Source organism: Leucoraja erinacea, chromosome 7, assembly GCF_028641065.1.
Source record: "Leucoraja erinacea ecotype New England chromosome 7, Leri_hhj_1, whole genome shotgun sequence".
NCBI lineage: Eukaryota > Metazoa > Chordata > Chondrichthyes > Rajiformes > Rajidae > Leucoraja > Leucoraja erinaceus.
In genome coordinates this window covers 53,325,695-53,397,783 of record NC_073383.1, presented here as the reverse complement: position 1 = coordinate 53,397,783, position 72,089 = coordinate 53,325,695, and positions in this window count along the sequence as shown.

Genomic DNA, 72,089 nt, shown 5'->3' with positions numbered 1-72,089 from the left:
TTTTCAGATATAGGTAAGATCCAGCATTAAATTGGCAATGGTCAAATGAACTCTCTGAACATTATTCAGCTGCGTAGCAGCTGTCATTTTGGAACTGGTTAAAGCAACCAGAGTAGCACACTTGCTCTGTTTATGAAGCAAACGAGAATTGATGCTTTTTTTGATAGAAAGAAGTTGCATGAAAGAGAACTCAAGGATGCAGAAGACTACCTTGGTAAATGCATTCAAACAAAGGAGGTGTCTAATTGAGCGGATGATACTCTGGGATGAAGGGGGGAGCTGGTGCAAAAACTATTTCCAAATCCCCGACTGGGAAAAGAAATGCAAATAAAAAAGATAGGAAAGATGTTAAAATCTGAAGCAAAGACAGAAAATGAAGGATCTACTCAGCAGGTCAGCAGCATGTGTGTAAAGTGAAATAGGGTTACAGTTTCAGGTCAAACACACTTCTTCAGAAATGGAAAAGAGGGAAAACAAAGGAAAATAATGTATTGGAATGTAAAGTGAATATTTTGCATTGCTACTAGATTTTATAAGTACACTTTTGAGATTGAGGAAGTCTGTGAAAATACTGCCTAGAGTGACGTCAAACTCATGAGAGTAAGAGAATGTTGAAAGTGGCTTGAAGCTGGTAGAAGATGTAATGAATTACAAAAATTCATCTGTGAAACTAGGCAATGAGCAGCAGTACTGGAAGGGAGAATATAGCTGCTGTCACGGAGATAGAAATAAAAGAGGCCAACTGGGATGTTCCTTCAAATCTTGAAAATGAAATGGGTGAAGAAATATGTGAAGTGCTTGTGAGTATTTTTAGGAGCTCTGTAAATAATGGAATAGTAACTGGGGACTGCAGCAGATGCTGTTTGTTAAATATATAGAGCGAGCCCAAACTGCAAATTATGCATTTGTAATGAGGAAAGTATTTGAAAACACTTCGCTGAACTCCATTGTTACTCATTAAAGAACACATATTCTGTAAGAACTACATATAATGGAGTTAAAAGCAATGCCAATTCTCATTAACATTGGGATTCCTCATTGAGGAGGTAATAGTTCTTGAGGGAAATAGAGAACATCTAATGGCTATAGACAGAACTGATTTCCTAATGACGGTTTAAATCTCAGGCTGTAGAAACATCATTTGTTGATTTTACAAATGCTTACCAAGCAAAATAATATCTAAAGTAACAGTTTCAATTATCCTGACACACATTTAAAAGGAAAAAAAAACCCCACAAAACTTCAAAGTATAACAATGAGAATCAGGAGTTAAACCGGAATGATACTGTGATGAGTATGGGTAAAGTTAGATAATATCCTTGTTAACACTGAACATTTGGAAAGTGCTTATTATCATACCTTAGACGGTTACAACTTGGAATGTTAAGGAGCTCTACAATAATCTGATTAGAGCATTTGTGTCTTTCACCCTATTTTTCAAGTACACTCAGCAGATTATTATCACTTGACATGTACTTGTATTGGAGATCCTCTATCAGATATGCAAATTAAGTGATGTAAAATCTGATAGATAGGCACAGATTTGCTACAACTGACAGTTGAAGCAAATCTTATCAAAGCAAAAAAAAAGCCTTCCAACATCTTCATAACCTTTTGGTGTCAATATTCAATTGGCAATCTGTCATCGTTGACTCTGAAACCATTGTATCTGGTCAAGGTGACTGTTTCATGTTATCCATGGTTTTAAAACTCATATTAAGTTTCTACTTTGTCTTTGGGTGTACCGGCCTGGGGGGACTGCCATGAGTGGATGGGGGATAGGGAGAACAAAGGAGGACCTGGCAATGGGGAACGGCTGGGGGAGAGGGAGGGGACAACAGAGGAGCCAGCATGGGGGGCCTGAGGACCTGGCATGGAATAATCTGTAACTTGGTCTATGCCCTTTCTGTGGCGACTATTTGAATAACTTGGGCATGCAAGCAAATAATTGTACTGTGACTTGTCACATGTGACAATAAAGTGTTCATTTTCTGTTTAGGAGATGCCAACCATCTGGTAACTTGTGCTTGTTTGAAATTAATTCAACCATGGTTACAAGTTATGAAACTACAAGCATAAAGTACATCAAGCTCAAAAAGCAGTTTTTGAGATCTTTAATGCTCGGTTAACAATTGCTCTGGAACCATTCACAGATTGGAATATTTTAAGAATGGTCTTCGAATTAAATCTATTATAATTTTGTTATTTATGATTAGTTGTCTTTAAATATTAAATCTGTTGATGGCTTTTTCGATAATGTTTTAGCAATCCATATTTTTTCTTTCAATGTTTTTAATCTTTATTATGTGAATATTCCTTCCATTCTTTCGCTCCAGAGATGCTGCCTGTCCCGTTGAGTTACTCCAGCATTTTGTGTCTATCTTCGATTTAAACCAGCATCTGCAGTTCTTTCCTATACATGCTTTTAATCTGTTGAGTGTCTCTCGTATGCTTTATAATATTTAAGACAATCAGGTAAAGCCAACATAGTTTTGTGAAAGGGAAATCAAGCTTGACAAGTTTACCCTTGTTATTTAATTAAATAACGGGTGTGATTGATAAACATACTTACATTTCTAGTATGATACTTAGATTTCCAGACATTTGACATGACATTGTATCATAGGTTATAGTGAAACATAAAAGCTTGTGGTGCTGAAGGTAATGTATTGGCTTGAATAGAATAGTGGGTGGCTAGCGAGTATGAAATTAGAAAGTAGACAAAGTTGATCTCTCTTGGTTGACAAGATATAATAAATGTGCCCCAAGAGTCAGTGCAGGAGTTCATCATTTTACCAATTATGTTAATGACTTGGATGAAGGGATCAAATGTATTAATCGATGGATTAGTTGATGACATGATGATAGATAGAAAGTAAGTTGTGAAGAGAACATGAGAAGGCTACAAAGAGAGTAAATGAGCAGGCAATGAGGGCTATTTACTGTAGACTTTAAACTTCATAACTACAACGCAGATACAAGCCCCTCAGCCCACTGAGTCCGCGCCAACCAGCGATCATCCCCTACACTACCATTATCCTTCTAGGAACAATTTAAAATGTTACTAAAGCCAATTAACCTATTTCTTTGGAGTGCGGGAGGAAACTGGAGCACCTGGAGATAACCCATGCCATCACAGGGAAAACGTCCAAACTCCATACAGACTGCACCCGTAGTTAGAATCTAACCCAGGTCTCTGGTGGTGTAAGGCAGCATCTCTACCGCTGTGCGGCCCCATAATTATCCATTGAAAAGGCACTTGAAGAAGAAAAGTAGGAAGGTTACGCTTCTAAGTGGTAAGAGCATATTTGGAGTAATGTGTAGTATTAGTCTCTTTTGCTAAGAAAAGGTGTTAATGCATTGGAAGCAATTCAGTACGGTTTATGAGACAGACATTTAGACAGGTTGTCTAATGGGGAGAGCCTTTATCTGCCGGAGTTTGAAAGAATGAGATATGACGATTTAAAAATGTAAGATCCTGAGGGTTTTTGACAGGATGTGGAGAGAATGATTCCTCTCTTAAGAGGATAAGACTGCAAGAAGTAGTAGGCCATTTGGCTTTCAAGTTTGCTCCACTATTCATCAAGATTATAGCAGGTCTTCTACGTCAGCACAATTTTTCTGCTTTATTACCATGCCCTTTAATTCCCTTAATATCCTGAAATCTACTGATCTGTGTTTTAAATGAAGACAACAATCAACTACACACTCCGAGGGTAAAAGAATCCATGGGTTCACCATCCTCAAGAGAACAAAAATTCTCTACACGTTATGATATGATACGATAGAGCTTTATTTATCCTAGGAGGGAAATATACTTCAGTCATAATATGCTTCTTTTTTATCTGAAATTTTCCACAATTTGGAGAAACATCTTCACTGCACATGACCAGTAAAACACTCAAATTTGTAAAACCAGGGCTCACTTAAAAAAAAATAAGGGGTTGTCTGTGTATGACAATAAGTTTTTTTTCTCTCTCATAAAGCTCTCAAAGAGCAGAGGTAAAATAGATTTGTGATATGCAAGGACGGCAAAAAGGGTGGCTGTCATAGGCAACACTGCAGCTGCGGCACCACAACAGGTTTAGCTGTCTTCTTGCAGCTAAACAGCAAGTGTGTCTGTCTTGTTGTAGTTCAACTTGCTATCTAGCTGCAGGAAGATAGCTAAAGCTGCAAACAGATTAGCTGTAATCTTATTGATTGGTGGAGAAGGTTCAAGAGGCTGAAGGGCCTATCTTTGCTTCAAATTCAAATGGTCGTATGTTTGTGCCTTGAATATAGGTATGCAAGTAAGCTTTTCTTCTGTTATGTCTCTAGTATACACCAGCTCATCGGAGTCGCATGTTAGTCTTAAAAAAATATATATTTTTTAAATGGCAGTAATTTTGCTGGTGCTAAATGATTGGGCAACAACTTCAAATAGTTTTATGCCTAATATAATTAATTTCTAACTGATCTCATTATCTGTCTTCTTACGATCATTAGTGCTTGAAAAGCAGGAGGACAGTGTACAAGTCCATAGATCCTTAAAGGTGCCAGCACTGGTTGATAAAGTGGTGAGGAAGAAATACAGATTAGCTGTAATCTTATAGACTGGTGTTGAAAGTTCAAGAGACTGAAGGGCCTGTGTTTGCTTGTAATTCATATGGTTGCTGATGTTCATTAGTCAGGGCATAGAAAGTAAAAACATGGAGGTTGTTGAGTTATAAAACTCCATATCTTCCCCACTCATATTCAAAATGTTAATGACAAACAGCAGAGGCCCCAGCACCAATCCCTGTGGTACACCATTGGTCACAGGCTTCCTACTACAAAAGGGAAAATAAATAATTTGAACAATGCAAAAGAAAGATCCCATATAAACTACGGGTGCAACAATCCGTGATTTTTCAAAAAAACAACTTCCCATAACATTGTGATACATCAAGTTATTAGTTGCAATACCTAGCAATCTATATTTCAATTCTGCATATCATGCTACCCATTCATTTGTATGTACACAGGTTCACCTAAAAATATTCAAAGTCCATAAGCTATCACACTTTTAAAAGAAAATTGCCTTTGTTCTCATGAGGATTCCAACATTACATTATTGGTAGTCCAGCTCAACCCCCTAGCTTGTCAACTTTGTCCAGTGATGGATTGTACACTTCCTTCAGTTCCCCAGGTCTTTCATTGAGCAGTCTGACTGCTGAACCAGTATCAGATTATACCTGCCATTGAAACATAGAACATAGAAACATAGAAATTAGGTGCAGGAGTAGGCTATTCGGCCCTTCGAGTCTGCACCGCCATTCAATATGATCATGGCTGATCATCCAACTCAGTATCCCGTACCTGCCTTCTCTCCATACCCCCTGATCCCCTTAGCCACAAGGGCACATCTAACTCCCTCTTAAATATAGCCAATGAACTGGCCTCAACTACCCTCTGTGGCAGAGAGTTCCAGAGATTCACCACTCTCTGCGTGAAAAAAGTTCTTCTCATCTCGGTTTTAAAGGATTTCCCCTTTATCCTTAAGCTGTGACCCCTTGTCCTGGACTTCCCCAACATCGGGAACAATCTTCCTGCATCTAGCCTGTCCAACCCCTTAAGAATTTTGTAAATTTCTATAAGATCCCCTCTAAATCTTCTAAATTCTAGAGAGTATAAACCAAGTCTATCCAGTCTTTCTTCATAAGACAGTCCTGACATCCCAGGAATCAATCATTGGAGACACAAGAGACTGTAGATGTTGGAATCTGTAGCAAATAAAGAAGAATTGCTGGATAAATTCAGCAGGCCAGACAGCATATGTGATAGGATATGGATAGTCAATGTATTGGAGATAGACACAAAATGATGGAGTAACAGCGGGACAGGCAGCATCTCCGGAGAGAAGGAATGGGTGACGGTTTGGGTTGAGACCCTTCTATTGGGTTAAGTTCATTCATCTAGACTGAGGATTGGATTTAAAACCTCAATTAGGCTGGCCATCAATTCTCTGAGTCTATCTATTTCAATCTAGTTGGAAGAAGGATAGTGATAATTTATACATTATTTATGCTTACTTAACTTAGGGCAGTGTACTGGTGCAACAGTAGAGTTCCTGCCTTACAGCACCAGAGACCTGGGTTTGATCCTGACTGCAGGTGTTGTCTGTACAGAGTTTGTATGTTCTCCATGTGACTGCATGGGTTTTCTCCGGGTGCTCCGGTTTCCTCCCACATCCCAAAGATTTGTAGATTAATTGACTTCTGTAAATTGTCCCTACTGCGTAGGATAGAATTAGAGATCGCTGTGCAGCGTGGACTCAGCTAAACGGCCGGTTCCCATGCTCTAATAAAACTCCACTTAATTATTTATATTTTATTAATTTATTTAATTGTTTGAAATATTTTTAATCATTAGATGCTGTTGAACATTGAGACTTTCAGAAATGTTTAAGGTCCTTGCTTAATTGGAAAGTCATTGGGGCTTTGGCTTAGTTGGCTATAAAAGGCTATCTTGGTTATTTATGAAAGCAACTTGATCTGGCATCATTTCAGGCAAGGGCCCAGTGCCAAACAGGACATTGCTCAGGTGGATTGGGATGGCTTCAGGCAGCAAGTGACTATCAGTGAATCTGAAAAAAGAAGTACATTTGAATTTGCCATGTGGATGAATATGGATGCTCATTGCTAGTAGCAAATGTTGGGGTACAATCTATATATATATTAGAATAGAATAGTTTCTTTATTGTCATTGTAACATGAACAATGTACAACGAAATTAAAAAATGTCAGCCAGTCAGTGCACCATTCAAACATTTCTAAAAGCTAACGATACATACAAGATAAAATATTAAAAGATAAACAACTAAAATAAATATCATGAAAATAGCACACATAAATACCCAACCCTCCATCCTTCTGTCGATTTCACAGTGTACCACAGTCCCTTAGTATGTATCGCCCCTGCGTTCCTTGGCGGCTACATTTAGTGCTTTTATAGCAGTGGGGTAAAAACTGTTTTTTAGTCTGTTCATCCTTGTCCTTGTAGATCTGTACCGTCTGCCTGACGGCAACAGTTCAAACAGGGAGTGTCCAGGGTGGGAAATGTCCTTTATAATACTCTGGGATTTTTTGATGCAGCGGGAACTGTGTAAGTCCTCCAAGGTAAGGAGAGGGTAGCCGACAATCCTCTGGGCGTTGTCAATGGCCCTCTGGAGCGCTTTCCTCTGAGCCGCTGTGCAGCTGGTGTACCACACGCATACACAGTATGTTAGTATGCTCTCAATGAAGCACCGATAAAAGGACAGCAGCATATATATTACTAAAACTCTCATCTTGTTTGTTTGTTTGTTTGTATGTTTGTGAGTCCTGAAAAACTCAGCCAAAACGGTACACGATAGCGCTATAATATTTGCCCCACCTTACCCACCATTAGCCAAGTTTCGTTCAGATTGATGGTATATTTTACCTTGTTGACATTTTAAACTTTACAAAAAACACTTTTGCACTTGCCCTGCCCATCAGCCACATTCGACGTCACTATGACGTCACAATGGGATACCGAATTTCTTTTTTTTTAAATCGCGATTTTCATTGACCTTGATTTTATTCTAAAAAAACTAATTTTAATCAAATTATTCGGTTTTCATTAACAGCTAACTGTCTTTTGATTATTTTAAAGAAAAAAATAGCTTTTCATTGAGAATTTCATTTAAAAAAATGTGATTTTCATTGTGGGGTGGTGGGATAGGAGTGAGGTGAGGAATGAGGAAGCAGGGGAATAGAGGGAGAGGATGAGGGTAAGGAGGGAGAGGGAGAGGAGGGTAGGGTAGGTGAGGGGGAGAGTGGGGAAGAGGGGAGATAGAGGGAGAGGAGAGGGGAGTGAGGGAGGTAGGGTGAGGGATAGGGGGAGGGGAGGGCAGTGAGGGAGGCGAGGAGGGAGAGTGGGAGGGTGGGATAGGGGGAGGTGAAGAGTAGAGGAGCAGGGGATAGAGGGAGAGGAGAGGGTAGGGAGAGGTGAGTGGTTATGGAGGTAGGGAGGGAGGGAGTGAAGGTAGGGGAAAGGAGGGAGGGAGAGGGGGAGGGGAGGAGGAGAGGGGAAGAAGAGGAGGGGGAGGGTGTGCTTGGGGATGAGGGGGAATGGACGAGGATAGGGGTAGGACGAGGGATGGCGAGATAGTGGAGGAGGGGAGGGGGAAGAGGTAGGAGGGGAGGGAGGGGGTGAGGGGAGGAGGCAGAGAAGGGTTGGTGGAGGGTGGGGAAAGGGAAGAAATGGAGGATGGGAATAGGGGACTGAAGAGGAAGAGTGAGATGCGTTTACATTTATCTTATATTTTACATGTTACTGCCATTTTGAACTTTGAAAACGTTGCAGTCGTGCTCCCACGTGCCGGCCGCGTCTGCCATTTGGGGGAGAGTTCCCGTGACTCGCGTCACAACGGGGATCTCTGGCATAACAGCGGGAACCCATCAGTCGCGCCTGTGCAGTTGGGGGCTATGGCTCAGTGGTGGAATATTGCTTTGGGGGACGCGGCCCAACTTGTCCACACTTGGTCTAGTTTTAGTTCAAACCAATTAATAATTTTAAAACACGCCTTATATTTTAAAAAATGTCCTTCAAATGTCGAGAAATTCTAGCAGGGATAAAACGGTACTATTTGTTATATGCTATGATATCTTCAACAAAAACATTCATGGAATTTTACTAGTTAAATTTATAGATGTCTAACTAGAACATTTGGAGAAAACGATTGAACATTTGACGGAACATTTTTTTTTGAAAATGCCATTCCATGAGGCACCTTGACATATGTTGTAAGTTGAATCAATCTTAATAAAAACACTCCAGACAAAAGATAATTCATCTCCAATTTTCAGACAGGCTAGAATGAAATACAATGTCTAGTTCATTGTGTAACAAGACAGGAATGGTAGCATTTTAAGATCTAAATGGAGTACTTTAATCTTGCTAGCATTTCTAAGTTGATTACATTTTCTGTGTGTGTGTTGCTACAGAAATCACATCTTATGTAAACAGGGATTACAAATATGAGTTAGGTTCAGAGGTGTTCTGTTATAGATTAAATTACTCCTCTTTTGTAGCACAAATTGGATTTGGAGAGGCCGGCATTTCTAAGAACATTACCCTCACCTGCAGGTCGATAACAAAGTGAAGAGGCAATGTTCTATAACTTCCTAAAATGAGATTAAACAGTCATAAGAAATTGAAAGCCAGAAGGTATTAGTTACATCTGAAATGAAAATCATTGAAAAGCGGGCCACATTACCTCATGAAAATGTGGGTTAAATATTTAATAGATGATATTGAACATCTTAAAAGGACATTTCAAATACATTTAAAACGTGCATTTAATTCTGATTTCCATATATTTCACTGAAATCGAAGTCCCCAATTTATTCATGTTGCCTTTTCTCCTTTGACTTCCAACATTTGCTTTGTGGCACATCTGATTGTTCTGTCTGTTTATCTAATGCCCATTATTTGCAGTACGGGAATGAGAGCTGCCTGTAAAGTGTAGACACAATGTGGAGAGCTTTATGTGGAAGATGACATTTCACAGAAGTGACTTTTATAACTGAGCATCTTCAAGCAGTTTGTTATGCTTGTTGGGGCACGAGAAAGAAAAGGGAAAAAAGGGGCTGCACGTTAATGCTTGCCTCAACTTTCATTAACATGAGAGATGTGATGAGCACAATGGTTGTAATTGGTTCTGGCAACTGATCAATATCTAATAACAGATAACAAATCAGCAAACTCTCTTGAAATTCACTCAGAGTATATCACATAAGCGAATAAAATAAGACAGGCTAGTAGAAATAGATACATAAATATTAAATCTCATATAGAACACGTCGCTTTTTCATAGACTTCTTTAAGACCATTTAATTTGAATCAGGCTGTTAATTTAATTAAAAAGTTGACATATTATTTAACATATTGAAATGAATTAGCAAATAACTTTCATAAATAGAGAATGGACATTTTGTAGCCAAGCGAACAATCACTATTGAATTCAATAATTAAAACATTAAGCATTTTTTGGGACCTAAAAAGGGCAAGATAGTAACCAATTGCAAGCTATTTCTTGTGTATGAAGGAACTGCAGATGCTGGATTAAACCAAAGATAGACACAAAATGCTGGAGTAACTCAGCGGGACAGGCAATACCACTGGAGAGAAGGAATGCAAGCTATTTCCTGCTATCCAGAGCTGTAGAATCGGAAAACATCTGATTCTGGTTTTAGGCCAGCACAATGGCACCCAACAACATCACAGATCCGGGTTTGATCCTAACCTTGGATGTTGTCTCTGTGGAGTTATGTTCTACCTGTGACCACATAGGTTTCCTTTGGGTACTCCGGTTTCCGCCCGCATTCTAAAAATGTGCGGTTTTGTAGGTTAATTGCCTCTGTAAAATTGCTCCTAGTGTGTAAGGAGTAGATGGAAAGGTGTTCACATAGAATGGAAAAGTGATCAATGGTTCGCATGAACTTGGTGGGCGAAGGGCCTGTTTCCATGCTGTATCTCTAAAACTATAAACTAAAAAACTCTAAAACAAGCAATTCACTACTCAATTGGCTGATCTGTCTGTAACCTCAACTCCAGATTTTGTCTACCCTCAGGTAACATTACTTTTCTTTATTATGTTGAGTCTACCCCAGCTTGAAAATTTTCAAACTCTGCTTTCATCTTCCTTTAAGGAAGAATGATCCAAGACTCAATCCTCTATAATAAAAGCATTCATATTATTTTTGGTTTAAAAGGATGAGGTCTTATTTTAAAGTGGCTTTTTCTCTAAATTCTCTTATTTTTAAAAGGAAACAAGCTATCTACATTATCTTCCCACCCTGCTTCCTGTAAAGACTCTATCCCCTACTCCCAATTCCTCAGTCTACGCCGCATCTGTGCTCAGGATGAGGTTTTCCATACCAGGTCATCGGAGAGGTCCTCATTCTTTAGGGAACTGGGGTTTCCCTCTTACATTAGAGATGAGGCTCTCACTAGGGTCTCCTTGATATCCCACAGCTCCACCCTTGCTCCCCCTCCCCCATTCGTAACCATGACAGAGTCCCCCTTGTCCTCACCTTCCACCCCTTCAGCCGTCGCATACAGCATATAATCCTCCAATATTTACTCCACCTCCAACGGGATCCTACTACTGGCAACACCACCCCATCTCCACCCCTTTCTGCTTTCCCCAGAGACTGATCCCTCTTCAACTCCCTGGTCAACTCGTCCCATCCTACCCAAATCACCCCCTCCACAGGTACTTTTCCCAACAACTGCAGGAGATTCAACACCTGTCCCTTTACCTCCCCAATCAACTCCATCCAAGGACCCCGAGGCAGGCGAGGCAGAGGTTCACTTGCACCTCCTCCAACCACATCTACTGTATCTGCTGTTCCAGGTGTCAACTCCTGTACATTGGCGAGACCAAGAGCAGGCACGGCAATCGTTTCGCTGAACACCTCCGTTCAGTCTTTCTTAACCTACCTGATCTCCCGGTTGCTCAGCACTTTAACTCCCCTTCCCATTCCCAATCTGACTTTTCTGTCATGGGCCTCCTCCATTGTCAGAGCGAGGCCTAGCGCAAATTGGAGGAACAGCACCTCATATGCCACTTGGGGAGATTACATCCCCAAGAACATTGACTTCTCTAACTTCAAATAGCCCTTGTTTTCCTTCTCACGCCATCCCCTACCCTTCTCAGTTCTCCCACTAGTCTTACGGTCTCTGACTACATTCTATCTCTGTCCCACCCACTCCCCTGACATCAGTCTGAAGATGGGTCTCGACCCGAAACGTTACCCATTCCTTCGCTTCAGAAATGCTGCCTGTCCCGCTGCGTTCCTCCAGCATTTTGTATCTACATCATCTTGTCAAGAACCTTCAGAACCAATTAGAATATATGTTAATTATGTCACATCACACACTTCTAAATTTACCCAAATAGGAGCTGAATCTGTCCACCCACTTCTCAAAATAATTCATGGTCATTCTAGGTATTAATCTAATCAACCTTCACAGAAATGCTTTCAAAACCATTGCACCCTTACCTGCATATAGAAATGTATTTCAGATATAACCTTAACTCGATATAACCAAAGCATAATCTTCCTACAAAATGAATGCTGGAAGAACTCGGCATGTCAAGCAGCAAAAGCAATAAACTGCTATTACAGATCAAAATCACACATAAGGACTAAAAGGATAAAGGAAAGATTGCCAGAATATAGCAGTTCAGAGTTTGGGGAGGGGGGGGTTAACATTTAACTGCCTGCATATAAACGGGATCCCTCTATTCCCTTCATCCATGTGCCTATCCAAAAGTTTAATGAATGCCACTATCATATCTGCTGCCACCACCATTCCCAGGAGCAAGTTCCAGGCCCTCGCCACCCTTTGCATAAAAACCTTGCCCCACACATCTTCATTAGACTTTGCACATCTCACCTGAAAGCTATGCCTTCTAGTATTTCACTAGATTTTCATCCTGGGAATAAAAAGGTTAAGATTACCTATCTTAATGCCTCTCATAATTGTATATACTTCTATCAGGTCACTCTTCAACCTCCAACATTCCTGAGAAACAATTCAAGTCTATTTAACCTCACCATGTAACTTATACCCCATAGTCTGGATTCTACCCGTATTGGGGTGACTGGAACTGCACACAATACTCCAAGTGCTGGCTAATTAAAGTCTTATAAACCTGTAACATGACTTCCTGACTCTTATACCCAATGCCCTGAACAATCAAGGCAAGCATCCCGTATGCCTTCTATACCACTCTCTCTACTTGTGCTGACACTTTCAGAGGGTAATGGACTTGGATCCCAAGATCCTTCTGTATGTCAATGCTGTTAATGGACAGATTGAACCATACACAGAAGGAGGTGTGGGACAGAGGCTAATGACAGGTGGAATATGGGGATGGAGTGAAGGTTTGGGAGAACTAGTTTGTGGGTGAGAATGTCATAGCTGATCAAAGGGAGTAGAAAGGTACACGAAATTGCTGGAGAAACTCAGCGGGTGCAGCAGCATCTATGAAGGAAATAGGCGACGTTTCGGGCCGAAACCCTTCTTCAGACTGATGGGGGGTGAGGGGGAGAAGGAAGGAAAAAGGGAGGAGGAGGAGCCCGAGGGCGGGGGGATGGGAGGAGACAGCTCGAGGGTTAAGGAAGGAGAGGAGACAGCAAGGGCTAGCAAAATTGGGAGAATTCAACGTTCATGCCATCAGGACGCAAGCTACCCAGGCGGAATATGAGGTGCTGTTCCTCCAATTTCCGGTGTTGCTCACTCTGGCAATGGAGGAGACCCAGGACAGAGAGGTCAGATTGGGAATGGGAGGGGGAGTTGAAGTGCTGAGCCACCGGGAGTTCAGGTAGGTTATTGCGGACTGAGCGGAGGTATTCGGCAAAACGATCGCCCAACCTCCGCTTAGTCTCCCCGATGTAAATCAGCTGACATCTAGAGCAGCGGATGCAGTAGATGAGGTTGGAGAAGATACAGGTGAACCTTTGTCGCACCTGGAACGACTGCATGGGTCCTTGAATGGAGTCGAGGGGGGAGGTGAAGGGACAGGTGGTGCATTTCTTGCGGTTGCAACGGAAAGTGCCTGGGGAGGGGGTGGTATGGGAGGGAGGGAAGAAAACTCAGTTGGCTGGTGAGTGTGTATGTGAGGAGTGCACTTTTGCATTAGCCTCTCTGCTATGGAGAAGGTCAAGGACAGATAGGTCAATATAGAAGTGGAAAGCAGATTTAAATGACATTTGTCTTCATAATATCCGTGCTTTGGTTTAGAATTCCTTCATTACAAACAATAACATTCTGTTAGCTTTCCTAATTACTTGCTGTACCTGCTGGCTACTCTTTTATAAATCATATATAAGGTCTTGAATCTCAGGCCTTTGAATTTCAGAACTCTTCAAACTCTCAGAGAATACTTTCTTTTTCCTATTTTCATATTTTCCTACATTATCCTCCATTAATCAGATAATTTCCCACCTAGTTAATACATATTTATCCGATTTATCCAACTCTAAACTCTAGGTAGCAGATGCCGAGCCTTCCCATTCTGGAACCAGTCTGCTGAATCTTTGCTACATTCCCTGTATAGCAATTACATCCTCTTTAGGTAAAGAGAACAAAAATATAGGCATGGTCTCAGCAAGATCCATGTTATTATAATAAGATATCTTTATTTGTTATTCAAATCTTCTTACAATAGACAATAGGTGCAGGAGTAGGCCATTTGGCCCTTCGAGCCAGCACCGCCATTCAATGTGATCATGGCTGATCATCCCCAATCAGTACCCCGTTCCTGCCTTCACCCCATATCCCCTGACTCCGCTATTTTTAAGTCCTATCTAGCTCTCTCTTGAAAGCATCCAAGAGAGAGCTTGCAATTATAGTAAACATACCCCCGCATCATTTAATTTCACTTGCATGTAAAGTCTCAGTGATTTATGTTGAAGGACACAGATAGATCCCTTTGAACATCAACAATAGACAATAGTTGCAGGAGTAGACCATTCGGCCCTTTGAGCCAGCACCACCATTCAATGTGATCATGGCTGATCATGTAGGCAAAAATGTTGGAGAAACTCAGCGGGTGAGGCAGCATCTATGGATCGAAGTAAATAGGCAATGTTTTGGGTCGAGACCCTTCTTAAACATGGCTGATCATGTGAACAGTTTTGAATCCTCCTCATTTAAATAAATACATTTTCTTCTGATCTTCCTTTTGCATTTCATAACCTCGCATTTCTCCACATTGTTCTCTATGTTAGCTTTCAGTTAACCACCCACTCAGTGTGTCTATATACTCTTGAAATGTGTTTGCATCTTCATTTCTACCCACATTCCCACTTAATTTTGACCAACAATTGGAAAATGATGTATTTGGACCTCTCAGCAGTCAGATGAAACCCTTTGGTCAGAACTAAACGTTCTGCATGAGCTGGAATGATATGAAGCTGCATATAGTGTTCTAATAAATTAAGTCGACTTAAATAGAAAGCAAGCTAGGGATAGGAAGCACAACAGGCTGCAGATGCTGAAATCTGGAGCATCAACCAATCTGCTGGTGTAACTCAATAGGTTGAGCACCATCTGTGGTTTAAAAGAAACAATGTCCTGATGCAGGGTTTCAGCCCTAAACACAGGGCTTCATTTCCACACTCAGGCGCGGCTTAATCTGCTAAATTCCTCCAGCACATAGACAGAAAATGCTGGAATAACTCACTAAGACAGGCAGCATTTCTGGGGAGAAGGAATGGGTGATGTTTCAGGTCAAGACACTTTTTCAGAATGAAGATGGTCTCGACCTGAAATGTCACCCATTCCTTCTCTCCGGAGAAGGATCTGAAGAAGGGTCTCGTCCCGAAACGTCACCCATTCCTTCTCTCCAGAGATGCTGCCTGTCCTGCTGAGTTACTCCAGCATTTTGTGTCTATCATTGGTTTAAACCAGCTTCTCATAGAGTGATAGAGTGTGGAAACAGGCCCTTCCACCCAACTTGCCTACACTGGCCAACATGTCCCAGCTACACCAGCATTTGTTCCATATCCCTCCAAACCTGTCGTATCCATGTACCTGTCTAAATGCTTCTTAAATGTTGGGATAGTTCCTATCACAACTACCTCCTTTGGCAACTTATTCCATACATCCATCACCCTTTGTTACTCCTCAGATTCCTATTAAATAATTTCCCCTTCACCTTATACCTATGTCCTCTGGTCCTCAATTCACCCACTCTGGGCACAAGACTGTGCTTCTCCCAATCTATTCCACTCATGATCTTATACACTTCTATAAGATCTCCCCTCATCCTCCTGCGCTGCAAGGAATAGGGTCCCAGACTACTCAGACTCTGCCTATAGCTCAGACCATCTAGTCCTGGCAACCGTTCCTTCCTACGCAAGTTCCTCCAGCAGATTGTTTGTTGATTCTTGGAACTCTCTAATGAGAAAGTGAGAATTCAATTCCTGTTCTAGTAAAATGCTTGAAGTCAGCTTTGAATCATAACTTTATGAAGTACTGAGTTATGTTTGCTAAGATGAATCTTTGAGAAATTATATCATTTAAATATTTAAAGAAACTCTGATATTTGAATTTCTATTGCTATTCATTTGTTATATCTTTTGGATTTCAATTTTTCGAGAGGAGATGGCAATTTTGTGATAGATAGAAGAACCTTATAAATGGCTACTATGTTGAAAGAAGTATGGAATTAATTATACTATATAGATGCCGGCCCAAAATGGAACGATCAATGGAAGTGCAAGGCGGGACTTGAGATGCTTTGCAACCACCTGTCAACCCTCTTGCACTTACATCTACAAAAAGAAGCATGTATTTGCCCATGTCAAAGGACTTAGGTTAACAGCAGAGGCAGATTAATTTCTCCATGTCTTCCAAAGCAGGCTGTGATCAAACTGAGTTTGTATGTCCAACTTTCTACGTCTGGTATCATATATTGTTGAAAGATAAAGGTATCTTGGCTGAGTCGGGACTGTAATTAATCTTCTTTCAGATCTTGATCTATTGCTCAGTATATCATAATATTGGATGATGAAGTAGCATCCACATGAGTTGTCACCTTGCAGTCTCACTGACCTGCTCTTATTGAAACATATGGCACTTATTGCTGAGATAAAACTCCTTTCTCCACATGACTTCCTGCTTGATAGGTTTTGTGACCACATCAGAGTTAAGGAGCTAATCCCTACCTTTATGCAATTCATACTAACATTTTTAAACATTATTTTTTGTGTTAATGTGCCCTTTCAATTTTTTGTAGGGCTTGAGAATCTGCAACATCAGACCTACTGCACGGTAGAAGGGGTTCTGGCAGCTGTTATTTATGTCAGCAGCTTAATAACATTATGAAAATTAATCTGCCCTTGAACTACCTGCAGATCAGTGCATGAATATTGGTCAGTTACTACTCACCACACAACTCGAGCCAGCCCTTTAATTTTAAACCAGGGTTAAAGGGGCCTTAAGTCAAAGAACAATATAAGATGTAAATTGATTTGAACAGGATATGCAAGAGTAATTATTTAATCAGTTCTGTCAGAATAATCACTGAAGTTCACCCTTTCATAATTCAATTTGTTTTATTGGTCCACATGAACATTCTTAATTTTGAGAAGATAAATTAAAATTAAAATTAATTAAAATAAAACGGTTCAGTATTTAAGGCATAAATGTGTTGCATTGGATTATTACTTTTGAGTTTCCTGCTACTGGTGTTATATTCTGAGTAGTTCAGAGGTGGCAATTCACTTGTCTGAAGTTACAGGTTTAAATCACGAAAAATAACTTGTGCTATCGACCAGCCATCCAGAGATGTTTTAATTGCTTTGTGGTGGAACAATCACCTCTATAGTCAAAGCTTTAATTGTTGATGGAGACTGCAGGCTGGAGAGAAGTTACGTGTGATTATATTTTAATTGCCTAGTGGCAGGAATTGCTGGAGTTAAACTGACAGATCAAAACCCCAAGGGGCAAGGAACTTGCCACCTCTAATTTAATTCTGGAGAACTCCACAGGTTACATGACATGAGTGAAATATAATTTTATTAACTATAATTTCAGTAGTTCTATGTGTGCAGATTGTAAAATTATTAGCATATATTTATCATAGGTAATAATATATTTGTCGGTTAGCTAACCTTAAAGTTTTTTTAAATGAGTTTTCCGCAGTTAGAAATTGAGAAATGCACTCAATTTAGGAAATTCTGACTGTCTGAAAGGAGTGACCATACAGCAGGAGCATGTTTTAACTTTCAATAGAAATAATCATTTGGCAGCAATACTTTTGTCTCCAAATCCACATATAATTCAATGTAGAAATTAAATTAAACTTACTTACTAATAGTATCTAAGAGATTTTTGAGTCAATTCCAATTTTGTTTTGCAAAGGGGTTGGAAATTATCCTTTTCTGGAAATATACATTGTGCAAATGGATCTTTGCACCTTTGATGGCCTGCTGCATACTAAGCTATGCTAAATATACAAAATGTCACTGTTGCAGTTAGTATACGAAGTGCCACGTTCAGTAGTAAATACTGTGAAGTAAACTATCATGATTTTTGTTTGAAGTTTAGGGATGAATAAGTGACTGCAATGTCTTTCATTCCACAGAGAATAATCATATTCTGTTTTTTTTTTTCTGCAGAGAAAGGGTAAAACGTTAAAATGATCAATATTTTTTCTACAAAAGCTGGCAATTATGCCTGCAGTGGCTGTGAGTGTTAACTCCCCATGAGAACGAACACAGTCAATCCCATTATTTCCTTTCAAAGCTCTTCTTCAAATGTTTATTCAATTCACTATACTGCTTGAATAACTACTTGCCGTAATGCATTTCATATCTTTAAATCCATCGTGTTGAGAAATAATGTTCCATGATTCACCATTTTGATTGCTGGTTGAGAATGAGAATGATGAGAGAAGGGAAACTAAGAGAATAAACCAGAATAAAGAAACAGTCAGGTATCAGCAATATGAACACATTCAAATGTGACAAGTGTCATCTCCAAAGTGTTTGCTGTTTTGTGGCTATAGGTCCTTGAACGAGTTCCAGGATGGTAACTAAGACATGCGGTACATCTTTCTGGTGCAAGTTGTCAAAGTGTGTTAGCACATGAATAAGCAGGTCCATGACATCAACCAGTGTACAATGCTGATTTGATTCCACTGCTGCCAAATTAGAACTGAAGACCACATTTATTTTCCACCACATGTGCAGCACAATGGCGCAGTGGTAGAGTAGCTGGCTTGCAGCCCCAGAAATCCAGGTTTGATCCTGATTACGGGTGTTGTCTGAATGGAGTTTATACGTTCTCCCTGTGACCATGTGGGTTTTCTCTGGATGCTCTGAATTCCTCCCACATTCCAAAGATGTGCAGATTTGTAGGTTAATTGGCTTTGGTAAAAATTATAAATTGGCCCTAGTGTGTAGGATAGTACTAGTGTATGGGGTGATCTCAGGTCAGCGCAGACTCGGTTTGCCAAAGGACCTGTTTCCACATTTCATCTCTAAAATCTAAAGTCTAAACATCTGCGCTGGATAAATTGCAACAATTCAAGAAGCTGGTTTGAGAGCAATAGTGGGGTGGAGTGTGGGCTTCAACAGTGCCATCCAGATCCTGGAAAATAATTTGAGAAAAAGTTGCAGTTGTTGTTCCACAATTTTGAGATGTCCAATCCCCAAAACAAAAGTTGTCTCATCACAATCCAGCTAATCTTCAACCAGATACAATGCAACAAGCAGATTGGTGTTCTTTGTCCTGGCACAAGATAATGGGTCTATTCTGCAGTGCAACAAAATGTTGCCAACTGGCTGACAATCTGTGGACGACCTGGTCCTTGACTCTCTCAAAGAAGAAAACCATTTTGAATACTGTTGTGGGGAATAGCCTCTCAGGAGACAATGACAACAGCAGCCAGATAAGTGGCACAATGACAGACTGCTCTGTTACCCAGCACAGTGGGTCAAAATTAGATATACAATAATGAAAGGAGACACAGGTAGGCATGTCTTGAATAAGACTCCAGAACGGTGTATCGCCTCACTGGTTCCAGGATTGAGGATGTCTGAGCAGGTGCAGGACATTCTGAAAGGGCAGGTTGGGCAGGCAGATATTCCTGTGAACAACATTATCAGGAAGAAATGTAAAATCCTGCAAAGACAATTGAGGAGGCTGGGCAGAAAGTTAGAAAAAACAGAATATCTAGGTTGGTAATCGCAGAATTGCTCCCTAAACCATGGGTCAGCGAGGCAAGAAATAGGAAGGTAGTAGAGTTAAATATGTGGCTAAGGGACTGGTGCAGAGGGAGAGCATCTGTTCATGGATCACTGGACTTTCTTTCAGGGCAGGTGGGACCTGTACAATAAGGACATGATGCACCTGAACTGGAGGACACTGATATCGTTGTGGGTAGATCTGCTTGTGCTACTCTATAGGGTTTAAACAAGAGGGCTGAGAACCTAAGCAGGATGGATTAAGGGAATTGATCAAATCACACTGTGTGGAAGGAGAGGCAGAACTAAGCTAATAAACACAGTGTGACTGATGGGCTGAAGTATATTTACTTTAGTGCAAGATATATTACAGATATATTGAACTACAATGTTGTGGCCATTACTGAGACTTGGTTGAGTGAAGGGCAGGACTGGCAGTACAACTTTCCAGGGTTCAGATGTTTCTGATGCGGTACAGAGGAATGAAAAAAGAGGGGGAGTTGTACAACAGATCAGGGATAATGTTACAGCTACACATGTAGAGGACATTCTGGAGAGCTCATCAGTTGGGAAATATGGGTTTGCCACATACATAGGAAAGGTGCAATCATTCTAATGGGAATTGTCCACTAGGGGCACTGCATTGAAGGCGTCTCTGCCTACAGTCTGCCTGTTTTTTCGTATATTTTTTTATTTTAGTTTGTCTAAACAGTTTTGCTTTGGGGATTCTTTCCCAAAGTTTTTCTATGTGGGGGAGGGGGGTAGGGTAATGGGAAAACCGCTTCCCAGTCACTTCCTGGCGAGGATGCAACTATTTCTCTGAGTTGCGTCCTCGCCCCGCTTCTCATGGCCTACCACTGGATCGGAGCGGCGCTTCCTACCGGAGACCGGTGGCCGGACCAGAGCTTCAGCAGCGGTAGCGCGATGCTGGACTCACCGCGGGGCAGGCGATACCTACCTGGATCGCCATTTGGAGCTCTGGAGCATTGGGTCCGCTACTCCAACATCGCGGAGCTCTGGTTCCCGGAGCACCCAATGCGGGCGGCGTTGACTCCAACATCGCGGAGTCCCTGGGGCCCTTTGCCTAAGGCCGCCTGGGTACGTCGGGAGCCACAGACTCCGGTGGGAAGCGGCCAATTTGGAGGTCCAAGCCGCTGAGGTTGGCCTCCCGTTCCGGTCGGAGTTCCAACATCCCGGCGAGCGGGCCTGAGCGGCGGGCTGCCCGTAGCGGCGACTGCGGAGGGCTCGGGAGGCCCCGACCACGGGTGAACATTAAGAACAACAGTGGAAGAGGACTGACTTTGGTGCCTTCCCTCATAGGGGGAAACGTTTGATTCTGCTGTGTGGGGATGTTTTATGTTGAACTCTATCATGTGTTGTGTTCTTCATTTTATTGTCTGGCTGTATGGTGATCACATTTCACTGTGCCATCTGGCACATGTGGTAAATAAATGTATCTTGTATTATAAGCCGCCCAACAGTCAGCAGGAAATAGAGGAACATACTATACATGGCAGCAGATTATGGAAAGATGTAGAAGCAACAGGGTTGTTGTAGTGGGCGACTTTGATATCCCCAATAATGACTGGAACTTCCTTGTTGCCAGAGAGTTGGATGGGGCATAATTTGTTAAGTGCAATCAAAAGGAATACTTGAAACAGTAAGTAGTTCGTCCAAGCAGGGAAGAAGTCATATTAGACGTATTGGGAAATGCATCTAACCAGGTGATTGGACTTTCAGTGGGAGAGCATTATGTGATCATAACTCCATAAATTTTAAAATATGAATAAGGATAAGACTGGACCTCGAGGGAAAGTGCTAAATTGTGGGAAGGTTAATTACAACAGTATTAGTCAGGATCTGGGGAAAGTAGATTGTGAGGGGCTATTGTTGGGTAAGTCCTAATTGGTGATATAGGAGTCATTTAAAGGCCAGCTGGTCAGAATTCAGAACATTTTCCTATGAGTGAAAAAGAGGAGAATAGTAAGGTTTGGATCCTTGGATGATGAGAGATGCTTTAAATTCAGTCCAAAAAAAAGCATATGTATAAATGACGGATTAAAATGTGGTCGGATTGATCAGTAAGTTTTCAGACAACACTGTGTTGCAGATAGTGTGGAAGGTTATCACACAATAGAACAGGATATAGATAAGTGGAAATATGAACAGCGCTATGTCAGATGATCAGACAATGTGAGGTTTTGTGGTTTGGAATGTCAAATGTAAGAGGAAATTGTACAGTAAATGGCAGCACCAATGAGTACATTGATGTACATGGGGATCTTGGGATACAAAACTATTGCTTCCCTGAAAGTGACAATAAAAATAAATGTAGGTATACTTGTCATCAATCAAAACATTAAGTATAAAAGTTGGAAAGTCATGCTGCAGCTGTGTAAAACTTTGCTTAGGCCACATAGAGTCATAGAGTGACACAGTGTGGAAACAGGCCCTTCGGCCCAACCTGCCCACACCGGCCAACAATGACCCAGCCACACTAATCCCACTTGCTCCCACTTGGTCCATATCCCTCCAAACCTGTATTATCCGTGTACCTGCCTGTTTCTTAAACGATGGGATAGTCCCAGCCTCAACTAAGTCTTCTGGCAGCTTGTTCCATACATCCACCACCCATTGTGTGCAAACATTACCCCTCAGATTCCTATTAAATCTTTTGCCCTTCACCTATGTCCTCTGGTCCCCAATTCCCCGACTCTGGCAAGAGACTCGGTGCATCTACCCAATCTATCCCTCTCATGATTTTGTTCACCTCGATAAGTTCCCCCTCATCCTCCTGTGCTCCATGGTATAGAGACTCAACCTACTCAACCTCTAACTATAGCTCACACCCTCTCGTCCTGGCAAAATCCTCGTAAATCTTTTCTGATCCCTTTCAAGCTTGAGGAAATCTTTCCTATAACATGGTGGCAAGAACTGTACACAATATTCTAAATGCGATCTCAACAATGACTTGTACAACTGCAACATGACTTCCCAACTTCTATACTCAATACTCTGACATATGAAGGCCAAAGTGCCAAAAGCCTTTTTGACCACCCTAACCACCTTCAAATCGACCTTCATGGAAACATGCACCTGCACTCATTGATCCCTCTCCTCTACAACACTACCCAGAGGCCTACCATTTACTGTGTAGGTCCTAGAAACATATAAACATAGAAATTGGGTGCAGGAGTAGGCCATTCGGCCCATCGAGCCTGCACCGCCATTCAATATGATCATGGCTGATCATCCAACTCAGTATCCTGTTCCTGCCTTCTCTCCATACCCCCTGATCCCTTTAGCCACAAGGGCCACATCTAACTCCCTCTTAAATATAGCCAATGAACTGGCCTCAACTACCTTCTGCGGCAGAGAATTCCAGAGATTCACCACTCTCTGTGTGAAAAAGGTTTTCTTCATCTCGGTCCTAAAAGATTTCCCCCCTTATCCTTAAACTATGACCCCTTGTTCTGGGCTTCCCCAACATCGGGAACAATCTTCCTGCATCTAGCCTGTCCAACCCCTTAAGAATTTTGTAAGTTTCTATAAGATCCCCCCTTAATCTTCTAAATTCTAGCGAGTCCTGCCCTTGTTCGACGTTCCAACGTTCCAAAATGCAACACCTCACACTTCTCTGTATTAAATTCCATCAACCATTCCTCCACCCACCTGGCCAGTCGATCCAGATCCTGCTGCAATCTTTCACAACCATCTTCACCATCTGCAAAACCGCTCACTTTTGTATCATCAGCAAACTTGCTAATCTTGCCCTGTATGTTCTCATCCAAATCGTTGATGTAGATGACAAACAGTAACGGGCCCAGCACCGATCCCTGAGGCACACCACTAGTCACAGGCCTCCAGCCCAAGAAGCAACCTTCCACCATCACCCTCTGCTTCCTTCCATGGAGCCAAATTGCTATCCATTCAGCTATCTCTCCTTGGATCCCATACAATCTAAACTTCCAGAGCACCCTACCATGCGGAACCTTGTCAAATGCCTTACTGAAATCCATGTGCACATCATCTACAGCTCTGCCCTCATCTACCTTTTGGTCACATCTTCAAAAAAATCAATCAGATTTGAGAGACATGACTCCCATGTACAAAACCATGCTGACTATCCCTAATCAGCCCCTGCCCATCCAAATGCCTGTATAGCCTATCCCTCAGAATACTCTCTAGTAACTTTCCAGCTACAGATGTTAAGCACACCGGCCATGAGTTCCCAGCATTTTCCCTGCAGCCCTTCTTGAAAAGAGGCACATTTACCACCCTCCAGTCTTCCAGCACCTGTCCTCTATTACGACCCATATATTTCAACCAGGGCTCCCGCAATTTCCTCTCTAGTTTCCCGCAATGTCCTCAGATATATCTGATCAGGCCCTGGAGATTTGTCTACCTTCATACACAACAGTATCTTCAACGGTTTTTCAGTTTACTCCGTAGCTCCCAAAACTCCTCCAGGGATGCACTTAATCCCAGCTGCCTATACCTGTGCCATGCATCCTTTTTGATTGGAGTATTATGTGCTGGTGTGGTTGCTGCATTACTGGAAGGATGAGGAGGCTTTGGAGAGGATGCAATAGAAGCTCATTGGGATGTTGCCTGGATTAGAGCATATTAGACATAAGGAGAGGTTGGACAGGCAGGGATTGTTTTGGCAGACGTTTCAGAGGCTGAGAATAACATGAAAGTATATAAAATTATGGGAGGCATAGATAGGATGGATAGTCTGATTTGAAATGGATATTGAGAATCAGAAACATTGCTGATGGTCAAGGGTCATACATACAGTAGGTCAGTATTGGTACAGACAGAATTTTTTTTAAAGATTAACAAGCATTAATCAACCATCAATTTATCTCTCTTTCTGCCTCTCTCTCTCTCTCTCTCTCTCTCTCTCTTTCTCTCTCTGCCCCTCTCTCTTTCTCTCTGCCTTCCTTTCTCTGCCCCTCTCTCGCTCTCTCGCTGCTTCTCTCTCTCTCTCTCTCTCTCTGCCCCCTCTCTCTCTGCCCTCTCTCTCTACCCCCTCCCTCTCTAGCCACCCCAGCGAGTTGGGGGCTATGCGTGAGTGGATAAGGGGGGGGATGGGGTAAAAGGAGCGAATGAATAATATTAATATAATATCAAGGAGTGGTTAGTGTGTATGTGGGGGTTGGTTAGTGTGTGTGTATGATGCCACAACCCCCCCACCCCCCACCCCCCACGTGTGGAGAGGATGGGACCCAACGGGTCCCACTTAGTCTAATAACTATTTAAACTCTGATAGTGTGTGTGTGTGTGTTATTACATCTTCACAAAAAATGATAAAATACACCTTCACGGTAATGATTACATCTTCAAGGTAATGATAAAATATTTATTGGGACGGTTAAATAATGTATTAAGGTTGTTTCTGGAAATACTCTCCTTTATAGGGTTGTCCCACTTAGGCGATTTTTCAGGCGACTGCTGGCGACTGTCAAGTCGTAGCAGGTCATTGAAAAACTGGCGACTGGAACGGTGACTGTCAGAGTGGAACACACACACATCACATCCTTCACCAGCCAGGTATACAGGCGGGGGACAGGGCAAGTGGGGGGAGTGCTGTCTGAGTGAAATTTACACGGTGCAAAGCCAATGTGATACAGAAACACACCACGATGAAAAGAAAGGTTGGCGCTGTAATTAAGACAGTGAAAGCACAGTGTACGGGAAGGGTCACTTCCTTTAAAAGAGGGGGGAGAGGGGTGAGAAGGGGGAGACTGGGTGGGGAAAAGGAGTGGAGACAACTTTTAAGCCAGAGATACACGGCTGTGAAGCTCAGCGGACATTAACAATACCGGTTGGTTATCCTTGGTTCTGAAAACTACTGTTAACGTTTTTTTTTCCCAATGAGCCAATCAAATTCACCGGTCAGCACCGGCATCAGCCTACCTCACCAGGCCACCTACTACAACAGCACCTATCGCACACAACAACCCATGGCATCAAAACCAAAGGCCGCTAATTTTCTGAACATGTTGAAAAATCAGCGGCGACCAGAATATCGTTGCGACTAGTTACGAGAATGCGGGAACTACTCACCACCGTGCAGGCGACACCCGGCAACCTCCGATAAACATATGGTGACCTTGTGGTGACCTCATAGTCTCCTGTAGTCACCTAAAAAGTGGGACAGGCCCACAAGTCTGTAATTTTCACTCTAACATTTATGACCATTGCTGCTGCCATTGGGATAAGACATGGAAACTGTCTGATTCCTATAGGTGGCTAATGTATGATATGTGTGCCATCTTTTGTTGGAAGAGCACAAATTGTGCCTGTGAATGTATGTTTGTCTTTGGTGCACTGAACATTGTGTTAGGCCATTGAAACAATTGGTGGTATAAAGCTTTATAAGATCCATTTACTGATATTGATGTAATACACACGTGTCCATGTATTAAGCTGCTTCAGGTCTCTGGGACTGGTTGCTCAGCACTTCAACTTCCTCCCCCCCCATTCCCACTCTGACTTTTCTGTCCTGGGCCTCCTCCATTGCCAGAGCGAGGCCCAGCACAAATTGGAGGAACAGCACCTCATATTTCGCTTGGGTAGTTTACACCCCAGTGGTATGAACATTGATTCATCTAATTTTAGCCCTTGCTTTCTCACTCCTTCCCCTCCCCTTCCCAGTTCTCCCACGTCCTACTGTGTCCGCCTACTTTCCTTCGCCTACTTTCCTTCTTACTCCCACCCCCCCCGACATGAGTCTGAAACGTCGCCAATTCCTTCTCTCTATAGATGCTGCCTCACCCGCTGGGTTTCTCCAGCATTTTTTGTCTACCTTTGTTTTTACTCCAGTCATTTTCTCTTTGAAGAATGTCCTGGTATGTCACAAAGCCTCCAGTGCACAGAGCTGTGCATTCTTGAATATCCTTTAAGTCAGAATGTGTCACCGTATGTTTGTCAGCACCCATTAATGCCAAAATGTGTGGACTGCCCTGGTAATTTGCAAATTTGTCTTGGTAACGGAAAATGTATGTGTATTGATTATTGATGCCATAATGAACAGCCATGTGAACAGATTCTTGGCATACTGCAGTCCTGCAAATAATCAGGCAGTAGATTGGTGCGTTATAAATTAGAAGCAACGGATTCAGTGTATGCCCATCAGATTCACACATTCATTTTGTGGGGCATTCCAAATTTGACCCCATAAAGCATCTCACTGTTAATATATGTAAAAGTGGAGGTAGCACACAATCCTTAAAAAAAAACCCTCAGATCAATCAGAAAAAATGTATAATTTTGTAATATTAAAGAATTACAAAATTATAGCATTGTATAATAAAAATTGTATGAAAGATAAAACTTTGTAATATTTCTTTCTGCGGGGACAGATGAATGTGCCAAAGGAGAGATTTCCAGAATAAAATTTAATACCGAAAAATCCAATGGAATACACCATAATTTCACAAGGGGGCCACTGAAGAAGGATCCCGACCCAAAATGTCATCTGCTTAATTCCTTCCACAGATGTTGCCTGGCCCATGAAGTTCCTCCAACAGTTTGATTTTTTAACTGAACATGAACATTTATTCCATATCCCACTCCCACACTGATCTCCTAAACTGTAAACTTAAGGAACACCTCTGCATCCCCTGACCAGACCTGTTGCAGAATTTGCAACTCAATATCAAATTCATATTTCAGACAACTTATTTTGTCTGTTCCTATTCAAAATGACCATTTCTGCTGTTAAAATATCTATCTAATTGTCTTTCTCCGTGGACTCTGATTTGGTGAGCATTTCCAAGATTCTCTTTTCAGTTACAATCATTAGAAAAAAAATAACGATGCAGAAAGTAGGACTGAGAATGATTTCAACGACAGTGTCGATTGCCATGTATTTCAGGAATGTGTGTGACTATGCTGTATTTGCAGTTCTGGCTGAGTTGTAGATTTTCCTGATTAATAGCTACTCAACGTTTTATTGAAAAATAGATGCAACATCAAAGATTAAACCTTATATTATATCCATAAAATGTGACTACAATGAAAAATATATTTTGATTCTAATGTAATATCTTGATTAACTATAATCACAACTAAACTATTATGCCATCTTAAATAAAAAGGCAGATATATATGGAAGGAATGCATGATTCTAAAATCAGATAAGGAGGGCCTTTAGAATTTAGTCTTTAGGGATACAGTGTGGAAACAGGCCCTTTGGCCCATTGCCAACCAGTGATTACCCCAAACATTTTCACTAGGGATAATTTACAATTTACACACACCAATTAACCTACAAACTTGTACCTCTACGGAGTGTGGAAGGAAACTGGAAAACACAGATAAAACTCACGCGGTCACAGAGAGAATGTACAAACTCTATACAGACAGCACCCATAGTCAGGATCGAACCCAGGTCTTTGGTGCTGTAACGCAGCATCTCTACCGCTGCACCGCTGTGTCATTAAGATGCACCTTTGTTGCACCTGTACATTACAAAAAGTAAGAGGTGACATGATTCTCATAGCGAGTGAATATGTTATATTTTCACACAGATAAACAACACATAATACCAGATAGTAGAACTAGTAACTTGTAAACAAAATTGTGTGTTGAGCATGTGCTTAAGAATTCCCTTGATCCTTAGGATAAATGGACGTTTCACTTTTTCAGACCCGAAGTGCCAACAGCCAGAGGTGGTGGTAGTTGCATGGTTGTTAGCATGGATGTTTGTGATCTGGGATTGGGGGGTGGGGCTGTGGATTCCATGATTTTGCTGTCAACCAAAGAGAATGGCAGTTTTATAGACAATAGACAATAGGACAATAGACATTCAGCCCTTCTTGCAAGCACTGCCATTCACAGTGATCATGGCTGATCATCCACAATCGGTATCCCATTCCTGCCTTCTCACCATATCCCCTGACTCCACTATCTTTAAGAACTCTATCTAACTCTCTCTTGAAAGCATCCAGAGAACCGGCCTCCACTGCCTTCTGAGGCAGAGAATTCCACAGATTCACAACTCTCTGGGTGAAAAAGTTTTTCTTAGTCTTCCTAAAGGAATTCTTTTAGCCAGAGAGTGATGAATCTGTGGAATTCATTGCCACAGATGGCTGAAGAGGCCAAGACGTTGGCAATTTTTAAAGCAGAGAATGAAATTTTCTGGATAAATAAGTGCGACAAAGGTTACGGGGAGAAGGCAGAAGAATGGGTTGAGAGGGAAAAATTGATCAGCCATGATCAATTGGAGGAGTAGACTTTATAGATTGAATGGACTAATACTGCTCCTATGTCTTATGGTCTTTGGAAATAAATCTCAACTGTTATTGCAAGAACACAGATATATTACACAGCTTATCTTTCAGCTAACATTTCCTGAGCAGGCAAATTAATGTTATAGGGTTAAAAACATAGAAACATAAAAAATAGGTGCAGGAGTAGGCCATTCGGCCCTTCGAGCTTGCACCGCCATTCAATATGATTATGGCTGATCATCAAACTCAGTATCCTGTACCTGCCTTCTCTCCATACCCCCTGATCCCTTTTGCCACAAGGGCCACATCTAACTCCCTCTTAAATATAGCCAACGAACCGGCCTCAACTACCTTCTGTGGCAGAGAATTCCACAGTAGGCTACCTCTAACCAGATGGCCATAATGCCATATCAAATGTTGTCATGTATTGGGACTTTGTAACATAATAGAAAGTCATTATGGGTAGTTGTTCTCTGACAATACTGTAAATGTCCCAGTGACATTGTAAGTTAAAAACTGCTGATAAGACTAAAGGCTTGCTGAGATGGTGCATTCAAATGACAATGGATAAACCAGTACAATTGGAGTTTCTGAGCCAAAATGGGAAATATTTTTTTCTCCTGATCATTATACATTGACCTTATAAAACATGTCCATATGAATGCTTAATGAAAAATGTTACTGGGCTCGGTCACCTTGGACTTCAGTTAAATAGCTTGCAAACATGTCTACTGGGAATATAGATGAAAAGTTAATGTCTCTGTGGCACTGGAGTGCTTGTGCCATGGAATGACATTCCAGTGAGAAAATGCACAAACAGGATACAAATGGTGAAAACTGTAACTGGTTACTTATTTTATTATAATTCAACATTTAACATATGTGTGATAAATATTGAAAAATTAATTTGCTGAGCGTTGCATGTACTGCACACTTCATTCTGGCATATATAACTAAAATATTTGTAAATCATTTATATTTATACCAGTTTTTTAATCCAAACCCAAGATGCAGTAAATGATTGTTATTTATGGTTGTGATTAGCTGTTCTTGTACACTGTCTGGGAGCACTAAGGTCATTAATTCTTGAAAGTGAAATTGACACTGTCGTTGTTGTATACCGTAGGAGACCTAAGTTAAAGAAGACAGCAGTAGCCAGGTAGCTTGTATTCCTCGATACATTAGGAGAGATTACATTTACTTCAGATCATGTTTACCCTGTTATTTGTTGGCTGTTATTGGATTACCAGACTGATACATGTGTTGTAGTTTTCCTTCAGGCAGCAAGCAAGCATGGATTTGAACCAGACTGTTTAGTTCAGTCTAGTCTGAATCTCATTGATTTGCAGCCAGCTTTAAAGAACTGTCCTCAAGACACGAATATTTACTCCGCACTAAGATTTGAAATAGAGGATTTGTGACAGTGTGCCATGGGACATGTTTTGCATTCCATGATTAGCGTGGCCTGATAATTCACAAGCCATAATTGTTTGCATGCTATATGTGGGAATAAATCCACAACCCATAATCCTCATCACACATTCTGCTTTTAAGTAAACAAAATCAACTTGATAGTTAAATATATATAAAATGCATTGAATTATGGCTGTTATGCTGTTAAATTATGTATTATATAATCCTGCTTGTCAATAATATAATTTTGATTACATTATTTTCATATTTCACAGAGGTGACTGAACCACAGATAAGTTAACCTGAACATAACGGAACAGCTGTAGATTCTGAACTGATGTAGACTTGTAGCTTTAATGCAAGTTGTGCTTTGCTAACTATCCAGAATTAATTTCTCCCCACGCTATTTGAATGTTGTGACATTTCAAAAATCATAATCATAATAAAATATAAAAAATAAAGCCATTACTCTTATTCTGGAACAAATGGAAGAACTGAAGAGAAAGACAACAATATTTTTACTAGAGACACAAGGAACTGCAGATGCTGGAATCATGAGCAAAACACAAAGTACTGGAGTAACTCAGTGGGAAGAATCTGTTTTGGGAATAAACATGACATATTGAGTTGTAACCCTTCTTCAGACTCATCATTTTTAACATAGCCATCACATTTAGTTCTGAGTAATAACTGCAAGAGGTTAAATTACAGTTGGTTTTCTCTTAACAGTTTTAAGGTCATAGAATTATTCAGAATGGAAACAGGCATTTTGCCCAAAACGTGGAAGCTAACCAGAGGGCACCCTTCTGCATTATTATTACTGTATCTCCCAACACTTGGTCCATAGCCTAAGACATTCAAGTGCTCATCTATGCACTTCATAAATGGTGTCAACCACCCAGCTTCAACCACTCTCTTGGGCAATGCTTTCCAGATACTCACCACTCTCTGGGTAAAAAAGGTCCCCCTTATAATCCCCTTCCCCTTACTCTAAACCTATGTCCTCTAGTTTTATCTATCTTTGATATGAGGATCCTATCTATAATTATGTCTCCTCTTAATCTCCTCTGTTAGGGTGAAAAGACCTAGATTTTCCTATATCTTGGTGACCATAATTACATGCAGTGCTTCAGATGAGTTCTGGCCAAGGTTCGTACGTTAATTGTCTTCGGTAAAAATTATAAATTGTCCCTAGTGTGTAGGATAGTGGCAGTGTACAGGGATTGCTGGTCGGCGTGGAATCGGACGGCCAAGGGGCAGGTTTCCACACTGTATCTCTAAACTAAAATAAAACTAAACTCCCTACCTCTGTATTCAGTGCCCTGATTAAGGACAAGCAGTATCCCACATGGTTTCCGAACCACATTATCTATGAGTACTTCCATCTTCACGAATCTATGGACTTGTAATCCAAGGTCTCTCTGTTCCTCGGTAATTCATGAGGCACTATATTCATGATGTATGCCCTAGCTTCATTCTTACTTCCTAAATGTATACGTTTCTAAGTCATAAGAGCAGAATTAGGCCCTTTGGCCCATCAAGTCTACTATGCCATTCAATCATGGCTGATCTATCTTTCCCTCTCAACCTCATTTTCCTCATAACCTTTGAAACCCTTACTAATTAAGAATGTGTCAACCTCTGCTTTAAATTACCAAATGACTTGGGATCTACAGCCATCTGTGGCATTCAAAACCACAGATTCACCACCCGCTGACTTAAGACATTTTTCCTCATCACTAAAGGTATGTCCTTTTATTCTGAGGTTGTGCCCTCTAGTCCTGGACTCTCTCACTAGTGGAAATATCGTCTCCCCATCCATTCTATCCAGGTTTGTCACTATTCGGTACTTTCAATGAGGTCCCCCCTCAGTCTTCTAAACTCCAGAAAGTACAAGCCCGGAGCCATATAATGCTCATCATATGTTAACCCAATCATCTCAGAGATCATTCGCATAAATCTCATCTTACCCCCTCCAATGCCACCACATCCCCTCCCAGATCGAGGGCCCAACTGCTCACAATACTCCAAATGTGGTAAGCTATGCCTTAAAAGCCTCAGCATTACATCCCTGTTTTTATATTTTAGCCTCTTGAAATAAATGCTAACATTGTATTTGTATCCCTGACCAAACAATTGAACTTGCAAATTAACCTTTTGGGAATCCTGTACCAGCAGTCCCAATTATCTTTGCACCTCCAATTTCTGAATCCTATCCTCTCCTCATTTAGAAAATAGTCTACACATTTATTCCTACTGCCAGTCATGACCACACACCTTGCTATGATGTTTTCAATCTTCCACTTCTTTGTCCGCTCTCTTAACCTGTCTAAGTCCTTCTGCAGACTCCCTGATTCCTCTATGCTTCATGCTCCTCCACCTACCTTCATATCATCCACAAACGTGGCCAATAAGCCATTAATTCCCTCATCCAAATCATTGATATACAATGTGAATAGTAGCAGCCCCAGAACCAACCTCTGCAGAATACCACTAGTAACTGGCAGCCAACCAGATAAAGTCCCCTTTATTCTCATTCTTTGCTTTCTGACATTCAGCCAACCTTCAATCTTCCCTCTAATACCATGAGCTTTCATTTTGTTTAGAGCTTCACTTGCAGTACCTCATCAGTCCTTCTGAAAGCACAGAACCCACTGACTATCCACATCCACTGACTATCCTTTGTCTATCCTACCATTAACTTCCTCAAGGACTTCCAACAGATTCATCAAGCAAGATCTCCCCTTCACAAAACCATGCTGACTTCAGCCTAATTTATCATGTGTTTCTAAGTACTTTGAAAACTCGTCCTTAATAATGGATTCCAAAATTTTACCAACCACTGAATTCAGGCTAAAGGGCCTATAGTTTCCCCTCTTTTGCCTTGCTCCCTTCTTGAACAGCAATGTGACATTTGCAATTTTCCAGTCCTCTGGGACTACTCATGACTATTAATTCTTGAAAGATCGCCACTAATGCTTCCACAATGTCTAAAGTTACCTCATTCAGACACCTGGCGTGTAGTTCATTCGGTCAGGTAACTTATCCACCTTCAGACCTTTCAACTTCCCAAGCACCTTCTCCTTAGTAATAGCAAATCTACTAATTATTGGCCCTGACTCTCTTGAAATTCAGGCAGGTTGCTGGTGTCTTCCACAAAGACTGATGCAAAAAACGTATTCAATTCATCTGGAATTTCTTTATTCCCCATTACTACTTCTCCAGCATCATTTTCCAGCCATCCAATGTCCACTCTTGCCTCTCTTTTACTCTTTATATATCTGAAGAAACGTTTGCTGTCCTCTTTCACATTATTGGCTAGCTTACTTTCATATTTCATCTTTTGGCCCCTTATTGCCATTTTAGTGATCTTCTGTTGGTTTTTAATAGCTTCCCAATCCTCTAGCTTCCCATTAATGTTTGCAATATTATATACCTTTTCTACTGTTTTTTACTTCATTTGTCAGCCATGGTTACCTCATTCTCCCCTTATAATCTTTCTTCCTCCTTGGGATTGAAACATCCTGCACCTTCCGTATTACTCTCAGAAGCTCCTGCAATTGCTGTTCCACTATCATTCCTGCTAGGATCTCTTTCCAAGCAACTTTAGCCAGCTCGTCCCTTATGCCTCTGCAGTTACTTTTAATCAACAGTAATGCCGACACATCTGATTTTACCTTGTATTTATTTGAAAAATCTTCATCTGCCGTTTTTTGGCTCATTTCATTAACACATTGAAATCTTTCAACAACCTAAAACTACCTTCCACACTATTAGTTCTGCTAATAGAAACATAGAAACATAGAAATTAGGTGCAGGAGTAGGCCATTCGGCCCTTCGAGCCTGCACCGCCATTCAATATGATCATGGCTGATCATCCAACTCAGTATCCCGTACCTGCCTTCTCTCCATACCCCCTGATCCCCTTAGCCACAAGGGCCACATCTAACTCCCTCTTAAATATAGCCAAAGAACTGGCCTCAACTACCCTCTGTGGCAGAGAGTTCCAGAGATTCACCACTCTCTGCGTGAAAAAAGTTCTTCTCATCTCGGTTTTAAAGGATTTCCCCTTTATCCTTAAGCTGTGACCCCTTGTCCTGGACTTCCCTAACATCGGGAACAATCTTCCTGCATCTAGCCTGTCCAACCCCTTAAGAATTTTGTAAGTTTCTATAAGATCCCCTCTCAATCTTCTAAATTCTAGAGAGTATAAACCAAGTGTATCCAGTCTTTCTTCATAAGACAGTCCTGACATCCCAGGAATCAGTCTGGTGAACCGTCTCTGCACTCCCTCTATGGCAATAATGTCCTTCCTCAGATTTGGAGACCAAAACTGTACGCAATACTCCAGGTGTGGTCTCACCAAGACCCTGTACAACTGCAGTAGAACCTCTCTGCTCCTATACTCAAATCCTTTTGCAATGAAAGCTAACATACCATTCGCTTTCTTTACTGCCTGCTGCACCTGCATGCCTACCTTCAATGACTGGTGTACCATGACACCCAGGTCTCGCTGCATCTCCCCCTTTCCCAATCGGCCACCATTTAGATAATAGTCTGCTTTCCTGTTTTTGCCACCAAAATGGATAACCTCACATTTATCCACATTATACTGCATCTGCCAAACATTTGCCCATTCACCCAGCCTATCCAAGTCACCTTGCAGTCTCCTAGCATCCTCCTCACAACTAACACTGCCCCCCAGCTTAGTGTCATCCGCAAACTTGGAGATATTGCCTTCAATTCCCTCATCCAGATCATTAATATATATTGTAAATAGCTGGGGTCCCAGTACTGAGCCTTGGGGTACCCCACTAGTCACTGCCTGCCATTGTGAAAAGGACCCGTTTACTCCTACTCTTTGCTTCCTGTTTGCCAGCCAGTTCTCTATCCACATCAATACTGAACCCCCAATGCCTTGTGCTTTAAGTTTGTATACTAATTTCTTATGTGGGACCTTGTCGAAAGCCTTCTGGAAGTCCAGATACACCACATCCACTGGTTCTCCCCTATCCAAGCTACTAGTTACATCCTCGAAAAATTCTATAAGATTCGTCAGACATGATTTACCTTTCGTAAATCCATGCTGACTTTGTCCAATGATTTCACCACTTTCCAAATGTGCTGCTATCCCATCTTTAATAACTGACTCTAGCAGTTTCCCCACTACCGATGTTAGACTAACTGGTCTGTAATTCCCCATTTTCTCTCTCCCTCCCTTCTTAAAAAGTGGGGTTACGTTTGCTACCCGCCAATCTTCAGGAACTACTCCAGAATCTAAAGAGTTACTCCAGAATCTAAAGAGCTACTCCAGAATCTAAAGATCATCTAGTCATCCACAGATATACTGATTATGCCTTCCATATCCTCAACTCATTCACCTACAGTATATTCCAAACCACATAGGTTCAAGCACTGATCCTTATGGGATACCACTAGTCATTGGCATTAAATTATGACAATCCTGAACCATCTACCATCACCCTCTGACTTCTATGGCCAAGTCAATTTTGGATCCAGTTTGCCCTCGACCCCATGAGCCCTAACCAGTTTCTCATGTTGAACCTTGTCAAAGGTTTTGCTAAATCCATGTAAATCACATCTATTATTCTGCTCTCAATCAAAGATCTTAGAGCAGAGCAAGATAGGCCACTCCTGCGAAATACAGTGGGCTCACGTGTAGTATGCTACGGAGGGGATCCTGGGCATTTTTCCCCACCCATTTTAGTAACCGGAGCCTACCTGACCCGACTCGCAATGTAATCAATGTTGCGGGGCAAAGTTTATGTGTGTGATATAGGGTTAGATTCATAATTCTGTCAGTTCATACTTGTCAAGAATAAAATTTGACTCTGGTAATTGGATTTTTAATGTTTTTTAAATCATTTATTTTTAAATGGCTCACTAGCAGTGTTTGAATTGATTTTATAGTAACCGGAATCTACCCGACCCGACCCGACTCGCAGGGTAATTGACATTGCGGGGGAAGTTTTTGTGTGTGATATAGGGTTAGATTCATAATTCTGTTAGTTCATAATTCTGTTAATTCTTGTTAAAGAATAAAATGTTTATAAACACACATACATGAATGTGATATAAATGTATATAATCATATAACACACACAATTATATTTCTTCTGATCCAATGATGAACTTTATTTCAGACTAGACAAGGGACATTAAATAAGGAACATTGTAAACCTCCCCGCAACTTCACACACACTAGGCCTTATCCCACCCCTCAACTCTCCTCCCCCCCTCCCTCGCCTGCCCCCACACTACAATGTCTCCCCCACTTCTATGCCCCTCTCCCGCTCCCCGGGCCGCTCACTCCCTCTCCCCCGGGCCGCTCACTCCCTCTTCCCGCTGCCCCGGGCCGCACACTCCCTCTCCCGCTGCCCCGGGCCGCACACTCCCTCTCCCCGCTGCGGAAACAAAGATCCGATCTTTGGCCGGAAGCAATATGGCGGAACAAGATGGCGGAGCAAGATGGCGGAACAAGATGGCGGGGCTAGTTGCTAAAATGGGTCCTATAATCACCCATGAATCTGCCCATGAGCGTACTACACATTTGCGTGAGAGTAACCCATCTTGCTCTGCTCTAAGATCTTTGCTCTCAATGATGCACCTTTTCAAAGAATTTTGGCAATTTGTCATGTAAAAGCCTCTTGAAAGGGACTATTGTATCTGCCTCTACCACTATCCCAGGCAAAATGCTCTAGGCCCCTACCACTCTCTGCGTATAATAAACCTGCCCTGCATATCTCCATTAAACTCCCCCCTCACTCATTGTAGCTATGCCCTCTAATGTTGAACATTTCCACCCTGGGGATACTGTTTACCCTATCTATGATTCTAATAATTGTATATATTTCTATCAAGACTCCCGTCAACCTCTGACATTCTGGAGAAAACAATCCGTCTATCCAACCTGTAGCTGAAACCCTCCAATCCAGGCAGCATTCTGGTGAACATTGAATTCTCCCACTTTTGTTAGCCCATGCTGTCTCCTCCCCTTCCTCAGCCTTGGGCTGTCTCCTCCCATCCCTCAGCCCTCTGGCTCCTCCTCCTCCTTTTTCCTTTCTTCTCCCCGCCACCCCCCCATCAGTCTGAAGAAAGGTTTCGGCCCGAAACGTTGCCTATTTCCTTCGCTCCATAGATGCTGCTGCACCCGCTGAGTTTCTCCAGCATTTTTGTGTACCTAGCATTCTGGTAAATCTCTGCATCCTCTCGAAAGCCGCATTTTTCCTGTAATGAAGTGATCAGAACTACACACAATACTCCAAATATTATAAGGAGTGATTGTTTATAAGGATGGTAATTTTTGCCCTACGATGTAAGAGGTTGAATGGAGGAGCATCTTAAGTAACATTTTTGAGTCCATTATTAAGGATCAAGTTTCTGAGTACTTAGAAGCACATGATAATAGGCAGGTCAGCATGGTTTTGTGAATGGGAAAAATTACATCACAAATTTATTTGTTGGAATTCTTTGAGAAAGTAAATAAATAGCAGGATAGACATTGTGTCCTATGAATGTTGTGCATGTCAGTGGATGTTGTTTATCTGGATTTTCAGAAGGCCTTTGACAAGGTGCTGTACATGTGGATGCTAAAAACGTTGAGAGCCCAAGGTATTAGAGGGAAGATAATGGCATGGATAGCAGGATGTTGAACGCAAAGAGTAGGAATAAAGGGGGTTTAATCTGGTTGGCTACCAGTGGTGTTCTGCAGGGGTCAGTGTAGGGGCTGCTATTCCACATTGTATATCAATGCTTTGAATGGTGGCATTGTGGCCAAGTTTGCGGATGATACGAAGATACAGTAGGTGGAGGGCAGGTAGTAGAGAGGAAGCAGGGAGTCTGCAGAAATATTTTTTTTATAATTAAAAAAAATAGGCAGACACGAGTTATTGATTGGGGGCGATCAACCATGATCACAATGAATGGCGGTGCTGGCTCGAAGGGCCGAATGGCCTCCTCCTGCTCCTCAATTTCTATGTTTCTATGTTTCTATGTAAGATATGCCCTTGATGAGCTATATTGACTGTCTCCGAATGGTCTGTGCCTTTCCAAGTAATCAATAATCCTCTCCTTCATAGATTGTTCATGAACCTCCTTATCATTGATGCTAGGCTAACAGTTCTATAGATACCAAGCTTTTCCCTGCTACTTTCTTGAAAAGGAGGCCATGTGAATCAAGTAACTCAAATCATTCAATTGCTTAGTTTGCTGGTTTTCATTAGGTGGTTTGAGCTAGAATATACTCCACAGATTCAGTATAGAGATATACAGTAACACAATTTCACAATGCAAAAATTAAATTGATCAAATCTGGTAAAATATAGACTATGGAAATGAAAATTGCTGAATTATTATCAAACACAACTAATGTCCAACAGAATAAGGAATCTAATTGTTCGAAATAATTTGGCACATATAAGATTCCACTTCTACACATTATTGCTTTTAACATCCATAAGACTTTGTAAATACTGCCTTGATTACAAGCCCACATCTGAAGGGCATGTACATGTGTGACTGAAAATCAAAAAACTACACAAATGATACTAAAGTGGATGGTGTTGTAGACAGTGAAAACGGTTATGGGCAGAAGGCAAGAAAATGGGGTTGAGAGGGAAAGATAGATCAGCCATGAGTGAATGGTAGAGTAGACTTGATGGGCCAAATGGCCTAATTCTGCTCCTATGACATGAACTTATGAACAAACCCAGGATAGAAACTACACAATGATTGGCAGGGCCATGAGGCATGCAGTTGACAAAAGGTATCTAGAAGCACAGGGACATAGTTCCTTGAAAGTGGGGTCACAGGAATATAGGATGGTCAAAAATGCTTTTGGTCCATTGACCATCATTGGGTAGAATATTGAGAATAGAATTTGGGATGTTATGTTACAGTGGTATATGTTAATAGCTGCATTTGGAGTATTATGTTCAGTTTTGGTCACCCTGCTATAGGAAGGATGTTGTTAAACTGGAAAGAATGCAGAGAAGATATACAAGGAGTTGCCAAGACTTGAATATCTGAGCTATAGTGAGACGTTAGGCAGGCTAGGACTTTATTCCTTGGAGCACAGGATGCTGAGGTGTGATCTTATAGAGTTGTGGAAGATCATGAGGGGAATAGATAGGGTGAATGCACACTTTTACAGAGAGTAGGAGAATGAAGAACCCCTAGACATAGTTTAAGATGGGAAGGTAAAGATTTAATAGGAACTTGAGGGATAACATTTTCACACACCAGGTGGTGGGTCTATGGAAAGAGCTGCCAGAGGAGGTTGTTGAGGCAGATACTATAACAACTTTTAAAACACATTTGGATTTATATATGGATAGGGAAGGTTTATTCATATTTCGGTAGGGTTATTTTAGATGGGGCATATTGGGTGGCATGGGAAAGTTGGGGCCAAGGCCCTGTTTCTATTCTGTATAACTCTATGACTCAATGTAAATAGAAAAAGCTGCAGAAGGGTCTTGACCGGAAACGTCACCCATTCTTTCTCTCCAGAGATGCTGCCTGTCCCGCCGAGTTACTCCAGCATTTTGTGTCTACCTTAGAAAAACCTGCAGTCAGCAGATCAGCCAGAAGATGTAGAGAGAGAAAGCAAGGTAATTTCAAGTCACAGAGAGGGTGGGGAACAGATGAGTAGGACAAGGAGAACATGTTCAGGTAGAAGGTATAGGAGCCTGAATACTGCAACAACCAGGTTCAGGAATAGCTAATTCCCCACAGCCATCAGGCTATTAAACATGGCTCGGACAAAACTCTGATTATTAATAACCACTTTCTGCTATTTGCACTTTATCAGTTTATTTATTCATGTGTGTATATATTTATATCATGGTATATGGACACATTTATCTGTTTTGTAGTAAATGCCTACTATTTTCTGTGTGCTTAAGCAAAGCAAGAATTTCATTGTCCTATACAGGGACAGGGACACATGACAATAAACTCACTTGAACTTGAACTTGATGTCAGATGAGGTGAGTTCACGGTTGCCATGGTGATAGACAGTCTGATACACAAACGTACTTAGTGAAATTAAAACAAAGGGACACCATAAAGCTGTGGAATGTGGGTCAGAACTCTTGCGGAGAACTGAAAGTCCAAACACAATACAACCATGTGTTCAAATTTGAAAAGAGCACAATGTCCAGGAGAATTTAAATGACAACATCCTGTTGGGAGTTCTTTAATATATTTGGTGTGTTTGAAGAATATTGGAGAGTCGCAACAAAGTGTAATTGGAAGGAAGCAAAATCTTCGAAGAATTGTGGGACTGAAGGAGATTAATGAGGGATAAAGTCACAAAGAGAATTGAACACCGGGGATGAGAATGTTACATGACAGGAGAATCAATCAGGGTTCTTGTGCACAGGGGCAATGAGTGAATAGGATTTGGTCCCGGTGGGAAGAAGAGATTTCAGTTGGCTTCAGTTTACGGTGCCTGAAAGTTAAAAAATAACCCAAAGACATCTGGAGTTGCTGATTGTGGAAGCAATGAAAACATAGATGGTAATTTCAAAAGTAGATATACTAAGACATGCAGAGATGGGCAAAGGAGGGAAGTATGTAGCCGTGGTACTGATGGGCTTTGCGTCAGTTAGAGGTCAAAAGTTTATCATGGTTCTTGTCAGTTTTCCTTTTCCTTTATTATGAGTCCTCCTACGCAGAAGACAATAGCAGTATAATAGCAACTTTGTGACATCAAGCCACACAAGACTGGAAGATTACTTTTCACTGTCTGCTCATCAAAATGCGATAAAAAGAGATTTCCAAGTCAAGGCTAAAGGCTCAAGTGCATCTGTGTTATAAAACAAGTAGTCCTGGTAATATCCAAGTGTTCAGTGCAATAAAGCATAAGTACTGAGGATGTCTCAGTGGGAAAATCTAGACTGTTTAATGCATCTGGGCCAAAGAGCCTGTGAAAATACTCAAGGGGTGTATAATTTAATTGAGAGTGCTTTTTGGGATACATTCTATGAATGAAGAAAGTCAAGATTTGGAGGAAACTTATGTCCATTTGAATGCTGCAAGGAAAAGAAAGGTGTACATAAATTATTTTTCGAATTTTATTTCACTTGAATTCTTAAAAGTTGCATTATATATCAATACTCAGGCTTGTGAGGATTTTAAATGAGGATGATTTTTTATCATCATTGGACCAGATGAGAATTCTATACTTGACTGGTGTTAATTGGAAGTTTAATAACAGCCTAAATGCAATCACATTGCAAAAAGCATTTGTTTTGAAAATGAACACATATTGCTATCATCCAGGCATAAGCTCTGAAGGTTTGTTTGAACTTTTTTTTCATTTTTGGTGCATTATACAATATATGTAAATATTAAATGCCTCTTAACATCTCTTGTATACATTGTTTTGTTTAATAAATCTGGGCCTATTTAGTCAGCAACTCATCTGAATATAATGTTGAATAATTCCAAAGATGGCAATATATCGCTATAAATTATTGCATCAACTGTATCCAAATCCAAATCTCTGAAATTTTCAATTGTAATACATCAGATTACAGACAGTAACTCAATCAGATGTATAACTCTCAAAGTACATTGTTTCACTTAGCATGGACAAATCTGCTTGTCCCAACATCCCAGGACATATTACTTGTTTTTTTTCTGGGACAGGAGTTGCAGTACCTTTCCTCTCACAACTCACGGTGCATAGATAATCTATCCCACTTCAACTGTTGCACGTTCATGTGAACTGCACCCAATATTTCCAGCTGTGCCATATTTACTGTGAGTGGCAAAGCAATTACAGTTGCATGCTCTGTTCTAATTTGCTTGGCTGTCAGGAACTGGCTCATTTGCAGCACAGCTTCTAGTTGGCTTACTCACCTGCCATCATTTTATCTTCTCCAGCACTTTGAAGTTCCCCTGGCTCATTTCCATCAGAAGCCTTCGCAATCTTCAGAGGTTTTTCTACTTTGTTAGCTGACTTTGTGGTAATGTTCATCTTTTATTGAAAAAATGAAATATTCACGGTGTCTGACCCTGTTCAGTCATCTGTAATATGTAAAATATATCACTGTCATCAGAATCTGCTCTAGATCCATTCACCTAATAATATTATTAGTGCAACAGGTTATTAATCACAAATATTTTGGAAGTCTCAAATCTGTTCTTTGTTCTGCAGTTATGGTTCTTTTATAGGCCTGTCCCACTTAGGCGATTTTTCAGTGGACTGCCGGTGACTGTCAAGTTGCTGGCAGTCGCCTGAAAAACCGGCAACTGGAGAAGTGACTGTCAGAGTGGAACACACAAACAAAAACACATCACTTCCTTCACCAGCCTGTTATGCGGGCAGGGGACAGGGCAAGTGGGGGGAGCATAGTCTAAAGAATTCACACGGTGCAAAGCCAAGGTGAAACAGACACACACCGCGATGAACAGGAATGTTGGCGCTGTGAAAAGACGGCTAAAGCACATTGTATGGTAAGTCCTTTAAAAGAGGGGGGGAGGGGGTGGGGGAGAAGGAGTGGAGACAACTTTTAAGAAGCCAGAGAAACACGGCTGTGAAGCTCGGCGGCCATTTAACATTACCAGTCCATTATCCTTGGTTCTGAAAACTACTGCTTACCTTTATTTGCCCCAATGAGCCAATGAAATTCACCAGTCACCACCGGCTACAACCTACAAGAACCTCCGAGAACCTTTGACCTCCTTCCTAGCAACCCATTAGGACCTTCTGGCGACCCACCTAGTTGCAATGTTACAACATTTTGAGATTTTAAAAATCAAGTCTGCAATTTATCCCATCAGATAAAGCATAAAAATAAGTTTAATTTGACACCTAATTCACTTTCATATCTTCAGTATTAAAAAAGTTAAGGCCATTTTCATACTCGGAAATTAGCATCTTGTTCCCTATTGCTTTTCCATTGACTTAACACAAAAGCTGTGATCGAGGACAGTCAAAAGCCCATAACTTTCTTAAAAATTAAGAGAACTGAATTAAATTTTCAGTTATTATAGATTGAAGCATTCTGAAACAAATATGAAACATCTTACTTGGATGACCTGAAATTAAAGCGTATAATTAGTTAACCTAATTGTAGCTAATTACAAAATTGACCGTTGTGACGGAAAGAGTAATAAACACCCAGACTACCTTGAAAATTCAAAATGTGATATTCTCAAGATCAGAACTTTAATATTATTGTATTATATGCTGTAAGTCCATAACAGATAGGTAAATAAATTACAAATTCTAGCAATAGACCAAGTCTTTATGGAGAAGATAATTTGCTAGCTGGTACATTGGCATATCATAATCAGTAGCATCATCATGCTCCTCAGATTTTAACCAATAAGCAACTCTGTACACCTTGTTTTCTTCAACTTTTCAATTTTAGCATTGTAAACTACAAGTTTTTGCTCTTCAAACCACGCTTGACATGCCTTTCTGCCCACTACTTTCCCATTAAGAATGCCCTTTTGTAGATCATCACATTATTTGGATTAGTCCAAATTCGGATAATCTCTGCGAATGCTGTCTAAATCAGTCTCTTTTGCTGGGCATTTGGATTGACAATTTTGCATTTCTTCTTCGGAGACATCTGTTTAAAATGTAAAGGAAAAAAAACACTGAACAGCGTTAACAGAAACAAGTTATTATTTGCAGTTTTAGAAAAAAGGAAGAAATGATAAAGTTAAACGCTAGAACAAATAGTAAATACCCAACAAAAAATTCATATTCTTCAGTTTCATCAAATCAATTAAATTCATCTAATCAATTCATCTAAATTCAATTACTAGATCTAAACATCTATCCATTTCTTAAGAAAAGGCTAATTTTTTTTAATCCAGTGGCTTGCAAAAGTATTCATACCCCTTGAACTTTTCCACATTTTGTCACGTTACAACCACAAACGTAAATGTATTTTATTGGGATTTTATGTGATAGACCAACACAAAGTGGCGCATAATTGTGAAGTGGAAGGAAAATGATACATGGTTTTCAAATTTTTTTACAAATAAAAAACTGAAAAGTGTGGCGTGCAAAAGTATTCAGCCCCCTTTACCCTGATACCCCTAAATAAAATCCAGTGCAACCAATTGCCTTCAGAAGTCACCTAATTAGTAAATAGAGTCCACTTGTCGCTAATCTAATCTCAGTATAAATACAGCTGTTCTGTGAAGGCCTCAGAGGTTTGTTAGAGAACATTAGTGAACAAACAGCATCATGAAGCCCAAGGAACACACCAGACAGGTCAGGGATAAAGTTCTGGAGAAGTTTAAAGCAGGGTTAGGTTATAAAAAAATATCCCAAGCTTTGAACATCTCACGAAGCACTGTTCAACCCATCATCCGAAAATGGAAACAGTATGGCACAACTGCAAACCTACCAAGACATGGCCGTCCACCTAAACTGACAGGCCGAGCAAAGAGAGCATTGATCAGAGAAGCAGCCAAGAGGCCCATGATAACTCTGGAGGAGCTGCAGAGATCCACAGCTCAGGTGGGAGAATCTGTCCACAGGACAACTATTAGTCATGCACTCCACAAATCAGGCCTTTATGGAAGAGTGGCAAGAGAAAGCCATTGTTGAAAAAAAGCCATAAGAAGTACCGTTTGCAGCTTGCCACAAGCCACGTGGGGGACACAGCAAACATGTGGAGGAAGGTGCTCTGGTAAGATGAGACCAAAATTGAAGTTTTTGGCCTAAATGCAAAACGCTATGTGTGGTGGAAAACTAACACTGCACTTCACCCTGAACACACCATCCCCACTGTGAAACATGGTGGTGGTAGCATCATGCTGTGGGGATGCTTTTCTTCAGCAGGGATAGGGAAGCTGGTTAGAGTTGATGGGAAGATGGATGGAGCCAAATACAGGGCAATCTTGGAAGAAAACCTGTTAGAGTCTGCAAAAGACTTGAGACTGGGGCGGAGGTTCACCTTCCAGCAGGACAACGACCCTAAACATACAGACAGAGCAACAATGGAATGGTTTAGATCAAAGCATATGTTTGAATGCCAGTCAAAGTCCAGACCTAAATCCAATTGAGAATCTCTGGCAAGACTTGAAAATTGCTGTTCACAGACAGTCTCCATCCAATCTGACTGAGCTTGAGCTATTTTGCAAAGAAGAATGGGCAAAAATTTCAGTCTCTAGATGTGCAAAGCTGGTAGAGACATACCCTAAAAGACTTGCAGCTGTAATTGCAGCAAAAGGTGGTTCTACAAAGTATTGACTCAGGGGGGCTGAATACTTTTGCACGCCACACTTTTCAGTTTTTTATTTGTAAAAAAATTTGAAAACCATGTATCATTTTCCTTCCACTTCACAATTATGCACCACTTTGTGTTGGTCTATCACATAAAATCCCAATAAAATACATTTACGTTTGTGGTTGTAACGTGAGAAAATATGGAAAAAAAGTTCAAGGGGTATGAAAACATTTGCAAGCCACTGTAGCCTGTATCCAAATAACAAATGAATCCCATTCACACAAGAATTCACAATATAACTTGATTTTTAAATCTCACTGTCATGAACTTATATGCCAGATGAAAGGAATTTAATGTTTAATTCCCATAAATTAATCTAAAAACATCCACTCTCAATATAATCAAAATTATTATTTTTGGCACAATACATGTGACTAAAACTGTTGTGGATATTTATATAAAAATATTGATTATGGATAGACAATTACACAAAATATAAATGATTTAGATGCTCTTATGACATGAATGTCCAAAAAAAAAAGAAGATTTAAATTATCTTGGGAGTGGGTGTTTCTGGAATGCGATCAATTGGAACGTTGCATTTGCCGTGAATTTTAACCTCATATCGGCAGGAAAGACATTGCCGAATCGTATGGGGCCCAATTAACATTTTCGCAACATAAAATTTGATTAAAGCCACCCCAAGAAGCAAGATTATATGTGAAATAAATGACTTACCCTTTGTTTTGTCCTGCTTTTGCGATCCGTCACTTTGTAGGCATTGAGGGCGTTAGAAGTCACTTTTTACTTTAATCCAACCATTAAATTAACCAGCGATTTAAAAAAAAATGGGAACGGAAGACCGATCGATTTTTCTTCATCGACTCGCAGCCCGAGGAAATCCCTCTATGATGATACAAGCGATACAAATCCCCCCCCCCCCCTCCCAAGGTGCCAAAGTCACGCACACGGCCAGTGGAAGAACTGCAGCGCCACTGAAGGTAGGTTTTGTAACATCGCTACACCTAGGGCTCGAGAATTCTCGGTACTTTCCATGGCGGCTTCATTCTAGTCGCCGCTAATTTTTCAACTAGTTCCCAGAATGCGGGAACTCCTCACGACCATGAAGGCAACTCTCCAGCAACCACCTGCAAACATGTGGCGACCATGTGGCAACTGCATAGTCCCCTGCAGCCGCCTAAAAAGTGGGACAGGGCCATTAGCTGTAACTTCAATTTTTTGAGAGATGGTTGAGCTATTCTTTTTTTCCCCCAAACTTTTTTGCTGAGTGTTTTTTGCAAAGGTAATAAAAGATGCTTTCATCAATTTATTAAATTTGTAACAACCTTTCACTGCAGCATACTGGGCTTATGGATGGAAATGTTTAGACTAAAATAATTTAGCAGGCAATCCATTCTCCTTCATAATAACTGTCCGAGCTCAGCTAGGTTGAATGTTAACTAGGATCTCATGGTTGAATAACTTCAAACCTCTAATGAACCTATGGTTAAATAGCCTGCCAGTACACCTATTAAAACAGAATAGGCGTTATGGTCATTTGAATTAAAAGGGAATGCAACATGTAAGTAGAACAGTACTGCACAAATGAATCAGCGGGTTCAGAAGAGGATAGTAAAGAGAAAATAAAATGAGCTAATATCTGAATTTAATGTACTGTACATAAGTTGTTTAAATAGTTACTCATGAATGTGACACACTGGGAGTATATGACGCAATGTCCTGTTTCATAATATTAAGTCTTAAAAATAATTGTTTGTGGGACTGTTTATATTAAAATATTCAAGTGTTGGATTCATTAAGGTCTTGGAATAACTTATTTTCCTGTACATTGGGAGGTCACAAGTCCTGCTTTGCACTATCCATTCCCATTTTATACAGGTTGTAAAGAGTCCAAGCTCACACAGATTGAAACACAAGCATCTTCATTGTTCAGGTCATTAACTACTAGGCAGGTCATCACACATTCACACTGCCACTCTAACTGGTAGGCAGTGGGTATGATCTTACACTACGAATGTTATAATTAGGCGGGGTTATAATTACTAAGCATTCTGATTGGCTAACATGCTATAGCCATTCTACATCTCTTCTATAAATGAAAAGTAGATGGATCGTTATCACTATGATGAGTACATAAATTGTTAAATGCAAAATACCATCTATATACTTTTAAAACTCTGTGTGTGTGTGTTATTTTGCGGCATTTTGCCTATGAATTTTGCCTTTGATTCGTTACTCTGCGAAAACCAGACGCAAAAACGCCGAGATATTGACCATTTCGCTAGCGATTTTACTTTTACATTCGCAAATCCACTCCTTGGTCAATTATTTCCCCAGATTTTGAGTAAAATTGATCACAAAACTCAAACAAAACTCAATTTAAAAAATCTAAATGGCTCTTACCAGCTGCTGACGTCACAATGCCCACAAGCCGACCAATCCAAGCCGCTTCTCTCTCTCTCTTCATTTGGCAGCCCAGCACTCCTCCACTTCCCCCCCCCACCGCTCCAAGTACGCTCGCGCCACGCCTCCCGCAGCTCCCACCCCGCCCGCTCGCTCACTCCAACCCCCCACCCTTCTCAAAATGCTCTGCAGATCGGGAGGTCACCGGAGGTCACAGCGGGTCATCGGAGGTCACTGGCTTGAACATGGTGGTGACAGTTATAGTCGCGCGGGGCATAAAGAGCCTGTCCCACCAGCATGCAATCGCATGCGTCTAGCGTGACCAAACGTAGTCACTTGAGGTGTACGGCCGCGTGGGGCAAGTCCCACTTCGAACCGCAGAGGCGCATGATGTTGTGCGGGGCTTGTCCTGACAGCATACTCACCAACCAGCTGGGCTGGAGGCAGGCCGACTGAATTTGGACATCGCACGGCGTCGGGCGGTGACGTCATCACGCAACGGTATGCCGGGCGGTGACGTCATCATGCAACACCATGCATTAGGCGTACGCCGTCAAGACGCTGTGTACGATGTCAAGACGCTGCGTACGCCCGTCGAGATGCTGCGCACGCCCTCAATGCGCCTGCGGGCCAACAAGCTGTTGGCGCGCTGGATTTTCGGACAGTGTAAGATTTTTGGAGCCCCGCGCGATGTCGGGACAAGCCCCACCCAACTCCATACGCCTCTGCCAATCGAAGTGGAACCGGCCCCGCAAGGCCGTCCCCCCCCCCCCCCCTCCCTGTCCCTCCACTATCCGTTCCCATTTTATACAGGTTGTAAAGAGTCCAAGCTCACATAGGTTGAAACACAAGCATCTTTATTGTTCAGGTCATTATCTACTAAGCAGGTCATCGCACATTCACACTCCTACTCTAACTGGTTGACAGTGGGTAGGATCTTACACTATGAATGTTATAATTAAGCGGGGTTATAATTACTAAGCATTCTGATTGCTATAGCCAATCTACACAGGTGTTATATGTAGGGAATGGGGAATAAATCATACATGTATGCCTGCAGATGAGATTCATTTATCCTGGGACCATATTCAGCACAGACATAATGGGCCAATGGGCCAATTCTTGGGCTGTGCTTTTCTATGTTCTAGCTTTTAAGTCTGTAGGTATAAACCAAGGAGGTTAATCAATTCAGGCTTCTGAAATTAGAGACAATTATTTCATTTTATTGATTGATTATATCACATTCACCATCAGATTGAACCAGATCTGATGGTCTAGTTGGAGACCCAAAGAACTGCAGATGCTGGTTTGCAAAAAAAGACACAAAGTGCAGGAGTAACTCTGTGGGGTCAGGCAGCATCTCTGGGCCCTGAACTGATACATCAAAAATCTATGTTCTCCAGAGATGCCGCATGATCCACTGAGTTACTCCAGTACTTGGTGTCTGATGGTCTAGTTGTTATTTTCTTTTCCATTGTCTGGATTATACAATCAAACTTTTCATATATTCATGGAGATTTTACTGGTCCTCTGGTAAGGAACATGAGATCTGCTTCTGATATTAAAACAATTGAACCTACGGAGGTCCGTAGTCTCTTTCTTTTTCTCTTCCTTTCTTTCTCTTTCTATCCTTCTCTGGACCTCCTATGGATATCCCGAATTGCTCTTGCCTTCCTTTCCCAGATTCACCCATGCACAATTAAGATTCAAGAGAGTTTATTGTCATGTGTCCCAGATAGGACAAGGAAATTCTTGCTTTGCTTCAGCACAACAGAATATAGAAGGCACGAATACAGAACAGAGCAGTGTGTCCATATACCATTATATAAATATATACACACATGAATAAATAAAACAGATAAAGTGCAAATAAACAGATAATGGGCTATTCACGTTCAGAGTTTTGTTTGAGCTGAGTTTAATGGCCTGATGGTTGTGGGTAAGAAGCTGTTTCTGAACCTCGACGTTGCAGTCTTCAGGCTCCTGTACCTTCTACCTGATGGTAGCGGGGAGATGAGTGTGTGGCCAGGATGGAGTGAGTCCTTGATGATGCTGTCAGCCTTTTTGAGGCAGCGACTGTGATAGATTCCCTAGATGGTAGGGAGGTCAGAGCCGATGATGGACTGGGCAGAGTTTCCTACATTTTGTAGTCTTTTCCGTTCCTGGGCGCTCAAGTTGCCGAACCAAGCCATAATGCAACTGGTCAGCATGCTCTCTACTGTGCATCTGTAGAAGTTAGAGAGAGTCCTCCTTGACATACCGACTCTCCATAATCTTCTCAGGAAGTAGAGGCTCTGATATGCTTTCTTTATAATTGCATCAGTCTTCTCGGACCAGGAGAGATCTTCAGAGATGTGCATGCCCAGGAATTTGAAGCTCTTGACCCTTTCCACCATCGACCCATTGATATAAACGTGACTGTGGTTCCCCATCCTACCTCTTCCAAAGTCCACAATCAGTTCCTCGGTTTTGCTGGTGTTGAGGGCCAGGTTATTGTGCTGGCACCATTTGGCCAGTCGGTCGGTCTCTCTTCTATACGCTGACTCGTCCCCATCAGTGATACGTCCCACAACAGTTGTATCGTCAGCGAACTTGATGATGGAGTACGCACTATGATCAGCTCAGCAGTCATGAGTATAGAGTGAGTACAGCAGGGGGCTGCGCATGCAGCCTTGAGGTGCTCCCATGCTTATTGTTATCGAGGCTGACACCTTGCCACCAATTCGAACAGTCTGTGGTCTGTGAATGAGGAAGTCGAGGATCCAATTGCAGAGAGATGCGCAGAGACCCAGTTCTGCGAGTTTGGTAACCAGCTTGGAGGGGATGATTGCATTAAATGCCGAGCTGCAATCAAGGAATAACAGCCTGACATATGAGTTTTTGTTGTCCAAGTGGTCCAGAGCAGAGCGGAGGGCCAGCGAGATCGCATCCACCGTTGATCTGTTGTGGCGGTAAGCGAACTGCAGTGGGTCCAGGTTTTTGTCGAGGTAGGAGTTGATTTTCGCCATGATCAACCTCTCAAAGTACTTCATCACCACTGACTTTAGTGCCACTGGTTGATAGTCGCTGAGGCACATCACCTTGCTATTCTTGGGCACCGGTATAATTGATGCCCTTTTAAAGCAGGTGGGAACCTCAGACCTAAGGAGTGAGAGGTTGAAAATGTCTGTAAAAACTCCAGCCAGTTGGTCCGCACAGGTTTTTAGAACACAACCGGGTATACCATCAGGTCCAGGCGCTTTTCGAGGGTTCACCCCTCTGAAGGATTTTTCTGATGCTGGCCTCTGTGACTGTGACTGAAACACCATCACAGCGAATGGGGGCTCGGGAAGGCACATCAGTGTTCGCCCTATCAAAGCGTGTGTAAAACACATTGAGCTCGTCAGGGAGTGATGTTTCGCCGACATTCGAGCTACCTCCTGATTTTGCCTTGTAGGTGGTGAGTGCATTCAGGCCCCGTCACAGCTGCCGAACATTTGTCTCATCTTCCAGCTTGGAGCAGAAGTCCCTTTTGGCCTTTTTGATGGCCTTACCCAGGTGTTTTTTGGATTTCTTGTAGACCACTGTATCATCAGACATGAATGCCCAGTGTCTGGTCTTCAGGAGAGTGTGGATCTCAAAGTTCATCCAAGGCTTCTGATTAGGAAACACTCGGAAGGTTTTTGTAGGGATGCAGTCCTCCACACATTTCTTTATGAAGTCTGTAACGACTGTGACGTATTCGTTCAGGTCCGTTGCCGAGTCCCTGAACATTGCCCAGTCTACAGACCCCCACCCCTCCGACCAGCTCTGTACAGTTCTCACATCTTAAGTTTCACTGGTTCTCTGAATGTAACCTATTACTCGCAAAAACCGTCTCCCACCCTCTGTCTAGGAAAGTGTTCCTATAGTCAGGATACTAAGCCGTGGCAACTCAGTTCCTCAGAAAGATGTTATTTCTCTACCACTGATTATTATTCTTCAACATTTTATAGCTATTATATTTTATTTGCTATATTGTTTAGGCATTAAACATTTCTTTACTAAACTTCACTGGTTAGTTCCCGTGCACTAATTTTGATACAGATTTATTTGTGTTGCATTTCTTGTGTTACATTGATCATTTTTTAATCAATTTGTCATAATGCATCATTGCAACAAGCTGCCCTCAACTATCTATTTAGTGTCCGCTGAAATTTCATTAACCTTTGGATCATTCCTAACCTTAACCTTTGCTATGACAAAATGCAAGCATTTTTGATTCTCAGGTGACACTAAAAGGCTATGCCTGCTTAATATGTTTTCAATGTAGCCAGTTCTCTGTGGCAGACTTAATCATTCAGTAGCTGAGAAGGGTGGATCAAGAAAAGACAACCAAGAAATGATTGATGATTATTGAAGCAGACAGACTCAAATGCAAGTCATATCATGGGCCAAACGCAAATGTATGAACACACACAGAAGCACCACACCACCTTACACATAGGCAACACAAACAACACCTCCATACACCCAAATGAATTAGGCGTAGGAAACTGAGGTAGCATTCAGTCTGTCTCTCCAGCATCTCTCTTTCCCCGCACGTAATCACATTAAATATTTAATCATTTATCGATGGACCTGCTTTGTGCTCATTATCACTAATTTTGCATAGTATCACTAACCTGTGAGAAGCTGAATATCTAACTCAGGTAGTTTATAGTTTCTGGTCCCACATTGGTCCAGGGTCAGCCTGGCCAAACTTCCCACCATTCCCAGCTCTCCACTCTGAGAAGCCGGGCCACTGTTAACCCGTTCCATTATCCACAAACAGCTTTGTCTTTTAATCACCAAACATGTTCCCTTATTATTAATTACCTATTTTTATTTCTCGGCTAATTTTATTTGTAATATGTACCCACCAAAGAGGTTCTAGTTCACTTTATGCTTGTTTCTCATGATTTGCCATGTTGATACAAACATGTTGCTTCGAGTAAGCACTGTGAGCCAATGAAATAATTGGCAGAGACTATCGTGTGATTTTAACTTCAAAACACAACATAAAGCAAAATTCCAAACTCGCAAAGTACATCAGAAATTACCTGGGTTAGCTGTATTTGATGCAAAGTGGCCTGCTTGTAAAATATCTTTACTATTTAACGCCAGCAAGAAAACAGCAATAATAAATTTAAAACATAGAAACATGGAGCAGATAATCAATACCATCATGGTACTATCATTGGCACGATCACTTATCAGGGCTAAATGATAGAATGTATGACATCATTTTGTGATAGATCAAATCAAAGGGTAGTATATTTGTTCATTCTTGGGAATACGTCAGCTTGATTAATTTGTTCTCTAGTATCCTCCACGGAATTTTCTTTGCTGAATTCAGGATATAATATAAAATAATTTGTGGAGTTGTTTAATTTTGGCTTTGTCTCACTTTGCATAAAACCCATGCTGTTTCTTCACACAATTGTCCTTCTGGCCTTCTTCATTTCATCACCTGTAAGCTGCTCCTGATTTTTCAGTTTCTTTACAGCAATTTTGAATATCCTATTAAAAAATAGTTTAGATCCATAGGGATTACAGCTCCTGCTATGTTTATTTCTATCAGTTACTTTGAAGGTAACCAGCCTTCTTAGTTTGTATTGCACCCATAGTCAACAGATCTTTAGGATTGAATAATCCTTTATTGTGCTATTTTCAGAACTTTGCCACATAGACCCATAGAGTCATAGAGTTAAAGAGTCATAGTCATAGTCATTGTCTTACAGCATGGAAACAGGCTGTTCGGCCCAACTTGCCCACATCAGCTAACTTGTCCCATCTACACTAGTCCCACCTGCCTGCAATTAGCTCATATCCCTCTAAACCTGTCCCATCTATGTACCTGTCTAAACGTTTCTTAAATGTCGTGATAGTACCTGCCCCAGCTACCTCCTCCAGCACGTTATTTCAAACACCCACCACCCGTCGTGTGGACCCATTTCATTGTTACATTTTCGTACTCACTTTTATGTTGTACTTTATACAGTAATAGCAATGGAGATTAATATTTATATTTTGTCAGTTCATAGAGTCATACAGTGTGGAAACAGGCCATTCGACCCAACTTGCCCACACTGGCCAGCATGTCCCAGCTACATGTCCCACCTGCCACGTTTGGCCCATATCCCTCCAAAACTGTACTACACCATGTACCTGTCTAATTGGTTCTGAAACGTTCGGATAGTCCCTACCTCAAATACCTCCTCTGGCAGCTCGTTCCATACACCCACTATCCTTTGTGTGATGGACTCATTGATTTGTTACATTCTCTTACACACTTTTTTGTTCTACTTTATAATAATCACTCATTACATTGTTACATTTTTCTTACTTGCTTTAATGTACTTTATAATAGCAATGGAGATTAGTTTTTGCTTTGGTCTATTTTGTCAGATGTTAATTTTTTTAATGATCAATGGCTGGCTAGGTTCTAGGAAAAATATAAACTATTCTGTGATTTTGAAATTTCACCAGATCTGAATTTATTGTGCATGGGAGATATATAGCCATAGCACCATGTACATTCAAATCCATGAAGCTTGCTTATGGGCCTGTCGCACTATGGGCCTGAAATACTAAGGCAATTTTCTGGGCAACTGCAGGCGACTGCCACAAAATTTTCAACATGTTGAAAATTTTTCGGCGACAGTGGCGACAATTTTTGCTGTCGTAGGTTGTCGCCAGGTGTCGTAGGTGAATTCCATTAAAACTAGTCCCCGGCAGTCACCTAAAGAGTCGACTAAGTGGGACATGTCCTTAGGCGACTGCCAGGGACTAGTTTTAATGGAATTAACCTACACCACCAGGCGACAACCTACAACAGCACCCACGCCAACCTACGACAGCTAAACTTGTCGCCACTGTCACCGAAAAATTTTGAACATTGAAAATATTGCAGCAGTCGCCTGTAGACGCCCAACCAAAATCGCCTAAATGGGACATTACTTGTCCTGGTAATTGTCAGCTGGCAGAGCATACAGGCTGGTCTAATCCTAACCAGTGGGAAAGCGCAGAGCAACTCATTGTCTGCATTGTCATTGTCTTTCCCTTTCAGATATGCAGTCTATTATAGGTACACAAAAAAGCTGGAGAAACTCAGCGGGTGCAGCAGCATCTATGGAGCGAAGGAAATAGGCAACGTTTTAGGCTCCAGCTTTTTTGTTTACCTATAATAGGCTACATATCTGAAAGGAAAAGACACTGACAATTGTCTCTCCATGCACAATAAAACTGCTGAAAGCAAGATTTTTCATCTTACCTATACCTCACCACACTTACGCATATGACAATAAGTACTTGAATTGACTGGTCCCATTACGCCATTGTGAATGCATCATTGACATTGTGAATTTAAGCAATCTATAGTTTTTAAGATGTAGTCTTTGAATGCAACTAAGGGCCCTGTCCCAGGGTACGAGTTCATTCCAAGAGCTCTCCCGAGTTTAAAAAAAAAAATCAAACTCGTGGTAAGCACCGAGAATGAACGTAGTGAGTACGTCGGAGCTCTGGGACGTCTCTTAACGTTAACGGCAGGTACTCGGGAAGACTCGCTAACGGCAGGTAAGCAACTCATGAAGGTTTTTTAACATGATGAAAAATGTCCAGGAGAGCCCCGAGTACCGACGAGTGGCCATTACGAGTTCAAATCAGAACAAACTCTGGAGAACTCTTGGAATTAACTCATACCGTGGGACAGGGCTTTAAGATAGAAAATGGATGTAACCACTATTGACTACATCTCAAAGTTTTAATATTTCTTATCAAATGTCTCATCGTATGTATCACAAAGCATGGAAACAGGCCCTTCGGCCCAACTTGTCCATACCAACCAAGATGCCCTATCTAAGCTAGATCCATTTGCCTGTATTTAGCTTATATCCTTCTTAATCTTTCTCATCCATGTACCTGTGTGTCTTTTAACTGCTAGCTTCAGCTACCACCTCTGGCAGATTGTTCCATATACCCACTACCTTCTGGGTGAAAATTGCACCTCGGGTTCCTATTCAATCCTTCCCCTCTCTCCTTAAACATACCAGTCTGGGAATCAGTATTTAATTCATTAAAAAAAGCATTCTCAATGATGAGCAAGTAAATAATTTGGTCTTAACTGGCCCAGGATGGATAACCCAGCCTCATCCACCCTTATCAAATCCTTCACCTTTCACCTCATTCTTGATTCCCCCACCCTGGGTAAAATAGTCCGCATTCACCTCATAAATATGCCTCTTGATTTTATACACCTCTGATTTACCCAATTTATGTTTTTACTATAATGGGACACCAATAATTATCTTATTGTCAACATAATTACTCACATGGTAAGAATTTATAATGACTCAATATTTTGTACTCTCTATCCACACACAAAAAGTCCAAAATGCTGTTGCATGTGCTATTACTTCTGTTCTTATTTTATCTTATGCCATTCCATCTTTCTGATCTCTTCCGCTAATCCCTTTGGTATCTTTTGTTTAAACTTTGATTGTCATTCCTGTTTATTCATTTCAAAGTGAATTAATGTGCACAGATCCACTTTAAGTTGTTTCTGTCACCTGTCTGCTCAATCCACTAACCAGTATATCCTCCTGAAGTCTACAATCTTCCTTGTTTTGTATTCACAACATCCCCAACCATGCTGTCAAGAGATTAGATGCTCACTAATTTTATCTTGAATTATTGATTGTTAACATGTACTTTCAACTCATTCTTATATTAACTGTTGCTCTTTCCATTTTGGGACTAAAGTCTTGTATGAACATCAATCTGTGATGCACAATTGAGACATCTAAACTCAAAATACCAATTTGCAATTAAGATTGGTCCAGGAAACTAGAAGACATGGAAAAAGGACTGGCCACATTTTTCAATACGTTTAGATATAACCTTATATGGTTATATGGTTATATCTAAACGTATTGAAAAATGTGGCCAGTCCTTTTTCCATGTCTTCTAGTTTCATGGACCAATCTTAATTGCAAATTGGTATTTTGAGTTTGCTTTGTTAACCCAAAATCAATTCAATCAGTTATAACTACATCCCTTTCTTGTACACCCGCATACTCACATTCAAGTCTGTATTAGATATTCCATGTGTCACTCATGCCTGTTAACAATGTTGAATCCTTTATAATGGGCCTAAAGTAACAATCTGTTGGCCTAAACATTTTATTGGGCCTAAAATGACTTTTCGCTGAGAACCGAGAGAGCATTATATCAATCTGAAGGGTCATTTTTCAGATGCAAAATAAATTTGAGGCTCGGTTGATTTATCATAGATTCCTTCTTTAGGGTTGTGGGTTGCCAAAAATGATATTTTTCTTGACTTCAGTTATTGGTTCACTGCATCAGCTCTGAGCTAATATATTCTGCCAGGATATGGCCACAGGAATCTTTGTGCTGATCTCTGAAACTTTATGCTTGGATGTGCTCCCTCTTTATTGCATTGCTTACATTAATATGTCCATTTTCTATTATTTTCATTTCACAATTGAACATTTCCCATGACTAATCCATCATCCAGTTTGCTAACCTGTCTAAGTTAATATGATTCAATAATCTCAATGAACTTTGTTCCCTTGAAATTCATCATTGCCATCTTTGACTCATTATTATCCTTTAGACTTCTTCCTTTGTTGGACTAGAAACACACCACTCTGGGAATCAGCCTTGAATTCACTAAAACCAGCATTCCCAACGATGAGCACGTAAATAATGTCTTCATTTGCTCTGTCCCACGATGGATAACTAAGCCTCACCCTCTCGTATTGTCCTATCATTTTCTTGATTATTTTTCTATGAACTGGAACTCAAACCTTCCTCACCAGAACAGGTTACTTTTATTGTTGGGTGAGAACACACATGTATTACCATTCTTTTATAACAAAAAAAAGTTATAATATTTATTTGTGGCAAGGTAGACATATTTTATCTGGTGCATCAAGAGATTTAGTTTAGTTTAGTTTAGTTTAGAGATACAGCTCAGAAACAGGCCCTTCGGCCCACCAAGTCTGCCCCGACCAGCGATCCCCGCACATTAACACTATCTACACACACTAGGACAATTTACATTTATACCAAGCCAATTAACCTACAAACCTGTACGTCTTTGGAGTGTGAGAGGTAACCGGAGACCTCAGAGAAAATCCATGCATGTCATGGGAAGAACGTACAAACTCCATACAGAGAAGCACCCATAGTCAGGATCAAACCCGGGATCCGAGGCTCTAGTGCTGTAAGGTAACAACTCTATTGCTGTGCCACCGTGCTGCAAACATAATTGTAACATTATTTACTACCTCTGTGGTTTATGATAGTCTCTACTTCAGTGAACTCGGCAATCAGATCAGTAACACAATTCTGCATTTAAGTATACTGAAAATTGTTTCACATTGATACAAATATGATGATGCACCAGCAGACTTTTATATGTTAGGGGTGTTTTCAGAGTTAACACACTTGAAAATATTACCCCATTTTGTATATTTTAGGGTTGTTACATTACATCTCACATTATATCTCTTTTCCTTTGCTTGCACGTAAAAAAGATCGATTATATACTAGAAATGTGAAAATAACAAAAGAATATGTGAAAAGAAAAAGGAAACTACATTCCACAGATGAATGACGACCAGGAAGTTTTGCATGATAGAACGTGAAGCAGCTTGCTGGTTATTTGTCTATGAAGTGTGGCAAATACTAATCATTTTCATTTGAATTTTGAACTTAATTATCCTTGATTGATGTTTTAGAAACATAGAAACATAGAAATTAGGTGCAGGAGTAGGCCATTCGGCCCTTCGAGCCTGCACCGCCATTCAATATGATCATGGCTGATCATCCAACTCAGTATCCCGTACCTGCCTTCTCTCCATACCCCCTGATCCCCTTAGCCACAAGGGCCACATCTCTCTTAAATATAGCCAATGAACTGGCCTCAACTACCCTCTGTGGCAGAGAGTTTTATGGTCTAAACTGGAAGAAATGCAATATTCAAAAATAAGCCAAATTTTTTTTTAACGCTTCCTAGTTTACATGAAATTTTCGGTAAAACCATTCCTAGCATGTTGTATCTCAGCTGTTGGCTTTTCATATTAATAGATTTAATAAGTAAAGTAAAAATCCTGAGGATAATTAGGTTTGAGCCCAATTGTTTTCTAAGCAAATTATCCTGCTGATGACAATTATTAGTAGGGTAGTTCATTTGAGAATGTAACTGCAAAATGCCTGCCTTACACTGATAGCTTGTGCTGATGCTGGATAGTACTTCTGACACAGTGTCCTTCATGGTTTCATGGTCTTTTGATGAGTGAGTGAAAAGTATTATAAAATAGTCAATATTTAATCATTTTTCTACAGTAGCAGGTGGCTTGAAAATTACATAGAAAACTGCATTGATTTTTACCAAAATGCCCGAATCCTATAAGCCAAGGTCAATTCTTCTTTCTCCTGTGTTTATATTTGAGGCTTTATAAACTGATATGGCAATAATGTATGCTGGAGGTGGAGAACATCAATATTTTAAGCTTGGTGTACAAAATTGATGTTTGGTCATTTTCATTTTTGTTATTTGTTTTTACATAAACTGTATTTTAAGCATTTTAATGCATAATAGCTAGTAAAATGGTGGGATCTTGAATGATTCTAGTATTGTGGAATCTGGAAGAACATAATCTCCAGAACAATTACATTGCTAAATCTAAATTACTCTGTGATGAGCATCCTTAACACTTAGAACTCAAAATGCATTTCATAAATTTCTGCATTCTCTCTGCTTGCATTCATTTGTTACTTCCTGTTTCCTCAATACTCTCAATTATATTTGAGATACAAGGAACAGCAAATGCATGTAACTTGAGCAAAACAAAGTGATTGAGGAACTCAGTGGGACAGGAAACATATGTCGAGGGAATATACACAGTCTGAAGAAGGGCATCCAACATCCAACTCAAAACATGTTAATTTCCTCCACAGATGTTACCTGACCCACTGAGTTCCTCCTTCATTTCCTATTTTCAATCAATCAATCAATCAATCAACCTTATTGTCATCTTGCAAAGCAACAATTGTACAGTGCAAAATGAGAAGACGTTTCCCAGGGAATACCGGAGCATCGCACATAAATCTTAAACATTTCACACATAATAACAGTAAAAACAATCCAGTCCCTGATGAAACAGTATAAATAGTTAAAAGCAGGTAAAACAGCAACATTAAAATACAGTAAAAACAGTCATTAAAATGTCCAGGGCAGCTGATTTGAGTGGCCAGTGCCAGAGTTATATATTAGTTTTGCTTTCAATTATATTGCTTTTATGCAAATGTAGCCAACTTTTGGTTAACGTCGGGGACAGCACAGTAGCACAGCTGTAGAGTTGCCGCCTGACAGAGCCAGAGTCCCAGTTCAATCCTAAACAAGGGTGCGGTCTGTGCACAGCTTGTATGCTCTCCTTGTGACCGTGTAGATTTTCACCGAGATCTTCGGTTTCCTCCCACAATCTAAAGACGTACAGGTTTGTAGGTTAATTGGCTTAATATAAATGTTAATTGTCCCTACTGTGTGAAGGATAATGTTAATGTGCAGGGATCACTGGTCGGCGCAGACATGGTGGGCCAATGGGTCTTTTTCTGTGCTGTATCTGTATATCTAAACCAAACTAAAGTCAACTATTAATACTACTTATTACATTATGTTAAAATACACCAGTATGTTTAGTTTAGTTTTAAAATCCACAAATTAGTTTTGAATTTGTGAAATGCTAATGTAGAGGTACTCCAGGAGATATCTTTCACATCTTAAGCTTTACACAGCAAGCTTCTAATTTGGACAATCTGAGGAAATAGATAAGGTGTTTCCTCACAGCCTGGATGGTAGACATCCGCTGGAATCAATATCCTTTCTAATCACCACCACATTACTCATTTGAAATGCCACCCTGACATTTTTCCTTCAATGTAAATGTTAAAATAGATTGCTAAATCAAAACTCCACCTACCTGCTCCAAAGGTTCATGTTGTTATGAAAGACCTCATTATAGGGAACAGTTCAAGAAATATCCGTTGACGTAATTTGAAATGTTTTATCCCTTCTCCACCCTACCTTCTCTCCGTATAAAGCAACTTAATCAAAAGCAATTTAGGCATTCACCAAATTTCTGTTTTGCAGAATCTTGCTATGTGCAAACCAGTCATTGCCGATTAAACTGCATCTGAATGACACTATAAGCCTTCACACAGCTTCAATGCTAACTCATATTGCCCCCCCTCCCCCCCCCCCCCCCCCCCCCCCCTCCCCGCTCACTAAAGTGCAGCTGTCAAATACAATAATTCCACCTCCGATTCAACTCCATAAAATTCCTGCTGGCTACAATCGGCCTCAATCTTGCAGTTTTCCTTTCCTGGACTAAGATTAATTCACTGTTGGTAAATCAGGTGGTTTGAAGTTCAATTATTCAGTTGGATGAATTGCTGCCTGTGGATATAGATAGGCAGGTCTTTGGGACTGTCTTCTGGTGCAGAGATTGTTCTCTGGAACCTTTTGGTATCTGAAAACCACCCTAAATAAATTTCTAGTAAAAGATTTATTATTATTGCACTAGAATGGTTTCAATTCAATGCATCTTCCAGGCTTGGCTAACCAAGGCGTAGAACTGCTGCAAGCTCCAACTTCATGGGGCCACCTCGAAGAGATTGTAATATCGACTGTTTTGCAGAGCAATTTCAAAATGCACAACTTGCATTATATAATGCCCATAATGTCGTCAATCACCACATGGCTTCTCTTTAGTTCTTTCTCCATGTGTAATTGATTCAAATCTTTAATTTTTAAAACAATACTTTGAATATTCATGATCCCATCAGAAATCTTTTGCCCATTCTGAATTACTACCTTCTACTTATAATCTCCATTCTGGATTTCAATGTGTTTTTGTTATGTGCTTCCCAACTGCCCATACTTCAACCTTATTTAATAGCTTGTTTATTATTACCATCAAAAGCATTTCAACAGCCATGCTGCATTTCACTATTATGGGTCAGATCATATCCCATCGGATCAGTGCCATTTATTTGGTACAGGTACAATCAATAACCTCGCTTCCACCAACATCATAGGTACATAGACTCAGACAACACACAAACAAATCATATATACATTTTACATAAATCACACAAAAACTTTTAAAAGACTGATGACTCTACCAAAAAATCAAGCCATAAAGACAGATAAATCACTAAAGGCTTGATCTGAATGTAATTATTTGCAAAGGTTGGCAAACTCATCCAGTCGAATGCCAATGAGCATGCTGAGGGGCCAAATGTGACATGGATCTGGGCCCTCAGCTCAGCACCCACTTTCAGCATCTAAGCTCCATCTGTTTCTGACTTGCATTCATTCATTCATGTCATAGGAGCAGAATAAGGCCATTTGGTCCATTGAGTCTACCCTGCCATTAAATTATTGCTGATCTATCTTTCAACCCCATTCTCCTGCCTTCTCCCTGTATACCTCGACACCCTTACTAATCAATAGCCCATAAATCTCCCCTTTAAAAATACTGAAAGACTTGGCCTCCACAGCCGTCTGTGGCAAATAATTCCACAGATTTACCGCCCTCTGGTGAAATAAATTTGTTTATTAAAAACAGTACATCCTTTTATTCTGAGGCTGCGACCTTTGGTATAAACTCTCTCACTAGAGGTAACATCATTACCACACGAACCCTATCCAGGCCTTCCATTATTCAGTAAGTTTCAATGAGCTTTCCCCCATCCTTCTAAACTTCATCAAGTACAGGCCCAGAGCCATCAAACTCACATCATACATTAACCCAACCATCCCCAGGATCATTCTCAGAAACTTCCTCTCCAGCACATCCCTCCACAGATATAGGGCTCAAATCTGCTCAAAATACTCCAAATGCGGTCTGACTGGTGGCCTATAAAGCCTTAGCATTCCTTCTCTCCAGAGATGCTGCCTGTCCCGCTGTGTTACTCCAGCTTTTTGTGTCTCTTAGCATTACATCCCTGCTTTTATATTCTAGTCCTCTAGAAATGAATGGTAATATTGCATTTGTCTTCCTTACTGGTGACATTTCGGTTCAGGACCCTTATTCAGACTGGACGCTATTCACTGGTCTTCTGACACCATAACTTTTTCTAGTACTTTAACCAACATATAGTCTACATAAACTAGTAGTTAATGTAAATGGTTTAGTGTAGGGAAAATAATTGCTCCAGAGAAGGAGGGTTTAGTCTTTTTATTTTAAATGTTGCTTTGTTATTTCTGATCCAATCTTTTTAAGTCATGTCCATCTGATCTACCTCACTGTCAAATACTGAAGCAAAATAATGATTTAATATTTCTACTACCTCATTATTGTCTATATTTTTATACTCTCCATCACTGAGTGGGTTACTTTCTATTCATTTTATTATTTATTTCTATAGATTAGTTAGGTATTCTATGCTTGATAATATAATTTCATAGTTCCTCTTTGCCTATGTTAATTATTTTTGCCTTCATTATTAATTTCTTTGTGTTCCTTTGAAATATTCTCTCTCTTTGTCCAGTTATTTAGCCTATGCTTCTTCCCTTGTTTTCTCTCTTACTTAAGATTCTTCACATCTGGGCTAGCTCATTACTTACTCTTTTTTTCTTGATTTTTAGCAGGATATATTTTCTGCATTCTGTTAAGCACCGCTTTAGTTGTTTCCCTATTGCTGTTCTGCATCATTATTTGAATCCTAACCAGATTGCAACTCGGAGCACTCCCATTACTTCACACAATTCCAGTAATGTAGCAATAAATAGATGACTGCGTCATTTGTTTCCCACAGCTTCACTGCTTTCTGAAAATATAATTATGCTGCTTAAAAATCAGTCTTTTGGTCAATGTGCACCTGGTTCTAATTTGGTAACTGTGATAATTGAAGAGTACTGGTGAGTGTAATTAAATGAGAAGTAATGCCAACTTTTGCTTTCTCTGACCTTACCCCTGTTAATGTGAAAACTGTGGAGAATTTAGAAAGTCACAGAGCTAATAAAAATGTGATTATTTAATGCTGGGAGTGACCTGCCATTCATACGCTTCACAAATAGGGAGACTTTCAAAGGTCGGGGGGCTCGAGCCCCCCATTGCCGGGATGATCTTGACTCTGGTAGTCGGCGGCGTTTGGGCCCTCCTCATTGGGGCAATCAGCTCCTTCATTGGGGGTAATGTCAGCTCCCCCGTGCCGGCAATCAAACCCCGCGTCAGGGCTGGTTGAGCCTCTGCATCTTTGGAGCTTCTGATTAGCCTCTCTCGAGACTACGAGCTCACGATGGTAATGTCCGCAGGCTGTGGTTGGAGCCATACCAGGCAAGGGATTGACTCCGATGTTAAGTCCCAGCCCCGTGGCGGGGCTCAAAGTCAGTCCAAGGAGGCCTCAAGCTCCATCGATGGTAGGCCGCAGAGCAACCAGAGATGCGATCCGGAAAGCAAATTGTATCTCCAGCAAGGTAAAAAACTGAAAAAAAGTTTCTCCCTCCCCCCTCCCACCACATAAAACAAACCAGAGAACATTTACACAAACTTTTAAAACACACTAAAAATAAAAATAAAATGATAAAACAGACAGGCTGTTGGCAAGGCTGCCAATCATGGTTTCCAATGGACAAGCAGCATCTCTGGGTAGAGGAAATGAGACCCATCCATCTATTCAGAGATTTTGCTTGTCCCACTGAGTTGCCCCAGCATTTAGTGTCTATCTTTGGTGTAAACCAGTATCTGCAGTTCATTCCTCCAGTGTAAATAAAGTAATCACTTGTAGGCATAAAACCATAGTGTTGTGCGAAGATGAGAAGGTGGACTGATGGACAGTCTGGAAGGCAAATTTAATTGAAACCAATGGTTTGCATTTGATATAATCCCACACTAAATGGGGTATATCAACAGGCACCATTGAACAAATATGATGTTGTTATGCCCCATGAGAATATTAAAGCAGAGTAGACTGAGGGATGACGTAATGAAAATGGCCAAGGTTTTGAGAGGTATAAATTGGGCAAATAGCCAAAATCTTTTTTCAATGATAAGGTTATCAAAAACAGGAGGGTATAGATTTAAGATGACAGGAAGGAGTTTTAAAGGGTATCTAAGGTTTGTATACAGAGTGGTTGTTATCTGCCAGCTGAGATGGTGGAATCATTTTCAATCTCCACATATTTAGACATAATTAAATAGGCAATACATCAAAAAAAGGCCATCCTAATATAGGTATTAGTATAGATTAATATAAATGGGCAAAAAGATTGGCCTGGACATCGTGGGACAAAGGGCTTGTTTCTGTGCTAGATGACTGCAAGACTCTTTGCATAAATATGATTGAGATACATTATCTGATCCATTATTGAGAGTTTTTTGATGTGCTGAACCTCAAATATGACCTGCTATTTACAGATTTACCACCAATCTCTTTTCCGGACCCTTTGTTTCCTTCTCAATTCTCAGAGATAGAAAAGCATGATTAACCCAAACACATGGCTTCTAATCGTCTAATATATGTTTATTATATGATCATTGAGACTATCAGTATTTGAAGTTATTTATCCTTCTTAAAATAAATCATACAATTTAAAATTAACATATAGCTCCTAAAGTGAATTGCAGCAGGATCTGGATTGACTGGCCACTTGGGCGGAGGAATGGTTGATGGAATTTAATACAGAGAAGTGTGAAATGTTGCATTTTGGGACATCAAACAAGGGCAGGACCAATGCGGTAAATGGTAGGCCTCTGGGTAGTGTTGTAGAGCAGAGGGATCTAAGAGTACAGGTGCATGGTTCCTTGAAGGTCGAGTCGCATGTGGATAAGGTGGTCAAAAAGGCATTTGGCACTTTGGCCTTCATCAGTCAGAGTATTGAGTATGGAAGTTGGGAGGTCATGTTGCAGTTGTACAGTATAAGATGTTGGCGAGACGGCATTTAGAATATTGTGTTCAGTTTTGGGCACCATGTTATAGGAAAGATATTGCCAAGCTTGAAAGGGTTCAGAAAAGATTTTGCCAGGACTAGAGGGCGAGAGCTATAGGGAGAGGTTGAGTAAGCTGGGTCCCTATTCCATGGAGCGCAGGAGGATGAGGGGTGATCTTATAGAGGTGGACAAAATCATGAGAGGAATAGATCGGGTAGATGCCCAGAGTCTCTTTTCCAGAGTAGGGGAATCGAAGACCATAGGTTCAAGGTGAAGGGAAAAGATTTAATACAAATCTGAGGGGTAACTTTTTCACACGATGGGTGGTGGGTGTATGGAACAAGCTGCCAGTGGAGGTGGTTGAGACTGGGACTATCTCATAGTTTAAGAAACAGCTAGAGAGGTACATGGATAGGACAGGTTTGGAGGAATATGGACCAAGCGCAGGCAAGTGGGACTAATGTTGCTGGGACATTGTTGGCCTGTGCGGGCAAATTGGGCCGAAGGGCATGTTTCCACATTCTATGACTATGACTCTAACTGGCACAATACAGGAGAGCACAGTGTTTCCAGTATTATATGGTCTGTCCCCCTCAGAAATTGTATATTGAGACCAAATGCTTTAGATATATAGTTTGTTATTTAAGAGTAGCAGCTTATAAAATAAATTCATCCTCTATAAGTTTTCATTTCAGTGCTAGTTTAACATCAACTGGCTTGTTACCAGTACGTGAGATAGCTACTGACTGAAGTTACTCCCTGAAGCCTCTGTGTCCATATGGGCTGCTGAAAGCCCTTCTTATCGTTTGCCATTTGATCTTCCAGCAACTTGATCTGTTCTCTATGCTATTTCCATGTTTTCCTAATCATGGTACACTCCAAATTAAATTCCCACTGATGTACTTGTGTCTGAGTGTCACTGAAAACATTAATGTCTTGAAGTGAAGGACAAGGATTTTCAATAGAAACAAAATGCTGCAGTAACTCAGCGGAACAGGCAGCATCTCTGGAGAGAAGAAATGGATGACATTTCGAGTCGAGACCCTTCTTCAGACGAAAAGTCACCCATGTCTATCTTCGATTTAAACCAGTATCTGCAGTTCTTTCCTACACCGCAAGGATTTTGTATCTGGCATGCAAACACGAGTAAACTCTACTGCACACAGTTAGTGCATTCACTGCTAGGTTCAGCTCCAACTCAATAATCAAGTTTGCTGATGACACTGTGGTGGTGGGCCTGATCTCAGACAACGATGAGAAGGCCTAGCGGGAGAAGGTGGCTGATCTGGCACGCTGGTGTCAGGACAACAGCCTCCTCTTGAACATAAAAAAAAACTAAGGAGCTGGTTGTGGACTTTAGGAGGGCACATCATCCGATGACGTACACACCATTGAAGATAAATGGGGATACTGTGGATAGGGTGAGCTGTTTTAAATATCTGGGAGCACATCTCTGAGGATATGACATGGACATCACACGCCGCAGCACTTGTGAGTAAGGCAAGGCAGCGCCTTTACCACCTCAGGCAATTGAGGAAATTCAGAGCGTCTCCGAGGATCCTCCAGTGCTTCTACTCAGCAGCTGTGGAAAACATCTTGTCCAGAAATATTACCATCTGGTTTGGGAATTGCTCTGCCCATGACAAGAAGGCTCTGCAGAGTGTAGTGCGTTTGACCGAACGCACTATGGGAACTTCACTCGCCCCCTTGCAGGAACTATACATCAGGGGGTGCAACTCCAGAGCTAATAAAATCATGGAAGACCCCTTCCACCCCTGCAACAGACTGTTCCAACTGCCACGGTCAGGCAAACCGGAGAGGTTGAGAAGGAGTTTCTTCCCAAAGGCCATTAGGACTGTAAACTCCAATCTCACTGGGGACTAACTTTTACTGTACCACTCTGCTTTTTTAAAATAAAAGTGCTGTTTTTTTTTCCCTTTTTCCTTCCGCCCACAATATTTAATATGTAAAATAATATGTGATTCTGTTCCATTCTGTTTGTAGTTTGTTTGGTTTTTGTTTATTTGTCTTTTTGCACAAAGTCCACGAGCATTGCCACTTTTCATATCACTGCACATCTCGTATGTGTATGTGACGAATAAACTTGACTTGACTTCACCCTAACTATACTAATTGTTATTACATATTGTTGTTAACTTTTCCATTTTTAGATAAATTCATGAGAGCACACAGATATAGCAATTGTAAATCCCAAATCCATTCCCTTCAGTCCCAGAACTATATGGTTGAATCTCTCTAATCAGCCTTCCAACCGGCTCTTGAGGTATTCTGTATTACAACCAGAACACCACTGCTGGATGAAAAAATGTTCAGTATGTATGTGGGTTAAGTGAATTATTAGCTTATTAAAGGATCATAATTGCAGATACATCTTGACTGGCTGTTACATCTCACTTGAAAATCTGTCTGTGCCTGCAAATGGAAGTAAAAATAGCAACAAAGCTTTTTAGTCGATTCCTCATCGGATTTGAAAATGTGCTGATATTAAGCAGACTGAAGTCACTGTAAAGACACATGGGGTTGATTCCATATGGAGTACAACACCACTATAGTATGAAGCCAAATTGAAAAAGTATTCAGGCAATCTGTTGGACCTTCTGGATAATTCTGGATCAGACATTGCAGAGTCCTTTCAGATTTGTGAAGGTATAGCACTGCAATGGAATCTCATAACATTGAAATCTTACTATCCAGAGAATGAGGGTCTGTTTGAATGTATGGGGAACAGTGGACACTTACAGGTGATATCTGAAATTGAACACAGCCTAAAATTGATTTTTTTTCAAAATGGTTATTGCACTGAACAGGAGTTGCTGGAAATATGGATATGCAAAACATGACATTTGGAAATCTGAATGGGTTTAGGGCCAAGATGATAAATTTAATCAGAATTTTCCTGTGAATTGTTTTAAAACATTCACGATACAGGAGTCACTGTTTCTTCGTATTACTGAGCAAGGGCAACTTTCATGGTTAATGTAATATCAAAACAATATTATTGAAATACTGGAGGGGGTAAAATTGATAAAGAAGGTACAAGAAAGAATAGCTGTAAACAAAGTTAGGAAATAATCTGGTAGTGGGACATATCCTGGTCCTGGGGTGGCAATGTGGCACAGCGGTAGAGTTGCTGCCTTACAGTATCAGAGACATGGGTTTGATCTTGACTATGGGTGCTGTCTGCATAGAGTGTGTTTGTTTTTTCCCCGTGTCCTCCTGGGTTTTCTCCGGGGGCTCCGATTTCCTCCCATATTCCAGTCATACAGGTTTATAGGTGAATTGGCTTCTGTAAAATTGTAAATTGTCCCCAGCATGTACGATAGGCCAGTATACAGGTGATCGCTTGTCAGCGTGGTCTCGGTGGGCCTCTAAAGTATGGTAAAAATACTAAAGTATATCCTTTTGGAAGGGTTGAAATCGCAGAGCTATTCTTTGGTATTAGCGTTGGTTAGAATTGGTTTATTTTTGTCATGTTTACCAAGGTACAGTAAAAGAAATACAAGTACTTGGGGTCAGTTCTCACATAGAAACACAGAAAATAGATGCAAGAGCAGGCCATTCGGCCCTTTGAGCCAGCACCGCCATTCAATACGATAATGGCTGATCATCCAAAATCAGTACCCCCGTTCCAGCTTTCCCCCCCATATCTCTCGATTCCCTGAGCCCTAAGAGCTAAATCTAGCTCTCTCTTCAACACATCCAGTGAATTGGCCTCCACTGCATTCTGTAGCAGAGAATTCCACAGATTCACAACTCTCCAGGAGAAAATGTTTTTCCTCATCTCAGTCCTAAATGGCCTACTCCTTATTCATAAACTGTGACCCCTGGTTCTGCACTTCCCCAACATTGGGAACATTTTTCCTGCATCTACCCTGTCCAATCCTCTAAGATTTTTATATGTTTCTTTATGATCCACTCTCATCCTAAATTCCTGTGAATACAAGCCCAGTTGGCCCATACTTTCATCATACGTCAGTCCCACCATCCCCGGATTAACCTGGTGAACCTACGCTGCACTCCCTCAAAAGCAATAATATCCTTCCTCAAATTAGTAGAGCAAAAATTGCACAGAATACTCCAGGTGTGGTCTCACCAAGGCCTTGTACAACTGCAGTAGGACCTCCTTGCTCCTAAACTCAAAATCCTCTTGCAATGGAGGCCAACATGCCATTGTCTTTCTTCACTGCCTGCATGCTTACTTTCAGTGACTGATATACAAGCACACCCAGGTCTCATTACACCTCCCAATCTGACACCACTCAGATAATAATCTGCCTTCCTGTTCTTGCCACCAAAGTGCATAATCTCACATTTATTCACATTATACTGCATCTGCCATGCTTCTGCCCACTCACTCAACCTATCCAAGTCGCCCTGCAGCCTTATAGCATCCTTCTCACAGCTCACACTGCCACCCAGCTTAATGTCATCTGCAAACTTAGAGATGGTACATTTAATTCCCTCGTCTAAATCGTTAATATATATTGTAAGTAACTGGGGTCCCAGCATCGAGCCTTGCGGCACCACTCTAGTCACTGCCTGCCATTCTGAAAAGGACTCATTAATTCCTACTCTGTGCTTCCTGTCTGCCAATCAGTTCTCTATACATGTCAATATGCTACCCCCAATACCATGTTCTAATTTTGCACACTAATCTCTTGTGTGGGACCTCGTCAAAAGCTTCTTGAAAGTCCAGATACACCACATCCTCCCTTATCCATTCTACTTGGTACATCCTCAAAAAACTCCAAAAGATTAGCCAAGCATGATTACCCCTTCATAAATCCATCCTTACTTTGACCGATCCCATCACTGCTTTCCAAATGCGCTGCTATAACATCTTTAATAATCGACTCGCATCTTCCCTCCTACCGATGTAAAGCTAATTGGTCTATGATTCCCCATTTTCTCTCTCGCTCCTCTACAGTTGGACATGGCGAAGTATGGACATCTGTCCAGTTGCATCCAGTGGTGTGGGCATGAGGTCAGCTGCTCTGAGTGGGCATCTGGACCTGGTGTTGGATGCTTTAGAAGGCTGTTGTGCAGTTCTTGGTCATCAGGGTTTGGGTCCATTTGGGTTGGTCATTGATAAGTAGATTTAAGAGAACAATGTTAGTATTTCTGACAGCCTTAGAATTGAGTTTTAAAAGAGTAGAAAATTTGTAATAGATGCAAGTAGATCCATTGGGACCAGTAAGCAATCTATTACAAGCTTCCAAATCTCTGTGGATTGTATGGGTGATACTAAGAGAACTGCAGAATTATAAATATTACTCACTTGTTCAAAAAAGGGTATAATAACATCCCCAGCTTGACTTTCAGAAACAATGAAGATTAAGTTAGCAATCACTTGGAGAAGTATAGATTGATTAAGGTAAGCCACCATTAATTTATTGAAGTCAAATTGTGTTTCACAAACTTGGAGGAGTTGGATGAGGATTGATGAGGAAAGTGTGTCTGATGTGGTGCACATAGACTTTCTAACAGTGTTTGTCAGTGTTGTAAATTAGGCGTTTCATCAAGATTAAAGTCCGTGGAATAAGGGAGAAAGTGGCAAAAGCAAAGAGAAAACAGGAAACAGTAATAGTGAACAGTGCATAGTTTTTTTTAAAGAGCAGATTGAATTGTGCAGTAGTATTTCCACTGGTTGGTTCGAAAATCATTGTTTTTTCCTTAATATTATTAATGACTAGCATTTGGCTTTTAAAAAACATCATTTTAAATTTTGCATTCAACACAAAATTGATTGTGGTAGTGGGCTTTCAGGGGGACCTCAAGAATCAGACTGGTGTAATGGCTCGATAAATGAGAGATGAAATTTAACAGAAATAAATTGATGAATTAATTTTATGAAAAGACAATGTTAGCTGGAGGGCACAAGTTTAATAGAGGGATTTGAACAAAGAGTTATGGGTGTATATGAATAAATCATTCAAAGTGGCAGGGCAAGTTAACAAGGAGAAAATGCTTTTCTCAAATGTTTGTCACCATCAGACTTTCTATCCCAGGAGGGTACGAGTTTAATTTTGTTTCGTTCAAAAACAAGATGAATAG